This window comes from Nothoprocta perdicaria, unplaced genomic scaffold (genome assembly GCF_003342845.1).
Source record: "Nothoprocta perdicaria isolate Ctin4 unplaced genomic scaffold, notPer1 scaffold_304, whole genome shotgun sequence".
Lineage (NCBI taxonomy): Eukaryota > Metazoa > Chordata > Aves > Tinamiformes > Tinamidae > Nothoprocta > Nothoprocta perdicaria.
Genome location: NW_020455538.1, coordinates 130,827 through 202,131, shown reverse-complemented (window position 1 = coordinate 202,131; position 71,305 = coordinate 130,827). Strand labels below are relative to the sequence as shown.

Sequence of the window (71,305 nt, the reverse complement as noted above, 5' to 3'; positions counted from 1 at the left end):
ATCTGCTTTACTTGACAACAAATTAAACAATTGTGTGCTTGTCTTTTTTCYTCTTGTAATGAATTTCCTATATTTAAATAACCCCTATAAAATAAAATATCTTTATACTAGATGAATACTTAAATTTGTGTTTTAGGCTGTGCGGAGCACTCATTGCTTAGAAGTTCCACTGAGCCACATGGGGAAACTCCTGGTCTCTGAAGAATATATTGAATTTCTGGTACACATAGCAAATCAAAAAATGGAAGAGAACATGAGAAGGATTGACAGGTTTGTTAGATTACACTAATTCTATTGATGACRTTAAATGCGTAAGTGAAAAGTGGTTAGGAGAGGCCATCTAAGAAGAATTCTACATGTTAAAAAAAAATTTACAGGTCTGAAATGTGGGTTCYCTTAACTTTGAGCTCTGAAGACTGTAAACTATTTATTTAAACAAAGCCTATAAGCAGTATGGGTTTGCAGACTGAGTTTGGTATTAAGTAGCATTCAGTTTTCTTTTTCTGTTGATAGCAGGAGCGTTTTRTTTTTGTTGTTTTTTTAACACAGGAACAGTTTCAGATTGCAATGCACACTTTAATCACCTACAGATTTTTACAGTTTCCAAAATTGATGATTGATGAAGGAGATGGAAGGCTACCTAGATTTGGGGTCTTTTATGTTTTTCTTTCCAAATATGAGGAACAGAACAGGCAGAAGAGCCAAGTGGTGTGAAGATCAAACGGATGCTGCAGATGCACTTACTTTACTAAGACCAGTTTGTTTTTGTTTGTTCATTTAAAATCTCTGTAGTTGTCAGAGAGGTTTAAAGTTGCTACAAGTGGTAGCAGTGCAACCGACTGCAGTTGTTTATTAGACACTGAAAATGATAATGATTTATGGTTTCTGTAAAGTTAATAGGGCCTTAATTGCACATAGGTACATCCTTGTAATTGATTTSTCATATACAAACATTCGAAAGAGAAGCGATATGGCATAAACATGACACATACTGCTGCTCCTAATTTTTCTTGTGGTATTAATTGGTACATTTAAAGTTTAGTAACAATTTTGTTTTCTTTATGCATTTCCATTGAATTACAAAATCACTAATTTCTATGAGTAATTTAGCAGATCCTACACAAATGTACAACAACATTAACTGCACATTTATTTCCTTCTAGGTTCTACAACTGCTTACAGTTAGCTTTGAAGCCTGCCCCCAGTGCAGACAGCTCGCCCCCCGAAGAGAGAGGGACGCATCTCGACGTGTACGTCCGCAGGAGGAAGAGAAAGGCCGTGGGGAAGCATGGTGGGTGCGCCTCTCCGGCTGACCACAACGAAGAGATGGAACAGGAGGATGACCCAGAAGGCAGTGTCGATATTTTTGGTGAAATTATGGAGTAGACCAAGACATTTGTAAGCATGTGTCAAAGTGAACAATTGTACTGCTCTTCATAAGAGATACAGATACTACTCTGTTCTAAGTGGTTCTAAGTAATCACACTTATGGACATTTACCTAAAGAAAGTAATTAAACTGAGTTGTCACTGAGTTTTATGTCACAGAAGCATGGAGAAAAAGACTTTTTTAAAAAAAAAAAAATGAATTTATTTATTTTGGTTTGTCAGTTATTGCAGAAATAACCATTTTGTTGCAGCTGTTCGCCACATCCTCCATGGACACTGTGGGAGCAATCTCCTTCTAAACGCTGCCTGTGCTCCTTCTCGTTTCTGCAAAGGAGCGGGATTGTGGGAGCCGAGTTATCTTGAAGGCTGTTGCACGGAGCAGCGTGCAGCAGCACAACCGGCCAGCGCAGGGCCGTGCTGCAGTTGGCCAAAGCCAGGRACCTGCTCTGGAGACGAGAGTAGGGACGTGAGCGTCACGCGCCGCTCTGCGTGGGTCGTAGCCAGCAGCTCCCCCTGACCCTGCACCGCACAGCAAAGCTGACACTTGTTTTCCTGCACTTTGCTCTTTGTCCTGGCCTTTAGCCCCGCTGCTCATGTGCTCTGCCTCCCTTGGCTTGCAGCCATCGGCCTTATTTTTCTTTGCATGTTCTAGCCAGCACTGTGTGCTGATAGTTTATTAGTTCACTTCTATATATTTCTCTGTGGCCAGCACCCAACTCCAATTAGGTGCGATTTTTGTGGATTCCTACAATGTACACTGGGAAAGTTTCTCAGTATTGATTCGGGGGAGGTTTTTTGTTTGTTTTTGTGGGGAGCAGGGGAAGGAGGGTGAATTTGTAAACCTGAGCAGCAGTGAACTCTCAGCTCTTACATTTTATGACCTGGTGGTTGCTGACATCCATCACAGGACTGACTGGAGGAAATGGTTGGGCTGGTGCATTACCTCCAGTTTGTGTCGTTAGCGAACTGTCATTGTTTCCATTACATAAACCTACATCTTGGGGGCATTTTAATTCCACTGTAAAAAACCTGACGTGCTAGGTGGCAGCAAAGGGAAAAAGTAATGGAGGCTTTAAAGAGATTCTGGAAGCCCCGCTGGGCTGCGTTTCCAGAGCAGGCACGCCAAGAAAAATAAACTTGTGCCCTTGGGTGTTAGTTATTTGTGTTTCTGCGTGACGAGCGGTGCAGTTTGGTGTGATTTGTGTCGTGCTTCCCTTGGGCCTGGGCCCTGCGTACCCCGCCGTGCCGTGGGAAGGCAGGAGCGACGCGCATCCTGCCCTGTGCAAGAGCCCTCAGACAAGTACATAGACATGTGAGCTGCCCTTGCTGCTAACTGCAAGGAAATGGAGCTGAGTAGCTCTGCTCTGTACCTCGTTAAGCAGCGGGGAGCAGTGGTGGGGCTGCAGAAGGGCCGCAGCAGAGCTGGGCGCACGGGGCCTCCCCTCGCACACGGGGCCTCCCCGCGCACTGCGCTCCCGCAGCGCCTGCGTCCCCAGGCTCCCASGGCTGCCTGCACCTCTGCCTTCGGGAGGCTCGGCCCAAGAGCTTCATGTGCACATGACGTGGGTTAAACACTATTGCACATATTGCGTGCTATGGTTGCAGAATGTCCTCATTGCTGCTAGAAATACACAATTTTTTCATGGTGTGTTGGTAATTTATTTTTATGTAATGTGGTATTGAGGAGGATGTTTAGCATCAGCTGAAAATAACACACAGTGTAACTGTGTGTTATACACACAGTTAGAGAAAATAACACACAGTGTAACACGGCCCCCTGCGAGGACAGGGAGCAGCGCACGGACAGGACAGACAGGATGGAGCACGTGTCGCCCTTGGCTCCGCTCCCGGCCTGTCCCGTGCTCGTGGCACTGGTGCAGGTGCCACCTTTAGTCAGCTTTTCTCTGGAGAAATCGTTCCTGTTCTCATTTTTTGCATGATCCCATAAAAGAACAAAACAAAACCAAAAAGGTATTTTCAAACCAATTGATGTCGTTCAAGCTGAACACGATTCCACTCCTCAGATTAACTGTATCTGCTGTTCATGGCTGTTGTGGGTAGAAGAGCAGAGGACAAACTCCACGGTGCTGTTTAATCAATCCGTGGTTTTGCCTGTGCTGCCGCATCCAGCACGCGTTCCATGCCGGACGGGAGCGGTGCCGCTCCAGGCACCGTGGACTCGCACTGCACAACGCACTGCATGTGGCCCCTTCCCTTCCCGTCCCATCCCATCCCGTCCCGACCCCCGGCCACAGCAGCAGAGGTGCCGCAGATCCCCGAGCTCAGAGCGCGTGAGGATCCCCGTCTTGCCTGGCCCTACGTATGAGCAGTGGCCGTTTCCCTCTCTCTGCATAAGCACCTTTGAAATGAGAGTTCCCAGTATTTTCTGACTTGACATGGGAATTGCAGTCGGCAGTGCAGTGAGTGTTTGTAGATGGTTGTTCTGCTATTTTTAGTCATTGGTAACATTTCAAAATTCCTTGTTTTCAAGTTAAAATGGAGGACTGCTGCAAAAGGTAAAGGTAAAAAGCTGCATCAAGACTTTAGGGGCTCCCCTGATTTGTGTACATGTTTGTGTGTGTATGAAGAGGATCAAGTTCTTAGGAAAGCACAACCAGAGCAGCGTCCTGGGCGGTTTCCAAAGAAGTGCTGAGAAGAAATTCCTTAAGAAATTCAAGGAAATTAGAAGAAAAAGAAAGCAGGCTTGTGCGCCTTGCTGCCCACCTCATTGGTGCACCCCAAGAGAAAGTCCCCGAGAGCCATTTCTCTAAACCTCCCTGTTCCGCTGCGACTCCAGCAGCTTCGTCCACCCCCTGGGCTGCAGGCAGAAACACATACACGTGTGCACGCACATACACGCGCACACACACATACGAGCACACACACATACGTGCACACACACATGCTCACACGTGTGCTCCCACTGCTCCAGGCCGCAGTGGAGCGGAGCCGCCATCCCTTCCGTTTGCCCCCTTTGCGGAGGGGATGGCAGCTTCTCGCTGCGCTGCTGCCGGACAGATGGACACACCAGGGAGCTGCCCGGGCAGCCTGGCCTGGCATTAATAGTGTGGACAAAAAAGAAGGACCGTTCACAGGTGCAATTCCGCTGAGCTCACGYATCGGCTCTGTTTTCCACTGCCCCGCATCGTGCGGAGCCGTGCTTCGGAGCACACCTCCCGTAAGGCTGTTTCCCGGTGCCACGGGTCCTTCTACCGGGGGGACCATGCGGGCAGAAGGGGTAGTGTGGAGGATCCGCAGCACTGCGGCCTGAGACRGGAGCCGGAGCAGCAGCGCAGGGCTTCCCGCAGCCGCTCAGCTGGACACCCGAGCTCTGAGCGCAGTCCTCGCGTGATGCTCAGCAAGCTCTGTCGAACACATCTCGTTSAGGGAGTGTCTGCACCGAGCTCTGCGCTCCGCGTCCTGCAAGCGGCGGCTCAGCTTTCATGGGGTCGTTAAACACTTTGGAAGGTGCCTCTCATGCTCTCCCTTCCAAATCACATCTCAGGCCCGGATTTTCCCGCGTGCCCTCAGATGTACTTGCAGCACCAGGCAGCGGTGCTGTGTGGAGTGGAGCAAAGGACACGGTGAGCGGAGCGCCAGCTGTGCCCCCCGCGCAACCCGTGGCACCCGGAGCTGCCGTCACAGGCACCGACTGGCCAGGGGCTCCCTCCTGGCCCCGRCGCCACCAGAGCATCCCAGCGCGGGATTCTCCGTGGCACCTGCACAGAGCCAGGACAATGCCTGCCCCGTGGCCAGACATTCCCACCGGGAAAGCCCCATGTCCCTGAGCATGTCCGCGTGCTCGGCACCGTGCTGCTGCTCTGCTTCCTGCCCCACCAGCCGCTATCGCCAGGAATGGGGGAGCAGCCACAGGAAAAGCACCTGACGAGCAGCGCCTGCCTCCCAACATCCCTCTGAAATAATAACGATTTACCAAATGGCTAGGAAGTTGTTATAATTCCTTTTCCAAATTATTGCTCGCCCTTTAGATTAGAAATGAGGCCGAGGTTAGCAATCAGCCCTAAATGGAAGGATTTCTGAAGGAGCGGCACTTGTCTGATTGTGAAGTGGGACCATTACCGCCTTGATTGAGCGCTCTGCGCCGCCTGATTCGCACGGCGCGGGCGGCACATTCACGGCCCGGCGCAATCACGGCCGCCTCCCGCCCCGCGCGCCGGCTCGGGCGCCCGCGCAGCTGCCGCTCCCGGCGCCCGCACGCAGGGCCCCAGCAGCCGCTCCCGCTCCTCGCCGCCGCCAGCCTCGCTTTGCCAGTCACTGCCGCTCTGCAGCAGACAAATCTGCTTCAGGGCCGGCCTGTGGGCCCAGGCGCGGGCCGCGCTCTTGGCCGCGAGCTCCAGGAGCGCTTTGTCAGCACTGGGACGGTTCCGCAGCCACCACCAGCCACAGAGCCCGGCCGGTGCAGCAGGGCCGGCCGCTGAGAGCCCCGGCCGCGCGACGCAGCCCCTCACGCGCAGGACAACCCGCTCCGCGCGGCCCCGGCACCCGGGAACCCGCCGCACGCGCGGGCGCTGGTGGTCCTCCCCAGCGTGCCCCTTTGGTTCCGGCTTTACAGTAAAATTACCGGCAGCAGTTTACAATTATGGGGAACAATAATAACTGCACATGCTTTCATCTGCACATACAATTACAATAAACTACATGCTTTAATAGGATTGTGAAAAATCTGTGTTTGACCCATACAAAAAAGTAAACATTCTTGTTCTGGATACTATATCATTATCACAACAAAGAGAAACTTCTGAAATCTGATGATTTAAACATCTGGAGAATGTTAATCACTTCAAAATGACGGATGTTTTTTATTTTAGCTTTTGACAGACACACTCCTTTCATAGATAGACGATTATTTACATAAATTACATCATCAATGTGAAAAAAAAAAATCAAAAATAACTTCAAAGGCTAAAGAGCTTAATTAAAAGGAGCCTTTTATTTCCCCCTCGCAGAACAGGATAAATATGGGAACGCGTAGTGGGAGAAGGTCTCTCGTCCTCACTTCCAGCCTGGCACGGGCTGCCGCAGGCTTCCCAGCGCACGGCTCCGCAGTGGTGCTGCCCGGCGGCGCTGCCCGCCAGCTCCGCTCCACGTCCGTGCGGGAATCCCGAGGGCTGCGGCGGCGGCTGCTCCATGCCCAGCTGCAGCACTAGCACGTGGGGCACCTTGGCTGGGCAGTTGCCTGGCTCAACCAAGCACCCGGGGCTGCCACGCTCGGTGCTGAGCTGGACGGCTCTGCTGAGTCTCTCGCAGTCACCACCGGCCGGGCTCGGAGAGCAGCTGCATGGGCGGCCAGCACGTTCCCGCATCCCAGAGCTGGGAGCTGCTGCATCCCAGAGCCAGCGGATGCTGCATCCCAGAAGCCAGGGGCTGCTGGATCCCAGATCTGGGGGCTGCTGCATCCCAGAAATGGGGGCTGCCGCATCCCAGAGCCAGGGGCTGCTGCATCCCAGAGCTGGGGCCTGCTTCATCCCAGAGCTGGGGGCTGCTACCTTCCAGAGCTGGGGACTACTAAATCCCAGAGCCAGGGGCTGCTGCATCCCAGAGCCAGGGCCTGCCGCATGCCAGAGCAGGGGGCTGTCACATCACAGAGCTGAGGGCTGCTGCATCCCGAGCCAATGGCTGCGGCATCCTGAGCCAAGAGCTGCTGCATCCTGGAGCTGGGGGCTGCCACATCCCAGAGCCAGCGGCTACCACATCCCAGAATAGGGGGCTGCTGCATCCCAGAGCCAAGGAATTCCCACATTCCAAAGCTGAGGGTTGCTGCATCCCAGAGCCGAGAGGCTCTCACATCCCAAACCAAGGGCTCCCGCATCCCCGAGCTAGGGGCTCCCATAACCCACAGCAGAGGGGCTCCCACATCCCAGAGCCGAGGGCTCCTGGGGGCAGCAGCCTGGGGAATGGCACCCCATGGAGCGCCCCTCTGCCCGGCCTCGCGCGTCTCGCGCTGCCGCTGACTTGCCCCAATTTAGCTGATCCGCTGCAATTTCCTCCTACACGGCACGCCGGGCTGCACGCTGACCTCAGACAATTTGTCTTCTCCCTGGGAGAAACATCACCCAAAAGGAAGCTATTAAGTCAAGAAGGTAATTCTGCAAGAGCGGCCCACTGCATAAACACAGCTTGACCTCAGGTAATTTATTTCTGTCCTTCACAAAGGAACCTGAGATACGATGGATACATTTCAGCATCTAAATCGGTGAATAAAAAAGGAAAAGAAAAAGAATTTTAGACAGATTTTGTGAGAGGTTTTCTTTAGTATTAGAAGCTGAAAAACTGAGGAGAATTGTTAAAAGTAAGTCTTTAAAATTTAAAAAGAGATTTTGTGTCCACATTTCACAACATAAACAACTGTGGATGGCAGAGTTCAGTGTAGGGATCTGCTGAGCAGGTATCTGTCATTCACCTCCCACCATGAATGTGTCAAATTGTCTTGATCCACTGAACATTTAATATCATGGAAAAGCCTTAATTTCTTATTGATTTTGAGAATTTGCTAAAAGCTGGGCATCAGTTTTAAAAAAAAAGGAAAGTGGGGGGAGATAAAATGTCAAAAGAAAAATGAATTCCAATGACTCTGGGTTGCAGGAGGGGTCTGTCTTCATTAATTAAATGATTCATTAATACTCTGCTAGTATTTTGCTTAGCGCAGAGCACCAGCGCTTCCTCCGCACTGACAGAGATGTATGAAGGTGAGCCCTCCTAGCAGGGCGCAGAGCTTGCAGCCCACGTTCTCATGGGCGAGGGAGCGGGCGAGCTGCTCCCACAGGGTCCCACAGCCCCAGYGGCTCCTCGCCCCTCTCTGCAGGACAAGCTCCAGGGCCGGAGCCCCCGGGAACTCCCCAGAGCCCAGGAAGCAGCTGGTCGGGAAGGGAGGGACGTGACACGAGTTTAATGTCCCCAAAGCCAGTTTGGGGAGTTACAAAGGAGTCACAAAGCTAGGGAACCCCCCAGTGCGATTGTGCGAGGAAACTGCTGGGACGGGAGCCTCCACAGCGGGTGGTCCCTGTCTGGAAGAGGAGGACAGGGAGAGCCTGTGCTTTGGAAACTGCAGGTTTGCGACGTGGTCAGAGCTTCCCACACCAGCAGAGCGCAGCGGGACGGTGCCACGCGCTCTGTAGCCCACTCACCAACCTCCCTCCTTGCAGCTACACACGTGAAATGGTTAATTGCATTTATCGATGGGAAGGCGCACGATTCCCAGCCTGCAAGAGCAGCTCCCTTCCACGCCCGGTGTTTACATGTACATCAAATAACACACTTTCTGCAAGCCCCGGTATTTGTGGTTCAGGCGACTCAGCGATATCGACTGCTGCCCAGCCGGCCGCGTGTGGGCCCCACGAGCTCGCTGCGAGCACCCAGCCCCACTGCAAAGCCTCACAGCTCTGCTTGTTCTCACCTGCCGAGCACGAGCGCGTGCGGCTGACAAAAGTAAAATCTGCTTTTTGTTCCCACTCTTGTCATCCAAATGGGATTTCACAACATACTACAGGCTCTCCAAAACCTCCTTGAAAAGCGTGAACCAGAGGAGAAAGACAGTTCGATTTGCTAACTTTTGACCACCTCTTTGTTTCTGGTCCCTCACCACCAGCTGGAAAGACTTCTTTATATTTTGTGCCAGGAAAGTGAGTTTGTTTCTTGGCAGGAAATTATTGTGCAATCTTCCCTCCTTCCACGTTTTCCACTTGAAATTGTAAATTCTTTTCACAAGGGGTTCACTCCATGTGCTCCGAGCCAAAGAGCTCCATTTCCTGTCCAAACCTTCCTCCTGACACAGCACAAGGAGCTTTGGTAGCTCCGGGTTTATTTCTGGTGGAGCAGCTCTCAGCAGGTGGGTTCTTGGGCAGCCTGGCATGGAGCACAAACCTCCCGTTAGCAGGAGATGCTTCGGACCTGCCCAACCTGCCAGCTCCCACTTCTGACTGCTTCCCAGCAAGGATCGTGGCAGCAGGAGCCCTGTGGAGAGGGGACCCCTCGCACAGCCCCATTCTGAACCAGCTCCAAGACCATGGAAAACACTTTCCCCTTCGGACAAAGGCCTTGGCAGGCGGCACTCGGGGCATGAACAAGGATCGGTGCTGCATATTTGGCCTCAAAAGCTCCCAGAGCAGAGCTCAGACAGTCCAGATCTCCAGAACAGCAGAACGTCTCCTCATGAGCAATGGCTACAAAGTGTTTTAAAGAAAAGAATGAGAATTTAGTCCCATGTTTTATAACATTGATTGTATTGGCCATTTATTGTTTCAATAAATTACATTGTCTGGAGTATAGTTTCCTCAATACAATAGCTTTATCTTGGCAGTACACACGCTCAATAAAGCAAGGGAGCATCTGCTGCCTTTCACCTTCACTCTAACTCTCCAGTAGCAGTCATTACCTCTGCTGGAAAAGAAGTCCCCAAATACCTGTCAAAGTGTCAAGCTGGAGAATAGGTCAAGTTTGTGAGCTCTTTGAAGATCAACCCGTCACTACATATTTCTGTGAAGGGCCAAAGAACTTTCTAACATAGTATGTAGCAGCTTGTAAGAGCTGCTGGAGTTAACCTGAGCTTAAAAAAAAAAAGAAAGAAAGAAAGAGCAAGTCAAGATGAGTGACAAAATGTGATTCCCTGAGAAGACTTGGAATATCAGACCAACAGAAAAGCTACTGAGCACAATAAACACATTTGTTTGCAAGAAGTTAAAATAAAAACAAACATCARTCTTTGCATTCAAGACTCTGGGGGATCCATGCTCTCACCTCCACTTTCCATACGCGTTTCTAGCTCATACTGGCCTGGAAAAGTAACTCTTTGCTAATCTGTTTCCTTCCCTCAAAATACAGTCAGGCTGAAAATTGCTTGTAAGGGTTTTCGGCTGCCCTGGTGAGCCCACCCTCACGGTGCTAACTAAAGTGATCACAACAAACGTTGCCTCTGCAACCACTGCCTACATGAGCCTGAGGAAGCCTTGTAGGAAATGAACCCACATGCCTGAGCTGAGCAAGCRGAGTCACTGGCGTTATTAACCACAGGTGTTTACAATTGCATGTCAGATCCTCATTCAGGGGCTTCCTACGGATGCAGGGAATTACTGGTGTATTAAAAAAACAGTTGCTGAAATTCCACTATTTTGAGGTATATTGATAAAAAAAAGCAGGCTGACATACACAGGACCCCTAAAATATCTTGGATTGTTAGCGTCCAATTTAATTTTGAAACTTGCACATCTGCTGCACAGCTTGTTTTAGCTTTGCAAGTTCACAAAAAAGCACAGATAAAACTGAAAACGCTCCGTAACTGCTTGTGTGCCTGCACAACTGTGTGCATGCAAGTTGCACACCGGTTTCAAGTGCCTGAAGAGCCATCCCAAATAACTCACTGCAGCCGCCTGCACCACAACTGTGTCTGGAGGACTGAACGTGGCRTTGTCAGGGCCTGCTCTAGGGACCTGGTGACAAGGGGAAAGGTCAAGGTACTGGACACCTCTGCACCCCAGGCGAAGGGAGTCACAGCCTGCAGGACTGCCAGCACCTGAGACCACAGAGAAAGCCCAGGGCAAGACACAGTGGGAAGGATCATTTACGCTAACTGGACGCACACAGCTCCACTGATGGGAAGCACCCCAGCGTGACAGGGTGGCTGGATGTTGTCTTTGATCATCTTGATTGTTGTCTTGATTATCCTTGAGCAGTCACAGTGACCAGGACATGTCCCTGAGGACTGGACGAGCCCATGCACCGGCACAGGCTTTGGCGTCCCGCACCCCTCACGCCAGCTGGACACAGGAGCCTGGTGACCCCAGTGTCTGCTCCGAGCTGCCACGGCTCCATCAGCAGCATCCATAGGCCACGTTTTCCTTTGTATTAGGGTTGACATTGCTGTGACAAAATCATTGTGATTACACCTGAGTGCCACAGGAAAGCTGCCCCAGTTCCTTATTCACACATCCCTCACAACACCCAGTAATGAACCCTCCTTCCCTAATGTAGGGTTTGCTTCTCCAGCTCACTGCCTTCGCCTCTGTGGATAACCGTGGCCTTGACTTTCCTTCTCCACTTCCACTAATTTTCAAGGGTCTGCAACATGTCATTGTGGAGTTCCCCTACCTCTGCAGAGCTGAATAAACCCTTTTCACACAGAGCTGCTTGGGAATAGGATATATAGCTGCTCCACATCGTGAGTGTTCAGGCATATCGATAAATGGCTTACATTATTTCAGAGACAGAAACCATAAAATACTATGGGCATTAAGGGTAAATTTCAGACACTCCAAGGTGGCAGTTGGATTGTTATGTATCTTTGTAAGTCTCCCAGCTTAAGGTGTCATTCACTTCAGCTAACCTAAACAAGGTAGTTYCTTTGAGCAAGCACTCAAAAGCAGAGTGCATCTCATCCTAGCTCCCCTGAACATCCTTTTCTTGGCTTTAATCTAATTAGGGTTTATCCAGTGCAGATGTTCAGAGCTCCTGGGGTTTCCATGCTCCCTGACCACTCCTGGTCCCTGGGTCTGGTGATTTGGGGAAAGACAAGGCAGGTTTGGCCCATCAGCACTTGAGTCACTGCATGGACTGAACCTGCTGGCCACGCTCCGCACTCCCTGTCGGCGCAGGGAGCGACGTCCAGCTGCCCCCAGCTCAGCCCTGCCGCCGGCCGCAGGCACAGCCTGTGCGTGCGGAATGGCTGAGGCCCTGCGCCGCAGCGTGTGTCGACGCAGCGCGGCCGCCCCGTGTACACGTGCTCCCCGGGCAGCACAAGCCTTGCTGGGACACCGACACTCCGTGCACACATCTGGAAAGCACATCCCATTCCATCTCACTCACCGCAAAAGGCTGCTGCAGTTTAGTCAAATTAAGTGCACTTGCTGCCTCACTGCAGTGCTGCACCATGCAAGCTCTTCTTGCTCTCCAGGCATAGATTTTAGCTGAGATGGAAATAAGGAGTCACTGGAAAAAGCCTGGTACATTTTTGGAATGCATCTTATGTGAATCCATCTAGCTATTATTCGAGTAAACTTCCCTTAGCTCATGAAAAGTCTCAGTGAAAAACTGCTGCTGCACCAGCATCCAGATRGATCTTGGCCCTGGCCTATCCTGGCCTGCCGGTTCCCAGGACCCATGCCACTGCTGAGGGATCCTGAGGCAACTCCACTTGGAGAAAAAAGCTATTTCCTTCATAATCAGCAAAAGTATTAAAGACAAAACAGAGAGCAGGCCACTTCAGGAAGAGAAATATAGTTATTCTGCAAACCTTACAGATCACTTATCTGTAAGCAGGGACATGGGGCTCTCAATTCTTGTATTCATTAGTACCTGAAATCCGCACGCCATAAACAATCCATACCCCATCTCAAAGCAACACGTCTGTGTGAGTTACCAGACAGCAGCACTAAATCAAATCGGAAGCACTGGCAGCATCTGAAGTAGGGATCCCCCCACCGAGACAGGACCTGGACTAGTACCAGAAACACTCCTTGTGCTTAGGTCATTGTTTGAGTAAATCGAGGATAGATGGTGGTTTCCAGTGGGATATCAAGGTTTAGGTATTTGACTGAGAATGTACAACTGCAGCAAGCAAAAGTAAACTGTAAAAGGAGTTTCCTAGGTGTATAAATAAACATTGACGCTAACACAAACAGTCATATCAGATTGTGRCTAGTGCAGCAGACAATAGCTGTTGTATTGTCTCATTCTTACTACAGGGAGCACTGTGACCTTTGGGGATTATGATAAATCAGCTCCTGATGACAATTCAAATAAATAAGAGTAAAAACGATTTGTGATTACAGCTCGGGGACAGGACTTGCGAGGTTTAATGTCTGTCTTTCGCTTTCCCATAGATTCTCTGTATGAACTTAAACCTCTCCAACTTTTTGTGCATTACTTTACCTGTCTTTCAGTATAGTGAACTATAGGTATCCATTTTAATGTGCACTTTAATGACTGTGATATACTCAAAACTGCAGGTAAAACATGTGCTGACACAAACTACAGCACCAAAACCTCAGCTTTATCTGAATCTCTTGTACTGGTATTGTGTTTTCATGGATACTTTCAGGACAGCTTCAGGTAGCTGCTTTCCAAAGTCAGGGATAAAAGAACTTTTCAGTGTGACTCCTGAGTTAGGCTGAGCTTTTACAAGGTACATCAAAATTAGGCTCATGTCAGGATTTGATGTAGATTTTTATATACATGGCACTCTTAAAAGAGTGTTTGTATATCTAAACTATCAACAGAAGTAGCTTCAAGGTCAATCTGAAGAATTTAGACAAGTCAATATATAAAAATGAATTCTCTGGCTCTAGAGAGGAGAGGAGAGGAGAGGAGAGGAGAGGAGAGGAGAGGAGAGGATACCCCTCTGCGAGAGGGGTATTAGGATTAGGAAATGTCATGGGCAGATTTCCCTGATGAAATGATACGACCTTGGAAAGAAAGCTGCAGAGATGCCCTGTCCTGAAAGGACACCTCATAAGGGGTTAGTCACCAAGGTCTGGCTCTCTGCATTTGTCAAGAAGTAGAGACATGCCCAATAAAACCTTCATCACAGTTGAATAAATAATGGAAGTCTCAAAGAGGGGCCATGAGACACCAAGTTTAAGTTTTACTGAGTCCTTCATGGGAAAGAAGGAATGTGGGCTCAGGTGACAGACCCATGAAAGAGGATGGAGAGGGAGGACCATGGGGTAGCGCCATGGGGCTTTACACCCACGGCAGTAGACATGTGGACACGGAGACAGGGCCAGGGAGCACCTGCCAGCGCCGGCTCCTCACGCAGGGAAGCCCSAACTGGAGCTGCAGGCACTTCCAAAAAGCTTCCAGGGACCAATGCGTGCAATCGCCCACAAACCAGCCCTGGAAAGGCTGGCAGACTGACCCTTGCCCGTGGTGTTCCTCTAGCTGCAAGAGGTATTCAAAGGTAACAGACCAAAAGCTTCAGTCCATTAGGGCCGCTATTCAATGTGGATGTAAATAGTACAGCTTACACTTTTAATACCATATTTTTACTCAAGGCCTGCCAAAGACTGCAGCCAAAATGCTGTCAAGGCCCTTCTTTTCACTTTCATTTCCTTCAGAGATAATCTGAGGGAAAACTGTGACTAGGACTGCATTACACAAACTGAAAAAATATGCACTCTTAGAAATAAGTAGAAGAGAAGTAAACAGACATTGAAAGAAAACGTCACCAAAATCTCCAGGTCCCAACAGTCACAGTGATGTCAACAATACTTTGGTAAACTTATAGTTGCAAAGAAAGCACGCAAAATGAAGGCAATATCTCTAAAACTATAAATCAGTTTCCCCTCAAGAGTATATCCATTCATGTCCTATATGCCCTGTGCTGCATGTGCTGCAACAGGTAAAAGAAAATTCAGCCACATGATCACTTTTTAATTACTAAACCAGGTCTTTCAACCCATTCTTGGATGACTTAACCAAGCTGGGAGGCTGAGAAAGTATGACTGATGAGTGCAAGCATAAGAAATATACAGTTGTTAATCTGAAGTTTTCCTCTGTGTTGAGTGATTTTGAATTCCTGCTACAATCACCCTAAGCAAAACCCAGGAGACAAAGCAAATGCTTCACCATGAATCCAGGAACCAGGCGGGGTTTTGTATTGCTGCTGAAGCAGCACAACTCACAGTCCTTGGTGTATTTTCCTCTATAAAACCTGTAAGAGGTGAAGTGATGCACCATTCTACAGAGGTGAATTGAGACAGCGAGAGTGACAGGATGATTTACCTGTAGGCAYGCAGGAAGGCGTGTTCAAACACATGCATGTAAAAAATTTAACTTATATACATAGTCTTTGGTTTGTTCTCCAAATGCAAGACTATTTTCCACRTGTAATCCATTTTCCACATGTAATCTGTGTCCAAAGGCACAAAATTCTAGCAAGAAACAGCAGAATCACCCTAAACTAGCCCTAGCTGTAAGCATCGGAGTTCCATTTGAGATGGCTCCAACTTGGTAGTATCATAGCCTGGCTACAAAACTGAGCTTCCTCTGCAGAATGACTTTGGCAAGAAAAGCAAAACGGGATTTTAGACTGTGTTAAGAATATCCCATCACTTGTCTATTATCACGTGGAGCTCAACACTCAGGCTGAATTGAGAACTCGGAGCAGGTAGGCAGTGTAGGGCCCTGGGCTCCTCTCTAGGGCATACTGACAACTGCTCTTGACATTACCACTCAGCCAAAGCCCCTGGGTTCAAAGGTATTTAATCTCTTTGCAGTGTGTCTAAGATTTTTCTTTACCAATGATGACTATTCAATAAAACTTTGTAACTGCAACTTCATATCCACAAAATAAATCAAGTGTAAACAGCACAGTCTAGGTATTTGAGCACTCTGACAACCAATTGAAAACAGATCGGTTCCTACTCATAGCTCCATGACAGTGAAAGCCATGACAAACTGAGGAAGATATGTTCAGAAAACAAAGCCTCACACCAGTACTCATATGGAAATGATTTTTTCAAAACACTGTAGTATTGCAAACCCACCCAATAAACAGCAAGGTCACCATAGCATTGTTAGTCATRCCACCTCTTGTAAAAAATCAATTTATTCAGCATTTTTGATTGCCAGGCCTCTATTTTCTTTTCCATGTCGGTGTTAAAAGTTAATGTTAACAGCTGCCAAAAGGATGTCACCCCAATAGCCGCAAGTCATTTCTATTGGTTCTAAAACCCGTGAGATAGGCTATATATTCCTGGGTGCTGCAACTGTGCTTATTTTTRAACCGTGTTTATTAACTGTCTAAATACCAGCACAGAACACTGTCGTAGGTGATCTTATGTCAAAATCATGGGACCTCTTAGGGTTGCATAGTTGCTACTTACAATATCAAAAAATAACATAATTTTACAAGCTACCACAAGCGATCTGTGTGTTTCTCAATATGAACATAAAAGCTTGTCTTTGCTGCAGGGCAGCACCAAGAACAATGGAATGAACGGTAGAAAAGAAAATCACTTCAAGTTGTATGGTTACTCACAGTGGCGTGCACATAGTTACAAAATCCATCTCTAAAAGGAGCTGTTCAGAACAGATCCTGAGAGAAATGAATTACGGGACTCCCCACATYTCTTCCACCTTCCCTGCTTGAGAGCAGACTGATCACGCAGGATTGGTAAGTGCTTCTCAGAAGACCACAGTTCAGTCTATATGAGAAAAATTCCACCCAGGCTTATACACATACTCACAGGTTTTTGATGGTGCTCTTGAGAAAAGCAAGCTACCTTTGAGCAAGAGTAATGTGGTGTCTTCCTGGGACTTTTCTTCTTCTCTTGGCTCCATCCAGAGTGACTGCAAGGAGGTCAATTTCCTGTCTCAGACCGTATCGAGAGCACACGGAGCTGCCAGGAGAGCACGAGGCCAGGTCAACAACATCATCCCMGAGACACAAGGCTTTAAAGCAAACTTGGCTCATTCGGTCTCTTTAACAGTTTGCAGTAAGTAACACCGATATACGATCCCACTTGTGCATGTAAAGGATATTAAAGAGGGACAAAGGGAAAGAGACCTCAGATTTAGATAAAGCCATTCCAATGTTTGCTAAAGCAATTTTCTGGATTATAATCTTCCATCAAAATCAACATATTAAGTAAAACATTGTTTACTTTGATAGTATTGAGCCAAAATACCCATGACAACCATTTAATAAAGCATGTGCGCTTTTCATTTTAGAAAGATATTTAGTTCTTGGTGAGAACCTGAGCTGCCCTGATAAAATATATAGGATTAACTTACTATGCAGGAACTATTCCACCAAAATTTGCTAAGTGAAGGCTAAGCCTGGTCCACTTGGTAACCTTATAAAGAAAATTTAAGAATGGTGACAAGCAGAAGTGACAAAAGGCTGCGCTGTGCCTGCTTGCAGGCGGTCAAGGCAGTGCACGGGGTGTGAAGCCATGCGGGTTTCGGGGCCAGGAGGAGGTGACCCTGGATGGGGTCGCACGGGCAGCAGGGAAGGAGCTTCCCCAGCTCCCGCTCCCATCATTTGTCCTGAAGGAATTTGCAGTTGTTGCCATGACAAACATCCTTTGGCTCGCTCACCCTTAGATAAGACATTTTATCTATWTTTCAATGACTCCCAATCGACAAAAGCATACTTTAAGCATATCCTTAACCTGCTTAAACATTTAACTTAACTACTACTTAAGTCCCACTGGTGCCAAGAGTGAAGTGTACATCCTGGCTGAAGAGCCAGTGCCAAAGCAAGACTGRTTTGAGTGGTTTGGGGAACAACTATGTTTTTGGTTCAATGTACTTCATAGCTTTGTTATTTTTGCAGTGCTTTTATCACACATGTATTGCAGTGGCCCGGGGAGAAAACTCCAGAAATGCTCAGGGACTGTGACTGCCCGATGGCTGAACACTGGGCCATGTTATTTCCAGTGAGCTTAAGCCCTGCATAACCTAACCTGCCAGAGCTGCCTGTGCTCGCTCTCTGCTAACTGGACAGCTCCATTTTGCTCCATCTTTCAACTCTGAGCTGCTTTGCTGAGCAGGAGGATGGTACCGCACAGAGCAGCAGTGCTGAGGGCAGGTCCTTGGAGCAATAGGAAGGATGCGGCAGAAGCACATCAGCATCATCTGCAGTGAGCAGAGAGGGAGAGCTGCTGCTAGCAGACAGCTCCCATGGGAGGCTGCGAAGAGCAGAGGATTCCTTGGAGGTCCAAACAGCCGAGGATGAAGCTGTCATGCCTGTAGGTCTTGCTGGTTGTTCTGGGCTTGCCTGGAGATGCTGGCCCACACAGCTGCACTGAGCAGAACTCAGATCATCCCAGCCCTGGTGGCAGTGAGGGTCCTGGATATGCATTTTTTTCCTTCAGAAGCACCTCCACATCTAGCCAACTAGCAAATAATTAGCCCAAAATTTCACAAGTTTTCAAGTGGTTGCAGGTTTCTGAGAGCTTGGTGCTGTGCGCTCTCACTGAAGCATGTAATAAAACCATGGATGAAGCTGGTGATAAAGYAGCAACAGGGTGGCACCGGCGTGGGCCAGGGCCAGGCCCCCTTAAGACACCCACCACAGATGGGATAGGCAGGGATCAACTGGTCTATCCCACACTTCATGGTAAGCACTCCCATGCCCCACAAGGGGCCCTGTTCACTGATAAATACCAGATTGCCTCAACATGGCCACTCTGGGGCTTAAATTTCCTGAAAAATGCAGCTTTTATTAAAGATAATTAAGTATTGTTTTCTTTGGGGTGAGTCATTGAGCTGCATCATGCACTGCTTTCACATTCTGGAAGATCTGTATGACGATACTGGGGAACTGCGGTCAGTTTGATTACCACAAGAGTGAGAGAAGCAAGGTCTGATCTTGAATTTTGCAATGAACATCTATTATTACTCCCATACTAACAAAGCAGAGCCCTGAACATATCCATTTGTTGCTGAGGGCTCATCGGGAATACTAGAATAACTAGTGTTCCTTCCCACTCCATAGATATTACAACTTCACAGTTCACCAGGTCAAGATGAATTCGTATTGACTTCAGGAAACTATTAAGATATTTTAGCCAATTGCCTTGTAGCAAAGAGTAATCACTTGTGAACAGCAAAGATTAAACTCCATTCTGAGTGGGCTCTAAACAATGTTTTTATATTAAGGATCTTTCTCAGGAACACTACATGGAGGAAGCCAAGATTTAGAAGAAAACTGGCAAAAGAACTTTTGCATCAGCAGTAAAGATCTGATGAAGTTAATGGAAACTTTGCTGCCATTGATTCAACGAAGCTGAAATCGGGCTCCCATTTACCAGCTAGGGCAGGATCCMCCTCCAGCCATGTACAGCAATGAGACACTGCCAGCTTGGGACACAAAAACCATTCCCTAGGGTTGTCCTTCACACCTGAAATGCTTCCTGAACGGTAACACGGGGCTGAGCGCCACAAGCTGATCCCCTGGCAGATGTAGTTACTATGGGCTATGAATGCACCCAAGTACAGCTCGCTCAGCGCAAAGTTAATGAAAAATGCTAATCAACATCTGAAGATCTGGCCCTCCATTCTTCATTTCTTCATTTCTGCTTTGTTGAATTCCTATTCACTTCAAAAATCTTGTGCCTATTTAGAAAAAAAAAAAAAAAAAAACTCCTAAGAGGAAATGCAAGTCTTAGGCATCAAAAGTGATAGAGCAGCCCCTCTGAGCCTTGCAGAGGCTCTGCTAGAGTCATTTGTTGTAATATGTTAAATAATACTTCATACCCTGAGAAGAAAGTCCCTGGCTTTGCTGGTTAAATGTAGCTCAGGTCTGTAAAACTTGTAAATAATATATATAAATCCAAAATAAGACAGCAACATACTTAATTCAGATTTTCTGGAGCTCCCTTGGCCTGATTTCCAGCTGATAAAATAGGACTATGACCACTGGCTTGAGAAGGATCAGTCCCATTGTACGAAAATTAGCAGTAGTTCAAAATAAATGAATCTCAAAACTACAATTCTGGTTTGCAACAGGTGTTATAGCTCACAACTTGCAGGAGTACAAAACTGGGCTTATCTGCCCCCAGATAACGGAGCTGCAATATGACTGTTCTTGCACATTCAGATTGTAAAGGACTTTAGGACATTACAGATCTTTGAAATAATTGAGCAATTGCTTTTTTTTTTTCTTTAAACTATCTAGAAAACAGTGACTGGAAGGGGGAAGAACCCTACAGATCTATAGATCATAAGTGTTCTTTTTTACTATACAAAACATGTAGACACACAGAAGATGTAGATTTCTTGAGGAAAATTATGAATGGTCTTCAAAACTTGAGCACTTACAACAAACATCTACCTTAGTGACAAAGCTTTTGATTTTAGTCTACCTGGCTGACTTCTTCAAGCTGAAATTACAAGAATCTCTATAGGGAGTGGATTTAATGCTAATTTTGATTTCTAATACTTACAATAAATTATTCTGACCATAGTCTGGGTTCCAGAATGCCACAAAATATCCAAATCACAATACTGGCATAAAATGCTTTAAAATTTATAAAAGCATTTTGCTTATTTTATAGAAATCAAACAGCAGAAATGTCACAAGGGAAAACTGTGAGATTTGAAGCTGCATGATCTGTTTTTAGCTCTTGTCTCAAGTTAAAGCAGTACTCATTAACTTGAAACAATAAACTCCAACTTTAACTCGTGAGGGTGGAATTGGGCTCAGGGTATTGGCAGCACCCCCAGCCCCACCAGGGTACCATCCGCATCCCAGCGGAWCTATTACAGATGCTTAGGGATCAGAGGTTCCTCAGGCAGTGCCAGGACCCATTTGGGACAGCCCAGTGCATTTAATTTCACGGACAAGCACAGGCACTAACCTGCCCCAGCCTCATGATGTGCATGCTGACAGCACCAGCATCCATGCTGATGGCCCCCCGCACGCTGCCGCGAGAGCTTGCAAACCAGAAATCCTGCTCCAACGCTCCTCTGCCCTTCCTCAAATGCTAGTTTGACTTATTTTGTTGACTCAGCAAATAAAAAAATCGTGGAGTGCACAAAGGCAGCCAAAGCAATTATCTGCAGAAAAAGATTTGCAAAATAATTTTTAATCATGACAAAATGAAAATCAACTCCCACAGCATGTGTATAGAATAAATGACCACCTCTGCTTGCTTGTTCTGCTCTGTATACTTACGCTGCCTGCCAGGAATTTTTGAGAAATGTTTATTTAACAAATATGCTGATTCATCAACACTGTTTTTTTTTTGTCATGGGGAAAAAGGTCAGTTACGGCAAATTGCCAAACCACTCAGTTTTAGCATTTTAAGTGAAAAGTTCCAGTTTTTGGTTCAAAGAATGTTTTTGCTATGGAAATACTATTGTTTGCAATAAAAGCGTAAAATGGAATTAAAAGCTAGAGGGGCAGGACCGGGAATGCAGCTGAGTGGGTACTGTGGGTACCTGTGCTCCCAGGTACCTGTGCTCCCAGGTCCTCCTGTGCACCCCGGCACCTGAGCTCCGGTGCTCCCCGTGGACCTTCGGCAGGCTTCATAGGCTGCGGTGATTGCACAAGTGCTTTATGGCTTTTGAAGATCACCCCATGTTGCTCAGCACCGTGCAGCACAGGCTGTCCCTATGCAGCAGCAGCAGCCACCCAAGGACAGGCGCAGAGACTAGATTGTAATTTGCTTCTATGTTTTAATCAAGAGGTGAGACCTAATCAGCCTTTCTTACATCTCCTTACACACACAAATACACACAGCTTCCTGGGAATGCCAACAGAATTCTCCAAAGTTTCTTCCTGCTACTTTGCCTAGAAAAAAAACAAGGAAAGGAGGCACAGGATATACTTGCAGATCCATATTTTCAAGGGCAATTGAACTCTCCCAGCATTAATCTCCCCAGGTTTCTTTGCTTCTGTGATCCAGGGAGATCCCTTTGTTCACGARGAAAATGGCACCAACACTGGAATTTGCTTGCTCGATTTGTCTCTCCGCGAGTGTCACCCAGCAAAGCCCCGGCGCTGGGGACGCGCTCGTAGGGCGGCTCGCCGGCACCCGCGCGCTGCCACCCGTCACCAGCAACACCAAATGCTAGAACAAAACACGGGGGGAATCAAATTAGAAAGAAAAGCAGTAACACAGAAAGGGCTTCTAGTCCACAAGATACACTTTTGCAGTGTCTGTAGCATTTTGCTTTCAAAGTAAGGCAATCTGGAAARCTCAGAATATTATATAAGGGACAGAGCCAACAAAAGGATCATAAAGTTAAAAAGTCTCTGTTAATCAATGACAAATTTAGTACTTGTTGCTACAATTACAAAGATAATAGTTCCTTTATGTCAGTGCCTTTGGTTTTGCAGCTGTAAAATAGCTTTGAAATTCAGCATTTTAAGTAACAGAAATTAATAGGAGGTCATTTCTACCAGAGAAATTTTAGGGGCCCATCCTCTCTAATCATCATTAAAAACTAAATCCACAGGAGAAGAGGCACTTTACTGATTGTCAAGTGGAAGCTATTATTCATTTGATGAAGCTCTTGGCACAGTGCCATTTATTCTGCTGTAGAGCCTGCTGGTTGCTCTACTTCATCTCATGCAATCAAGGATTTTTCTGCCTGCCAAGAGTTATTTATAGAGAAAAAAAAAAAAAAAAAAAAAAGCCAATATGTTCTCTTGCTTCAAAAACAACTTTCAAACTTTCTAACTGAATAACTGTATCCCTTCTCCCCAAGTGACTTTCTTTCATTTTGAGTCCCAAACATACCAAAACAAAAGCACACTCCCAGATTTCATCTTCCCTTAAAAAAAATGGAAACAATCCCAGAGCCATGCACGTTTTCATTGAAAAAATAATCTGATTTTCTCAAATTAAGATCCTGCATAGCCACATGCCTCTGCCAGCACACAACCAGTTTCACAGATTCTTGGCTCCCACCCGTGTCAAGGCAGAACATGGAGAAGAAATGCCTCCCTTTAGGACCATGTCCGGGGGCACCTTCATTGATGTGCTGAGCCCGCCCTCAGTGGGGGTCAGTGTTCAAGATGGGAAAGCCCTTATCCTTGTTCTGAGCCAGGGTGGAGGCTCCACCAGGATGAGGAGGTGGATGAAGTGCTGGGCTGGGRAGAGAGGGATGAGCCTCCATCTCAAAGCCTAGTCCCCTCTGATGTTCACATGACCATAAATTCCTAAGCAAAATTTTAGAGCATGTTTCTGACTTCATTTCAAATAAAAACTTTGTCGTTCTTGAACTGAAATATAGGACAGCAGAAACAAACTTGAAAAGGAATATAGTAAAAATCAACAGTGTAAAGTTTGTGTATGTACCCAGAAGCAGTCCTTTAAAGTTCACATTCTGTATCCTGCAAGTTTTTAACAGCAGCCCCACATAAAGCCCTGACTATAGCTAAGAGGTGGGGGAGGAGTGGATATTACTGCAGCAGCAGTGTTCAGGCACTCCAGAAGCAGAATCTGCATGCAGCTGAACGATTTTATCATTTAATTCTAGTTTTGCCCATTCAGTGAAACGAAGAGCAAATCATGGCTATTTTCACCCAAGAAAATACTGTTAATCCTCCATTATCAGGTCTATTAACCTTGTCCTTTTAAACACAGGGAGGTTATCAGGAGTTTACTAGTTCCAGTTCTGGTACCTTTATCCGTAAAGAGGAGCACTTTATTCCCCCAGTGTTTCCCCTGATTTCATGCAATTATTCCCTTCCTTTGCCACAACCTGTTCCCAAGTCATTGACAGAAACCAGGCATGGTCGGAGGGAGTGCAGCCCATGACTGGTGTGCTCTCCTTCTACATAAAGGACAAAGCAAGAGCCTGGCACTGCATTGATGTCCTCACTCCAAAGGGCAAACTCCAGCCATTCTCTAATCTTCCCAGCACAAAGTCTCTGATTTCCTGATCTCAATGGAAAATAGAGCAGAGAAAGGGACCCGCACAACAGTGTTCAGCTAATCACAGCTCACCAATTTGGTCTTGCAAATTTTGGGTGGGGAATCACAAAGATTAAATTGAGACTGCTTTTAAGCTTCTTGTTATTATAATGTTTATTATTATCTAATAAGGTAATGAGCAGAGAACTGACTTTGGAACATGATTTGCTAAATAAAATATCAGATGAACACAGAAATCCTGGTTCATAAAGGATTCCTTTCTCTTCGACTAATACAAAATTTGATACAGTTTAGTAGATCCTTAGTTAAAAAGAATTCATTAGAAATACACAGAACTCCTGACAAGCAACTGCTATAGCGGGACTGCCAGGAAATCTCTTCAATAAAGAAAATACTGAGCAATTCTTAGCCAATTTCCTAGGGATTTTATATATAATAAGCAAAGTACATTAGGAGCTCTCGATTTAACAAAAAACCCTGAATTATGCATTTGTGTAATGACAAGTGCTGTAGGCAAAATTTACACAAGTATGGAAATTTTATGTAAAATCTTAGTGTGCCTATACTAAAATATCCACCTCGCTCCAAAATGCAGAAAAATTCAGGGTGGCAGTTTCCGCAGATGCCCTGTCTACCGCACGGTAACTCCAGCTTATCTTGAATAAAAACTCACATTTCTAAGAGGACCTTCAAAGCTATTGTTCTAACTGGTATATGAAAAGGGATTTATAAATCACTGGAAAATCATGTGTGGTTTGAGGATTATATCTCTGAGCTGGTTTTCCCATTGGATGACATGCCAAACCCTGGACACAAAAATGGGTTATGCTGAATAGCAAATACTAGTCATTAACTTTCCTGTGGTTTAATAATTGCACCTCTTCCTGGGGATGTGATTAAACCACACACAGCATTAGAAAACAGAGGGAATTAAGTCAATATGCCTCAGAACTGAAGAGTAAGTGAATGTGTATAGTAAAAAAGAGTTGGATCGGATGGCTGGATGTGTATTTCAAGGTCTGTACAGCAGTGCAACACACGAATGCAATAAGAATAACATCATTACCAGATGTAATGGCACTCCCTCCTCAAGGGAAATGCAGCATTGCGTTACAGAAAACCATGAGGGGCACCAAGAGCAGCAGAGACCTGGCCCCCCACCACGAGCCCCGGCTTTTCAGAGCAAAGGAGGACTCCCTGCCAAGATATTTTAGGCTGCTTTTTTGTCTCTGACCTGGTGCTGTGTTTATATTCCTTTCTGGAACACATGGAAAGAGCACCTGAACTGCCTGGCAGGATGCTTTTTTCTGTTTAAAGCTCTATATACAATCAAATTAAAACCTGTGGAAAGAAACACTGGGCCCAAGGACAGGCGTCCTCACCACCCTCACTGCACACTCCCGACTGGTTGAAGACAAATTAAAAGCTCAGCTATTAATATTCTTTTCCAATTTTCTTTGACTTCAGCACTATAGTGTTAGAAATGTTTCCAATCAATATAGTAGATCTGTATTACACAACAATTCATGGGACACCATGAGGTGACATTAAAAATAAACACCAAAAAATGCCATTTTGAAGAGCTGCATTAAACAAAGACTCTCCTGTTTTTAACTGGACCAACTCCAAGAAATCCACTGGACTTCCTTCTGGGTGATAGTGTGGTGTGGAGGGTGCAGGGAAATCAGCTCCTCTATTTCTCTCCTTGTCTACAAGAAAAATAAGTGCAACTCCCTCCCTGGACACCGACATTAACCAAAGCAACTGCAGCAGGAGCCATCAATTCAAAGCATGGCTTCAGCAGAGTTTTTCCCCTGCCTTTGGGACTGGAGATGAACTTAGTAGCCAGGGAAGATACAAGCAAGAGGACATGTGTCCCCCAGCACCAGGCTCCTTAGGGAGATACGTGTCCCCCCAAGGGAGAGCAGCTGCTCGCTGCCCATCCATCCAGGATCTGAACCAGCTCCAGCTCCAAGTGTGGTTCACGGAGCCACCACGGCCGCTTGCCTGAGCAGGAGCAGTGCTGCGAGACGCTGGCTGACTCAACGAGAGCAATCTGAATTCTTGACAACTCAGCAGTTTCCAAAAAGAGAGTGTTCTAGCAGCACATTCTCTAAGCACGTTGGGCTTTTTGAAAGGATGGTCAGGCAATACTGTTCCTCAGTGTGCTGATGTCTCTGACCACTGCAGTACCTTGTTTCCTCTGGAGAAGAGAGTATTCCTAGTGGATGTTGGACTTCTGATACAATCAATGAGCAGCAAACTCAAACAGGATGAAAATTAGATATTTAACCCCAAAAGGTATTCTGATTTGTCAGACCAACAACTAATAATGCTGTTTATTAAAAAAATTCTTCAAGTTGAATGCAAGTCTCTAGGTAGCAATAGCTCTCTTGCTGCGAAGAAGTCTCCAGCATCATCACATGTGCTGGAAGGGGATGGGAAGAGCTTTTTCTAAACCATGTGCCAAAGCTGCTTGGCAAAGGTTTGGAGGATGCTGGCTCAGGGGGGCAAATTAATTGGCTTTGATGGAGTAACATCAGGGAGGAATTTAAGACTAAAGCATTTCAGTTGTGAGTCATTTAGGTTCCGATGCCACCATCTGGTTTGGGACATCTGCTTCAGGACCTGCTCTGGGAAGAGAGTGGCAATACTGTGCTGGAGTGGGCAAAAGCAGCATTCAGGCTGACAAAGGAATGGTTTCATTTCCCAGGAAAAACATTAACAACAAAAAGACCAATTTTGCATATTCTTTTAATATTTTTCTTCAACAATCCTTGCATTTTCTTTGAAATCCCGAAAGAGAATACATTTCATCTTTCAAACATTTAAAAAATCTTTTTCCACTCAGCAGTAATACCCCCAAAACTTAATTATAAATAACAATGTCCTGTGTAAATTTGCACTTCAGTAAAGGAAAAAAATACCAAAAAAAAAAAAAAAAAAAAAAAAANAAAAAAAAAAAAAAAAAAGGAAAGATGTAAAAGCACTTAGTAAACTCTCAGAACTCTCAATAAAAAAAAACTATTTTGATCTAATTATTTCACCTAGTTTCAGCTGATTTCTTGCTCCAGTTTCAAATACCTGCTCAGATGCTCTGAGATTTGGGATATATGAATTTATCCATCCCAGCAGCTCATGGCACTTGGTCTGGGAGGAGACGTGCATACCTACCCCTTGGAAGAGCTGCAGGCAGGACCTGCTAACACAGAAGACCTGGAAAAGATCACCAAGTGCTCCAGTTTCAGCACCTGAGCTGGAAGAAGGCTTGAGGACAGCACACGTCTTACGTGGACTGTCACCATCCCAGTCTGCTGCATCACTACAGGGAGCAGTAAGTTCACACGAGGCAGACGYGGTTGGATCGGACCCCGCTGCAGACCCCACTGCTGCCCTGCGGCCCAAAGCCGCTTTGGGGGGGCAGTTCTTGGAATTCACTCTTGCTTCCCCTTGCCCACACCCTGCCTTTCTCATCAGGCCATGGCTTCCTTCTTCTCGTGACAGTACTGTCCTACAGCCTGAACAGATCTTTCTCCATCAACATTTCCCGAGTACCCCCAGCCTGCATTTCTTGTTCTGCTGCTTCCTTTCCCAAGCTGCACATACTGCTCTGGTAAAGCCCCACTTCAGAGGATCCGCTCCCCTTGCCCCATTTGCCAGCAGCTCATCTGCACACTGGTCCCGGTGTGAACAGAGCTAAACAGGACTGTCACAGCTTGAATACGAAGTTGGATCAGTGCTATTTTCATGGTGCTAACATTCCTTTGGTGCCCCACAAATTACTTCACCAAACCCATCTGCCTCTCATGCCTCACAAGTGGCTCATACTCAGGCAAGTTTTCCACCCTTCTTATTGCTTCTAATCAATGAACTACCAGCTTAGCACAGAACAGTTGGTCCTGAAATACAAGAACCTGTGGATTGTACTGCAGAGTTATGCCAGTTCCCATTATTGCAGTCCTCAAGATCGTTATTTTTTTCCTGCATGACATTGCCATCCCTCTCTGCTCCCATACTGAYCTGACTCCAGATTTTCTAGGGTACTTCTACTTTTTGTCAGCTCCACTAATACAAATACTATAAATATATCTGATCCCATGACTGAATCTTTAAAAACTTCACTTTTATCCTCCCTGTAGTTCAATAATGTATCTTTTATCTGTTGTCATCTTCYCTTATGCCAGTTCATCGCTCACTAAGTCAATCATACTGGAGATGATGATTGCAGAACCATCATTAAATGAAATTGTACTTTAACATGAAATTAACATTAGTTTACCTAACAATTTTTGATGTGGCAATGTAATAACTGCCTGGTTGTATTTAGATGAAATGCATTTTGTTTATCTAGAAATAGAATCCTTTTTGAGTAAAGGATAACACTTTAGTCCAAGGTGACTGGTGTTTGCTAGATTTATGTTGCATTTTATCTTGTCATTTACCTCCATACCTTTTCATGAACCCTTCATAAATTAAGCTGCTTTTGGTCTGCTTAACAAATCACTAATATTCAACTAGTTCTGCCCTCTCTCCTCGTTCTGCTTGGAGGCTACATCACCACTGGTTTCTAGCCACACAGATCACCTTGACTTTCAGGTTTTTGTAAAGCTTTTTGCAGTTTTACATACAAATCCTTCCAGAGGTAGAGATATTTAGATCTTTGTATTTAGATCTTTAGATCCCTTCAACTGGATTCACCAAGATCTTTGAGACAGTCTCTAATTCAGCTCCGTTTCCTTATCCTTAAGGCTCATTAGCCATCCTGCATCTGCCCAAAATGTTGAAATCATGTTTAAGGGAAACTTAGGCAAAATATTAGTTTATTATCAATATATATTATATTTTAAATTGCCTCTAACTTCTCCTTCTAGCCTCAAAGAACACTTAATAGAACAACTTTGAATTAGTTCCCTAAAATCTCCCTAAAACATAGTCTTTGGGAACCTTAGTTTTATTCCATAATATTCACCACTAAGATACAACATTCTTGTTTGACTAATATATTTTCCTTTCCATTATAGGCTGTTTGATTAGTCATAATTCCTTTTGAGGTATTTATACAGTTCACCTCCCTTGAGATCTTCCTCTTGAGGGTAAAAATCCCGGGTATTTTTTCACACCTTTGATTTAAAGACATTCCAAACTCTTCCTCATCCAAAGAAACCTAGAGACTAACACAAACAGGAATATCTGGATCCTGTTAATACTAGCAGTGTTTGTTCTCCAGTCTGTATCTGGAAACCAAGAGTCTCCCATAATGCTGCAATTACTGGTAGACTTATCTTTCTAATAACATGATAGAAATCTCCCTGCATATCCAAATCCAGCCCCAAGGGCCAACAGCAGATACCGTACCACGGTAGAGCCCCTTGTATCACCCCTTCCCAAAGGGGCCGCATCCCAGGCAGGTTCTAGTTTTCATATAGGTCAGCTCTTTGGTCGTTAGTGCCCAGTGCTATGCAGATAGGCATGGGTACACGTGTTCCTGGGGGAGGAGAACCTCCTACTGCTCAGCTCCCAAGCCAATTGCTCCCAGACTCCTGCTCCCAGTCCAACGGCTCCGCACGCCTCTGAAAGCCACCATCACTCATGACCAGATTCTCAGACAGGCAGACGGGATGAAGGATGAGCAGGCCGTTGCTGGCCTCTCGGATGCTTTCCACCAGCTGGCATGGCAACGTCACTTCAGGCAGTATCCTGCCTATGTACATAACTCCTGGTCTCTGTTGATGGGGCATGACATGCAAATAGAACTGACGTCCTGCTTGATTATTTCTATCTATAATGTTCCCTTACTAAGGACAGGTTTCATAGTGAGCAGATACCAGTCATGAAAGAATCATAATATGGAAACAAAAGAAAATGTTGGCAGGAGAGCACTATAGAAATCTATATCCGCATTGTTTGACTGGCCTTAATGGGTGAAAATACAAACATTTTTGATGAGATATACCACTTGTGTCACTTTATTTAAATTATAAGGGTTGCATCAAGAATGAGCTGAGCCGTGTCTCTAGGGCCACTGATGTATTTTACTTGTAATGAAAAATAATTACTCTTCTTTGCTTTTATACTGTTCTATCACATATGTGCTATTATTACAGTAATTACCTGAGGATCCAGCTTGAATTTTCAACAGGTTGCATTTATATGTCTCAGAAAGAGGAAATATCAGGGTTTATCACCAAGGAAGATGTCTGACGTAGACTACAATCAGACAATTTCCCTTAGCAGCTAGGCATATGGACCTCCATGACAATGATATTGTCTTTTAACACAATGCTCTGTTCAAGGACATGTTGCAGACAGGTTTTCTATTCCAAGAATTTCTTTCTTTAAGGAGAAAGGATTTGAGTCTCAATAGTCCACCAAAATTACAGATTTTATAAATAGAGAGCTTTATGCCTTCTTGAAATGTCAAAGGGATGATATTTTGCGAGGAGATTCTGGCAGGCTAAGAAGACCTATAAACCCCAACACATCCAGTACTTACTGAGGACAAGAATGGGTCTCTGCTGGATGGGAAGCCTGCTCTTGCTTCAAATCAAATCCCCTACCTTGTAACTAGCCTAAGGGTAGACACTGATGTCAGCCATAAGAAATAATTCCAATCATTGCCTTCCCCCTAGCCCCAGGAGAGAGCCATTTCTCATGTAAATTCATGTTTAAAAAAGAAAGTCATCCATCACTCATCTGTTTTCTCTATTTCTGCTGCTTCTCTGGTGAGTCATCCCAGATCTCCTTGCCAAAACTTCCAGAAACACAGCAGATAGGAACAAAGCTCACTTTCAAAATCATACCTCAAGACAAGGCAGAGGGAAGCCAAAGAGAGGTACTGACATGTTACACTGGTAACGGCCATTTGCATCATTATCAGTAACTCAACATCACTCCTCAACCCTGAAAATAACATAAAAATATAATAAAATAATGAGTGCAGGAGGCATTGGGAGGACATTACATCAAAAAACAACTGGAAGATTGGAAGTAGAAAAGGGAGCTCATTTTTCTCAGACCCTCCCTGCAATCTGCCTTTCTGTGCCTAGTAAGGTTGAGGATACCTTTTAAGGTTGGATATCTTTTATTATAATGCAAATACAAGTGCATAATACAATAAGCTCTAGTCCTTGTTTGAACTCAAAATGGTACCAACCACCTGCATCGTCTATAATAATCATACTCCTCAGGACACCTTCATCATGGAGCAGGAAAGCACTAATTGACATGCACATACATAAATATGTGAGGGAGTTCTCCAGGCAGGATAAAATAAAAAATAAATAATTAAAGTAAAATAATTAAAATAAAAAATAAGAATAAAAAAATAARAAAATAAAAATAAAAATAAAAATAAAAATAAAAATAAAAATAAAAATAAAAATAAAAATAAAAATAAAAATAAAAATAAAAATAAAAATAAAAATAAAAGAGACAGTCATAGAACTCAAAGGAACTAATCTTTTAAATTATAACAGCCAACATTAGTCCAGTAGATTTCCTCAGCCTCGATATAGCAAGACCTTACAATGAGCAAATTTAAACAAATGAATAATCTTGATTAGCAAAATTATGACCTCTCTTCAACTGAAAAAGATATAATATTGAATAATAAGAATAAATATCACACACAACCTTGAATTTGCAGATTGTTGACACAAAGTAGTCACAGAAGACACAATGACTTGAGGAAATATTTGGTTATTTCTCCCAGAGTATAAGGTATCCCATAACAGAAATAAACAGAAGGAATTGTCCATTATGACCAGTATCAGAGTGATTAATTCTATATTATATCTGTTCCCACTACACATAAAACTTCAGTTCCTACTAAAGAGGTACAAATCATAATTTGTACTAATGTTCCATTTACAAGAAGTCCATAAAGGTGGTAAATAATTAAAAAACACTTGTATAAACGGTCAATCAATTGTTACAGATGCTACGAAGTCCTTCAGGACAATAGTTCACTTATAACGCACTGCAGAGGGTGGCAGGAAGCACCATGGCGCACTCTGCTCAGCTTGCTGTCCTCTAACCTCACAGACACAGCACTAGATACCGAGTTATTCTGRGAGCACAGGAGGTCCAGGATAACCCTTAACTGTCTCCCACTATAACTAGACTCAAGGCACACCAGCTAAGTCTGTTTAATGCATACTTAATAAATACACTATTTTTAATGAAAATGACTCTGAGGTTCATCTGGACACYGAAGCAGAAATTTAGTTTCCCACATCTTAAGAAACTAGCCAAGGGATTCCCTTTTAAAAAGAATATAAAACCAGCTCTTTCAGCCTCTCATTATCCAAAACACAAGAACTTTAGTCAGAGAGAGCATTAACAAGAAAGAGAATTCCAGAAGGGTCRGGCTGACAGGGACATGAGGAGATCATCTGGTCCCACCCTCCCGCTCCAGCACATTCTCCTTGAGCCCAGTGCCCAGGAGCGCGTCCAACAGCTGCTGAATTGTCTCCAAGGAAGGAGCCTGCACAACCTCTCCAGGCTACCTGCTCCAGTGCTCTGCTGCCCACACAGCAAAGACATTTTCCCCATGTTTGGATGGAGCTTCCTGAGTCTCAGTTTGTGCTCTCTGTGGCAAAGCCGAGCACATGTCCCCGCGGACTCTGTGCTCCAGTGCTCCATCTGCCGATGGGCTCACAGCCCTGGTCTCTGTGCATGACATGGTTGAGTCACAGGTTGCTGCTCGGATGGGATCCCTCTTCCTTGGGGAACCCGAAGACACCTTCAGGCAGGCACCCACTGTTACACATAGCAGGGCACGTCAGAATGTGCTTTACAACTTAGATGTCCGTAAYGAAGAGTGCTAGCATGGCAAATACCTGGCTGTTCTGAAAGTTTCCAGTTGTTCTTATGCTGCATCCTGATGCTATTCCCAGTCCGCTTCTCAGGCTCCAACATTGATTCTGCCTCCCCGGGCCTTGAAATGAAACAAAGTGCAGGTCAGGTTTTGTGAAGAATGGGTTTGGGGCTAACCTCACAGTTACACACAACCACAAATATTACATACACTCTTTTCCCTGGAGGTCTCAGAACTATGCAGTGTTGCGTGCATGGATACTGTCATCCTAAGCAGAGCTCACAGACTTAAAATGATGGATTTCATTGAGTTCCACTATGAAACCTGTTTGAATGGAGTAGGATTTACAGTGTATTCCCTAAAATRATAATAAAAAAGGATTTTCCAGCTAAATCTGCCTTTGCCTAGAGGAAGAATGAGACAATGGATTTTAACATCTTAATGAACATGGAGTTCCCTGGGGAGAGCAAAAATGAAACAGAAATCAACTGCTGCAGCTGTGTGGCAGAGAGCTGCTCCCCTTCCCCACCGCTACTCGCTGATGCTCTCGCGGCACTCACCATGGCATGAACCAAGGCATGCATCGTGACATGCACCGTGGCATGCACCATGGCATGCACTGTGGCATGCACCATGGCACATGCTGCAGCTCACACCGCATCATTCACCGCAGCGGGGAACCACATTGCAAGCACTGGTACGGAGGGGAATGTGGGCCTTGCCCCCAGCCTTGGGATTCATTTCAGGGGCAGTTTCTGTGCACGTGCTCATTAGAAGACTAAGTGAACGAGCTTTCAAGAGAAAGGGTGACACGAGCCATGTCTGCAGGGCAGCCCTGGGTGTCACGGCAATAGCTGTGCCCGGGGAGCACGCAGCAGTGGGAGCAGAGCCCTTGCCCAGCACCTGGCTCCCGTATCACTCCCAACTGCCTCCACCACCCACAATCCAGGGAGCCCGCCTGGAGATGCAGAGGTGGACCAAGTGCTTGAGTCCTACAGCAGCACCRTTTGCTAGGCTGGTTTTGTATCATTTTGCATTAGGAAGTAAGGGGAAGTATGCTGTGTTTATGTGARACGGCACAATTCATATATCTAGGCAAACAGGAGCCTATGTTATTTCTGTCATTAGTTATAATTAGAGAACTCTAATCAACCCCCTGCCTGCCCCAGTACTCAAAAGTGAATCTGCAATTTTATTTGTGTTCTTCATTAAAGAGGAGGAAAAAAGAAAAACAGTCACTCATGAAACTCCCATTTATATGAAGAATTTATTTTAGAAGGTTCTTCAACATTAGTATCTTATCTGTGATTGTACTTCTGTACCACCTCCAATAATATTTCTCTCTACATAGAGATTCATGTAATGCCTTATAAAGAGTAGATATTTCTCAATACTCTTCAACAATAAACAGGATTTTGGTGCAGAGGTAGAGAGAAATATTCGGAGAGAAGATAAAGGTCAGTTAGACAACTGCAGGGGGTATTCATTGCATACACTTTCTGGGGCAGAAGGGCAGAATTACTGAAAAAGCTTCAGCATCTTGAGTCTCAGCAATTTCCAACAGATGGTGCTGATGACATAATTACTGTTGATTAAGTTTCAACTTCTACTAGTGAAGAGTTTTAAAGGCACAGCTAAGCAGAGGGAAGCCTGGACTGAGCTCTTTGCCAGGGTCACCTCAGTGCCACAATACTGAATTTCCCCTCCAGCCATTCCCCAGCTTGTGTTCCAGATTTCCAAGAGATTCCACACAAGCACAAGACAAGATTCTGTTCCTATTTACACTGCTGAAGTCTCGAATATTTCCTATGGCATCTTGTTAGGGATGTCACAAGCTTCATAAGATGCTAGATTTAAGATATTCAGAGATTAAAGACAAGAGCTATCCATCATCCATTTTTGCTCCCTCATATCACTGCAGAAGAGTATCATTCATATTTGTTGTGACGTGAACATGAAAGACTTCAGCCAAAAGACCACAAGGTTGTGGAGAGGTGGCTATGGAGGCTCATGGGCCTCCTGCTGCTGTGGCTGAGCTGCTGGGGAGCCAGGGATCCACTCCGAGACACCGCTCCTGTGGAGACATGGGACGTGGGCCCCGAGTGGCACCGCTCTCCAGGTCCCAACATGACGTAGTTGTGAAACTGCTGAAGGACTTCTGTGTGTCCAGGTCTGCTCGGACCAGCCCAGTGGCATCGGACACYGCTGTGGAAGAGCCGCACAGACTGCCAAGGCCTGCACCTTCTCCATGCAGCCACCTCCTGCCACAGGCTGCTTCGCACACAGCCCTGTCCCACAGGGATTAGAGACACTGGGGAGCAACACACGTGTACCAGCTGTTCAGTGCTGCTTTTCATACCAGCATTTTCAGGCAAAATTAAGAACAAAATAGTCAACCCTCTGAGCTCCTGAAAGAGCTGCAAGCACCTTTACCATTAACCAACCACAAGCCAAGCTGGAAAGGGCTCTGGTTGCCCTCCACCACTGCAGGGAGCTGGTGGGAGATGTCGCTGCATCTCACCATCCCTATTGACCTTGCACTACCTCTCCTCATTCTTCCACGCCACCTGCGGCGCTCACCTCCATGATGCTCTGCTATGTCCCATGCACGCAGCTGTTTACCATGCAGCTTTTCACCTGTGCAGAGCCAGGGCTYTCCCCACCACCACCAGCCTGCTCCATTTCCCGGGACAGCATCCCAGGTGGGAGCACAGTGGCACCAAGCAGAAACCTCCTCTGAGAGGATGCTGACCACACACAGGTACCTTCTTCTAGAGGCACCTGGAAGATTCTGAACCATCAGGACTATAGCATAGACCATCTCTTCCAAATACCCCTGGCTACAGGAAATGAAAGCGCTCTTTCTGCTGAGTGACACAGGGAAAAGTGGGCTGAGCATTTGGCTCAGTGTCCCGTGCACAGGGCTAAACAGCAGCTGCATGTGCTCACAGGCACCTATCCTCCCAGCCTACCGCACGCGCCTGCTCTCCAGCCCGCACTGGCCGCGAGGGCAGGGGCAGCACCAGGAGTCCCTGCCAGCAGCGGGGAGACGTCCTCAGAGCGCTGCCCGCTGGCCAGCACCACAAAGGTTGGCTTGTCAGCCAAGCGCAGCCGCAGAGCGATCGGGGAAGCTGCGCTTTGGGAAGGCACCCGCAGCGCTGCGCCCAGAATCCCGTGGAGCATCTACTGCATCTTGAAGTCTGGCTCTAACTTCAGGACAGCTGTATTAAAAACGTGATCCACTGTGAATTACAAGTGCGCTGGAAACAAGGGGTTTTGGAGAATTCCTGTTTGCAAGCAGCAAACACCGCTGCAGTTCTCCCTACAAAATCTCCAGCCAAGGCAGAGATTCCCGATGGCAGATGGGCTCAGCTTTGGCTGAGGTGACTTCTGAGAGTCTTCCAGCTCTTCTGAAAGGTCTTTCAGCTCTTCTGTCCCCTGCTCAGGGGAGGCACTTTCCAGAGGAACCCTAGGTCTAGCTGACACACAGGGCTAGATGCCAGTTCAGCAAGGAGGGTCTGTTATAAACTGCATCCTTCCCTGTTCTTCCTCAGCTCTGAGAACGGCTGGACGGGTCTCTCCCTGGGACAAGCAGTGCAGGCAACGCTTGATCCTGCCTGTGGCCGCGATCCTGCTGGTGGGCAGAGCTGGTACTGCCCATCCAGCAGCAGCCCCAGCAAGGCTGGGGTGGACCCAGCCCAGGTGCAGGCAGCCAGGAACATCCTCCCACCTCCCGATGGATCCCCAGCCCCTGGCATCCCCCCCTCCTTGCCTTACAACCCAGCCGCATCGCCCACAGCAGCCCTGCCACATCCCTGCAACCCCACATCCCACCACAGCCCTGCCACATGCCCACATGCCCACATCCCACTGCATCCCTTGCATCCTCTTGCATCCCCCCACACATCCCTGCCGCAGCTGGGCCACATCCCACCACATTCCCCCACATCCCTTAGCCTCTCCCTGTGCTCATGCCACTAACAGAGTGGGTTATATCTTGTTCACAGCCTGAAATGACGGTGGAGAAACCAACTCTTCTAACAGAAATTTACTCCAAAGCCCTCACCCCACACCAAACAAAAAAMTGCATTGGGTTATGCATATGGGATCTGGCCTGTTGAAATGCAGGCTCCAAGCCAAGGCTGGCACCGAGCTGATGGACAAGGGACCTGCGAGGTTGCAAGCACGGCGCGGGTCGGGCTGGATGCGTAGGAGTACACACTGCTCACAGGCAGGACTGCTAATTTACACTACGCTGCAAATTGATTTCCCAAGTGCTCTCATGCAACAGCATTTCATGATTCTCTGTGGCTGGGGCGAACTCACAGGTGCAAAGCAGGAGCGAGGGAAAAGGAGGCCGAGCCGAGGCTGTGTGCAGGCCCCCTCGGAGCCCCACACGGGCAGCAGCCGGGACGGGGCCCGGCTTGCAGGGCGGCCGAGAGGGCATCGCTGCTGCACCGCAGAGCACGACCCGCCTCCCAGGGGAACCGTCTGGCCCTGCAGACAGAGCTGCAGTCGCCTTGCAGGGATCGGCTGTAGCGGCTGGTGGCCTTGGGGCTGCTGCTGCATGAGACCCCCAGCTGCCTGTTGTGAGCGGCCAGATGCACCCAAAACAGGGCAAAACGGAGGGAAAGAGGAAAATAACACTAGCGAAGCCCTAAATGTAAAACTCACACAAACATGGAAACCCCTGGCAATGCAGAGAACAAGGTGGCTGCTGGAGCTCCTGGAGTGCTCTGTAATCGTTAGTGTGGATTACAGCAAATCTGTCTTTTTCCAAAAGCTGAGCATTGGTGGGGAAAGCCAGATTTGTGCGTCAAGAATAGCATGTTACCTCTTTTTGCATGAAGAAGCAATTAAAGATTTACTGAAAGAATCATTTTATCCCCTCTATGGCCACTGATTGCTTTGGTAATTACTAAAATGCAGGAATAATTCCATTATCTGCTCAATAATTTCCAAGAAATAGTAAGGTGAATGCTCTGAACTCTGACCATGTAGCATTACTGTCCATAGTATTGCTAACTTTAATATCACATTTACAGACCAGTAAAAAAATGAAAGCGAAATTACTTGAAGCTAAACGATGAGATCCCAGGCTGCAAAACACAGCAAAGGAGGCTGTAACTAGGTCAGAATTTTACCTTAGAACTTGTGTAAAAGAAATTAATTTTTTTTTTGTTTATTTACAAGACTGTCAAAAATGTAAAGGTGAACATTTAATTCCATTAACTCTGAAACAAGGGGATGTTGACCAATAGTTCCCAAGCTCAGATGCCTGCAGGTGCACAAGGCAAGGAGAAATGAAGGTGGAGGGTACAAAATGTCAATTTTAAACTAAATTTTAAACTTTTAAAAAATGCAAAATATATTCTATGATACAGTTGTCAAATTGAAATTGAATGTGTGTGCACTCAGATTTGTGGAGATGCAATAAGGAATGGTAAGTTAGAGAAAAAGGACTAATGACAAGTTATCTAGTTGTGAACATAACTATCCTAAAAATGCATTAGAGCAAAGCAGAAGAAAAGGTGAAGAGATTTCACTCCATGATACACTTTGGTTTCAAAAAAAGCTAATTTCTGCAAACCATCTTAACCTAATTTGGTCACTTGCCCTATGCAAAAAAAAAAAAAAAAGAAAAAAAAGTCAACTGTTCTGGAAATTTTAAGCATTGCTAAATGAATGAAACTCAACAGCAACAACAGAAAGATTATGGGCTTATCTGAAGAAGGTTTTGTGCAGGGAGATTCAGCAGAGCTCGTGTCTCAATAGCCTTGTGTTAAGAAATTCTGTTTTCAAATACTAGTTCATTCAATTTCCTAAAACTTGTGGAATTTACTATATACTTCAATGCAGTAATGGAAAGAACATTTTTCTGTGTAAATAGACTTGGACAGATTATAGAGAGCTGCTAAACATTGATTTTGCTAGAGCTGGGCTTCAAGTTAATGCTGAAGTAAAAAAAGAAAAAAGATATTTAAAACATTGTGAACTGATTCAAAAACAGCCAAGACGTACAAAAATAGAGTCCAACAAATGCAACAATAATAATAACAATGCAGAGCTATGTGTTTAAAGGACAGTGGAAATGTATCTTGCAGGGGAAAAATGGTGCCCACATGAGGCACCGAGAGCTGATGCTTCCCTAAACCGTTGTCCAAGCAGATACTCTCCGTTCTTCTCCTGCGGTGTCACTCCCTTCCTGCGAGGACAGACGAGGAAACCGAGTGGCGGCGACAGGAGGGGATGCACATGCGGAGTGGGGTGATGCGGTGGATTGGGGACCCACACACGCCACAGGACGGCTGCACACACGGATCATCTCCCTTCGGAGCGCTGCTCCCAGGGGCAGCTCCCAGTCTGGCTGTGTATTCATTGCCATCTCCTCTCCAGGCTGCTACTTGCAGCATTTTCCCTGGCTCAGAAGCCAATTGCCATGCCAGGGAAACACCACTGACCATGACTCATTTGAGGAAATATAGCCTGCCTTTTTACAGAGGAACTATAAAACTACATCACAATGAAAACAGTCATGGATCAGGTCTGATCCAGAGCCCCAGTCCATCACAGTCAACTGATTTCTTGACTGTATTCTGCCTCCAGGAGCCTCCAGCTACCACATCACATTAGGGTGACAAAGCACTGGAACAGGCTGCCCAGAGAGGTTGTGGAGTCTCCTTCTTTGGAGATCTTTAAAACCCGCTTGGATGCAGCCCTGTGCCACGTGCTCTAGGTGACCCTGCGTGAGCAGGGGGGTTGGACTCGATGACCTCTGAGGTCCCTTCCAACCTTCGGCATTCTATGATTCTATGATTCTATGATCTTGGTACCAATTTCAGGTACCAGGAGACAGGCCCATCATTAAACATGTACAAGGAACCAGAGGTGTCCCCATGCATGGAAACCCCTCCAGCACACAGAGTCCCATGGTACATGGAGCCCCACCACACATGGAGCCCACCATGCATGGAGCCCCACAGGGTAGCAGCCCACCGCGCTCTGCCCCTCTACGTGCACAACTGCTGCTGCCCAGCAGTGCCCCACAGCCCACGCAGGCACCCTGGGTGCAGGGCAGGGCTCGGGTCCACAGCCCTGTGGAAAGGCTGGTGCCACRGCCAAGGCTGAGCACCTCTGGAGCAGGACATGGCCCTCGGGAAGGACGGGCTGCAGATTTAGTTCTGAGTTAGAGGAGACCTCTGGCATCGCCGGTCAAGCCCGTGCTCCCGGCCACTCCTGCTTTCGTTAGTGTTTGGGCTGCCTCGCTAATTGTGGCATGCGAACGGCAGGCTGCACAGATGTCAGATGTCACGCTCTATCTGATGAAGAGGTCTCTGCCGCGGGCTGTTTATATGTGACCCACCAGAATTTCCTGCTGCATGATGAAATAATTAGGGGGCCTCATGCAGGGAGTAGTGTTGCGAGTAGGTTGCAAAGGATTACACACACACACACACAAAAAAAAATCCTAAGCATTTTCCTTATCTGTGATATGATCTTCCAAGGGTCCTTATATACATTCAACTTGTTTGTTTTATTTCCTTTAAAACTCTCCATGCAGATGCTAAATGAAAGTTTCTGAAAGTTTAGCAGCCTGCTTTCCTTTGTGCTCAGGTTACATAGTGGGAATAGTGGCGTAAGCAAACAGGAAAAAAGGAGGAGTTATTTGTTTGTTTTAAATCAAGATTGCTTTTGCCTCTCCAGGCAGCAAGCTCCAAACTGTGGATGGTTTAATAGAAGTCGATTCTGTCATCAAAAAGAATCCCATTTTTGTAGCTCCTCTTTTTTGCAATCATTTAATCATCAGCAGCTTGGTGCCTGGCGGCTCATCCGTTCCCCCGCAGGCTGGACGCTCGAGCCTCCTGGGCACACGGGAGCCGCCCGCGTCCCCAGGGCGGCAAAGCCGAGCAGGAGGCGGCGGTCGCGGGTCGCCTCGAGCGGCTGCCTGTGCGGCGCAGGAGCTGCTTTACTCCCCGAGGGAGCAGCAGGAGAGCCTTAGCTTGTAGCCAAGCTGCCAAGTCTCCAGCAAACCCCTCCTGGAAGCTGTGCATTTTGCAATGATTCTGTGTGCACAACAGAGGACAGACCTGTGCCAGTCCCTTCAGTTTGGAGTCCACACAGATAACAGTCCTTGCCTTTCCAGCCATCCTGCTGCCCATGTCAGCCTCAGGACACTCTTCCTCCCGCCCCACATGCCTGGATAGGTACCACACTGGAGATGTGGTGTATTGTGATGCACAGAGATGTGATGTGATGTATGGAGATGTATTTTCTTTCTGTTTTCTGTGTTTCCTTAGCAAAAAGCTAAGGAAAGGGCTTAGAAACAGCATTCTCATTGCTGCTGAGAACTCCTTACATTAGATAAATCCCACAACTCAGATTAAAAGAACTAAATGTGTGCTATGAATGCTGCTTTCTCACAAGAACATGGCTGGGCAGCCAGGAGTCCTCCCAGGTGGCTGCTCAGATGGGGGTGTTCACACAGACCTGCAGTAACAAGTGAGGGGGCACAGAGAAACACCTGGGGGGTGCAAATGAGTCAAACTTTTTTTTCTTAAATTCTTGTATTGTGTGATGAATGAATGAATGAATGAATGAATGAATGAATGAATGAATGAATGATGTTGATTGGGAGGAACTCAAGAGGTCACCTGGCAGCTTCTCTCAGAGCAGGGAAAGTCAAAAGTAGATGAAGTTTCAGTGTCTCCAAGGGAGGAGGAGGAGGAGGAGGAAGACCAGCTGACCACAACATTTACCTTTGCTTCTTAACTCTTGCCATAAAGCTCCCATGTGAGCCCCTCAGCAGCTTGCACTGGTGAGGAACACAGAGCAGATACTCACAACAATGTTGTCTACCTTTCACATTTCTGTTACAAAAGAAAATAGATGTAAAGCCACCTTCTCGTTAGTAACTGCCTTAGCAGCTGCTAAAATCAGGCTGAACCGCAGCTCTATGCTTGCAGCACAGTGCCAGGCGATGCAGCAGCACTCTAAAGCCCATTTCAGAGAGGACACAGGTCTGTTGAACCACTCTGGCCGTCACCATGGGCCTCACGCTTCCCCCGCTTCTTGGGCCTAGACCTCAGGGAATCAGGAGCAGGACAGCAGGAGAGCAAAGAGGAGAGTTTCTCGGTGGTGGCCGTTTATTTCTCGTAGTGAGGAAAACTGGAGTTCACTTCTGTGAAAACACAACTTGGAAAGGAAATGTGTGCTTCCCAAATATGAAAATGTACATAACCCTCTCCTCTGCAGGGATGGGATAAAATCAATTTCTAGTCTTGCTTCTCCATGTGTGTCTGGGTTCTTGACAGTCTGCCTTTCTTGGTCACCATTTCTAATGGGGTCGTGCCTTTCCCTCACCCAAAGCTCCAGCACAGCCATCTCTCTTCTAGTGCATGATGCACCCTCAGTCTCCTAGTTGGTCTATTTAACAGCTTTTCTAGCTACCTGAGAATGATATGGACTTGATTACTTCCATTAAACATGTACTTCAGCTCTGGGCAGGGAGAAAGTTGGGATGGGGACATCACTCGTGTCAAGAGCGGTCGTATCCTGTCCTCCTAAATGAAACAGAGAGATACCTATGGCCCTGGTATCACAAGGAGACTGCAGCTAGCTCTGCTCAAGCTCCTCATTAACTGAGTAAAAGCACATACTAAGAAGAAAAAAAAAAAAAAGAAGAAAAAAAAAAAAAACCACGAAAGATGCACAAGAAAACCCCTCTTGCTGGTGCAGCTGAAGACCAAGGTCCTGCCCTGGAGGCGGCAGCGGCTCCTTCCTGCGAGGTAAAGGAGCGGTGCTAGGCGCTGATGGAAGGCACTAGGAGTTGATGGAAGGCACGGCTTCTGCAAGGAGCAATTTAGCACAGCGGGGAAGGAGCAGGGCAATATGCATCTCAAAGCAAGGGAAAATGAGAGGCAGGGGGAGAAGAGTGGCTTGGTAGTGGAAGTAAGGGACAAGAGCAGCAGTGGAGCCACTGGAGGTCAGGGAATAAAGAGCAGGGGATGGTTTGAGGGAAAGCAGAGTAGGGGGGAGATGGCTGCACTGAAATACTGAGGACACAACTAGAGAGCAAGAGCAGGAGCCAACRGAAGGTGAAGTCGGACCACGTCCGAGCAGCAGCCAACTTTCTCTGACGAGTCCCCACTGTCAGACTGCCAGCCCTGACAGTGCAGGGTAGCATTGCGCGATCCTGGCAGATGGTGCCACGGCACTCACAGCACAGCCCTGCTGGACAGGAGTCCCCAGACCCACTGGGGCTGCGGGGGCTGCGGTGTTGGAACGCTGTTTCTTGTGTTGGACATTACAACAAACCCCTGTGCCCAGCGCTGCACGAGGGCCCCACCTGCCCGGGGAGACACTGCTGTGGCAGGAGCCGCAGCGGTCAGCCTACCACGTTCCCATGTCTGCTGCAGCTATTGCCTTCACCACTCACCCAGCACAGGAAGGAACCCTCTCTGTAACAACTCCCACATTGCTCTTCAGACGTACTACACCTGTTCGGTGAGAATCCAGCCGTCTACATGATGCCTGTCTCTCCATATCAAAGCTGGATGCTGCTTCCAAGGCTCCTGGAGCCGAGTTGGATCCATGTGTTTTCCTTGGCCACTCTCTTGATGTGAAGCAGCATTGTACAACCTGGCCTGCTCCCACATAAGAGCTCAGTGCACTGTCAGCCATTGGCATGAACATGCCCCAACATGCTGGCATGAAAAGTGACAGAGTGATACAGCCCAGCAAGGATGGGGTAACTGTGGTTTCCATCACTGAAATTTATGATTGTGTGTCTCCAGCAAGCCCAGGACCCCCAGCAGCAGCACAAGGCCAGGATGGAAATGTGGCACAAGCAGCGAGAGGGGGCCTGGGCCACCCTCACAGCCCACTTGGAGATGCACAGGGGCCAAAACAACCAACCTTGGCACCCAAGGGAAACTTGTCCCCTCGCTGCACCCAGTGCCTGGCTGGAGCAGGGCAATGCGCTGCCCTGCACCACATGGTGCCCAAGCACAGGGCCAGCCAGCACCACCCCTCCCCTGGCAGCAGGGTCTGTTCCATGTATAGGCATCTGTCTGTCCATGCCGCAGCATGGAACAAGAGCAGTGCTACAGCCAGCACAGCCTGGCCAGACAGGCTCCATGCACACCTCAGGCTTTCCTTCAACCTGCGGGTCCTCTGTACCTGAAAGCTGTACAAAGAATCCTGCTCAAGCATCAACTTATAGCTGGCACTAAGGACCAACTAAGCATCACACAGAGAAGTGCAGCTTTGTGCAGAGCTTTACCAGGTAACGGATCAGAGGTGACTCATTTTTGAATGTTTACTTGGACAGATTCAAACAAACAGTTGCCTTTAAAATCTCCAGCAACTCTCCCTGCCACTTTCATCCCCTTTTCCCCTTTATTGCAAACTGAAGCAGAGAGGCCTGTGCTAAAGATTTTGCAAAATTTCCCCTATCTCATCCCCTGTCCAGAAGTCCTGAGCTGCTCCCAAGGACCAAGGTCAAAGCCAAGGTTGTCTGGGCTGATGTCGACACAGCAGCCGAGGTGAGTCACCCTGGAGCATCATCAGCATGACACCCAGCTACATCCCCATTCAGTGACACGAGCGTCAACCAAGAGTCAACAGAGCAGCTGCATCAGGGTAAAGTTGGTAGACCCAAAAAGGAGCAAGGTCCCCTATTGCTACTTAAAACACTTAAATGAACACCTGAAATCTCTGTCCTTTCAGAGGAAATAAATTTTATTTCAGAGATTTACAGTAGCGCTTTGTGCATAGCCATTACCAAACTATGAATCTGTATTCCTAGCTTGTGGAGACACATTGATTTAGGCTAATGTAACCTGTGCAGGGCAATCCAGAGTCTTACTCTGGGTGGTCATCATGGTGTTCTGRCCTGGAGTGAAGGAATGACCTCTCTCATGAGCTTATCCCCTATCTGTTAGCTTAGAAAACAGAATATTCCAGCTCCTTGGTATACTGCTTTTAACAGATGTTTCATTCTTAATACACATGTGATGCACACTGAATTAACCTGTAGGGTGACAAATCAGCTGGTGAGGCTTTGCAGCTCACATCTTGAGCAAGGTGAACCTTCACTGCAGCTCACAGTCACAGGAGCAGTCTATGGTACCTACTGATGCTCTGCTACGACAGCCTGTTGCTGGTGCACATTGAGATACTCGCAGCAACATCTGCTCTGAGGACATCTTGCAGTTGCCACAGTCATTCAATGGGCTGAGTAACAGCCAAAATCTCTAGCAGCAGCTAGAGATTTGGGAGGCATGTGTGCTGAAGCAGCACACCTCAAATGCTGGTGTTGCCACCCTTAGTGCTATATGGGGACAAGTCCCTTGAATACATCTGCAGCAGAGCTCTGAAAAAACAAAATCCATGAGCAGTGTCTGCCTTTGAGAGGCCGGGATAATGCAGGGCAGACGGGCTCCCATCGCAGAGGATTCGTGGCCCGTGCTGCAAAGGTCCGTTCGCTGGAGCAGGCAGCTGCACTGGGCGGCAGAAGGGCCACGGGAGCTGCTGGCCCTGGGGCTGCCCCTGCTCGTCGCCTGCGTCTGGCCCGCGACGCGGCGCCAGCTGCGACCCCCGGTCCCTGCTGAGGGGAGGCAGGAATGTCCCTCTCCCTCGAGGGTGCCCCTTTCTCCTCGGAGGCGCCTCAAGGCGAGGAAGCCGCGAGCTGCCCGCCCCATCCGGCACCCCACACAAAACTGCTCCTTCTCAGAGTGATTAAGTTCCACTTTAACCAACTCGTGTCCAAATATTTTCCTCTGCTGCCCTTATTATTTCAGCTCTGTTTCCATGCTACCGGTAGCCGTGGAAAAGCACCGCGGTCGCCAGCGGAGCGGTTACGTCCCGTCAGAGCCGCGAAGGGCAGCAGCGCCGGTGCCGGCAGCGACCCAAGCCCGAGCTGCCGCCCCGGCCGGCAGCCCGCGACCAACGGGGCGGGCAGGCACGAGGGGCCCGCTGGGTCCCTGTGGGGCAGCGCGGGACACGGAGGGACAGCGCGGAGCTCGTGACGCAACAGCGGCTCCGTCGGCGCAGGCTCTGGGAGCTGCCGTCCCCTTGGGCAGGTCCGCGGGCTGCGCTCCTTCCCCGCTTAGACTGCAGCTCAGAGGTGGCAACCAACACCCGGCAGCACGGAGCCGGGCTTGGGAAGGGTCAGCGACGGGGTCGAGTTCGCCTTTGCCATCCGGAGCGTTGAGGGCAAAAYGTTCTTCTGCACAGTTTGATCACTGCTTTCACTTTTCTCCCAGCACCTTCCCTAAACAAATGACTGCACTCCTGGCAAAATCCTAAAGAAAAAAAAAATAGATTTAGATTAATTTTTCACTGCCATTTCGGGAACGAAGTGCGACATTTCGTTAAAGCACGCTCGTGTTTCATCCAGATTAGTGTATTCATATTGGAGGGACCAATAGGCAAAATAAGCGGAGCTGAACGATGCAAAATCACCCCAGCCGAGGCGCCGAGCGGTCTGTGCTCCCTCGCGATGCCGTATGAAGCAGCAGGTCTGCGTCCCCCAATGCCCCGCTTGATCCTTTGTTTTGCTTTATTTTTCTGCAGGAAAAAAAATGTTAAAAGAGGAGGAAAAAAAAATAATAGCAAAACAGCAAGTTGCAATGAGCTCTAGACACTTGTGAGGGAACCGCTGCCTCAATCACTCACCCAATTAGGAAACAGAAACGTTTCTCTCCGGCAGATCCGGTCGGTCCCAGGAGCGCCGCGCCGCAGGACCGGGGCGGCCGGGCTGCCCTGGGGCTGCAGGATGGACCGTTATTAGGAGAACGGGTCAGTCGCATCGCGTTAAGCCAGCCCGGAGTCAGGAACGAGAGCCTGATGCCAGTTCCGCAGCTTTTACCGACCGCTGGAGCGCTGGGTTCGCAAAGTCGTGAGGAGCGACCCCGAGCGCACTGCCTTCGGCTCCGCACTTACCTCAGACGGCCCGCAGAGGCCCCGTAGCCCCAGCACAGGCGGGACCCGGGACAGAGTTGCAGACACCAAAGTGGTGCGAGCGGCTGGAGCTCGCGCGGAGGCCCCGGCCCCCGACTGCGCAGCGGCCGCGAGCGGGGCTCGGCAAAGCGCGGTCCTTCCCGCCGCCCGGGCAGCCAGGGYCTCGGCGGCGCGGCCTGCAGTGGCGCCGCGGAGGGGCTTGTGGCTCTGCTACCGTTCGCTCGCGGGAGAAGCGGGGCCACCGCAGCGCCCCGCGGGCAGAAGCAGCRAGCCGCGCGCTCGCGCTGCCGCGGGCTCTGCACAACTTCCGCGACCAGTGCTCTCATCGTGCTGTGCCGAGTCGTCAAGCCCTGAAGAGGCCTCTCCTCTCTGCGGCTAATTAGCACTCCCACCCACACACATCCTCGCGTTAGTCCCGAGAGCGGAAGGAGAAACAGGCGCAGTCCTAGTGCCGGGACGTCCCGCAGGAGTCTCCCGCTCCGCAGCGCCGCGCACCCACCACGACCGGCCCGGCGGGGACTTCCCTCTCGCCGGTCGGGGCGGCCGAATCAAAGCACCGCCCGAGCCGCGCGTCCCCCGCGGGCGCGAAGACGGCACCGAGGAGAGCAGCGCACGCACAAGCTGGGGAGCCCCTGATAGCGAGCGGGGACGCCTTTCATCTCTTCAGAAAACGACGCTGGAAGCGTTCACCAAAATCACAACCACGGCAGAGCGACCCTTGGAGAGACGGGACGTGGGAGAGAGGCGATAAAACATCATGGACGAAGCGCAGCTTGAGCCCGAATAACCAGATCTGGGACTTTTCATATCCACCCCACCGAAACCAGAACCTTTCTGGCTTCTTCTCAGAACATTCGCCCTCTAGCAGCTCGGCAAAACCCCTCGCCTCCCGCGGAGCGTCCGCGGGCGGGCGGCATGGCGGATCTGCGCGCTGCGAAAAGCGAGCTGTGCTCGGGGCAGCCGCCAAGCCTCACGACTCAGCCCGCAGCCYCTGCGATGCCCCGAACGAAACCCTTAGTCCGAGACTCGACCTGGCCCCACCGGGAGCCTCCTGCTCACCGCAGGTGCCGCCGCCGCGCACACAGCGCGGAAGCGCGGGGCCCGGACTGGGCGCGGAAGGAGTCATGGAGAAGYGCGGCGCGGGCAGCCGGGCCCGGGCTCCCTCCGCGCTCTCCCGTGCGCGGTTTTCCCCAATTGCTGCGCGGCTGCAAGCGTCGCAGGGATCAGTGTACCGATTTTGTGGTCTCCTGCTTCTAATGTTTTTCACAGATGAAAGGTCCATACACACAGGAACGAGCTTATTTTGTAGAAATCCGACGTGCGGTTCTCCACGCGGAGCACCGAGCGCCGCTCACGAGATCGTTGGCAGCACAGAGAGGGACTGCAGAGCCGCAAACTGGCTCTCAGCACGGCCCCGCACGCKCAGCGCTGCCCCAGGTCGCTCTCTCTGCGCACGGGGAGGGGGCTCCGCTCTCGCACGGCGGTTCCCCGGCGAGGAGGGCGGCTCGGGGCTGACCCGCGGGCCGGGACAAGCCCAGGTTGCGCCGCCGCCCTCCCTGCCTTCCGCCCGGCGCCGCGGGCCCCGTCAGGCTGCCCTAACCCATGTCACAGCGAAACCCGCTCCCCTGGGAAAGGCACTGGGGGGGCCCAGAGCGAACCCCTGCCCAGGGCTGGCGCAGACCAGCGCCAAGAGGACGACCTGCGGGCACCGCCGCCCCGTCCTCGCTGTCAGGCAGGGACAAGGCCTGTGGGGGGAGGCGAATTAACGGCCATGACTGCTCTGAGAGGAAAGGGGAGATTTTCCTCTCACGTTCTTTCAGAACTAAAATCCCTCTTTATCAAACATACTTTAGCGTTGCTAAACATGGGGGCAGTTCTCTCAGCTTCCCTTACTGAGGCTCCACAAAACGTCTCACATCAGTTTATCTTTTAACAGAACTAAAGCATAGAAGGGAGGAAAAAGATGCACACGTAGCAACGAGCTAATTGAAAACAGCTGGTGAGTTAAATACGTGCGAGGAGCTGTTTTTCCSGCTATTGACCTCACCTGTGAGGAGCACGCTGAGGCTCAGTTGCCTCCAAGCTTCGAGCAGAGCAGAGGTTTCCCAGAGGATTGGGGTTCGGGACACCAGTTCTCAGCTGTCCCTGTGTGCTGCGGGAAACGCTGCTGCGCGTCACGCCGCGATGTTTCGAGAGTGATTCCAGCCCGCAGGAAGGCTGCAGCATTGGTGCTTCAGGTGTTCCTGGTCTGGCCTAACGAGAGGGTTGGGAGGCACGGTCAGGAGCAGGGAGCGGGGTTGGGAGCTGCGGGTCGCATTGGGAACTTCGGCAGGGCGGATACCTTGGCTGTTCCCTGGTGTCTCGCTTCCCTTGTGTTGGTCTCCTCGCTAACGCAGGAGCGACGTAACTGGAGTCTGCGCCCGGGCTGGGGCGGAGGGGAAGGGCTGGCAAGGGATGGAGACGGAGGGATATCCCCCCCTCCAGCCCCGGGSGGCCCCGCCACGCGGAAGGCGGGCTCTGGCAGTAGGAGAGGCCAGCGCGCCCGCGGAAGGCAGGACCGCACCGCGGCCCTCCCACTGCAAACAAAACTTTTGTGCGACAGGCGTTGCGCGCAGAGGCGCGGAGCGGTCCCGGCGGCCCGCGGAGCTGGTATGCGCTAGGGCTGGGCCATGTATTGGAAGAGCGATCCGATGTTCGTGTGTCGGTTGGACGACAAGGACCTGCCCGCGCTCGGCGCCCCCTCGGACAAGGTGAGCGCGCGGCCGGGGCGCTCCGGGCTCCTTCTCGGGTGGGTCGGTGCGACGCTGACCGCACTCCCCGCGCTGCCCCAGGCGAGCCCCGCGACGGCCGACGAGGACTCGTGCTCTTCCTCCACCGCCCTGTCACCCTCCTCCTCGCCGCGGTCCATGGCCTCGGGCTCCGGCTGCGCCCCCAGCAAGTGCGTGTGCAGCAGTTGCGGCCTGGAGATTGTGGACAAGTACCTGCTCAAGGTGAGCTCCGAGGGGCCGGGGGCTGGCCGGGCACGCGAGGGCGGCGGCGAGAGCCGCCTCGCACTGACGTGGCAGTGGCAGCCCCGCTTCCCGCGGTGCGGGAGCCGGCCGGCTGCGCCGCGGGGCGCCCGGGGCCCGGCCGCGCTGAGTAGAGCGGGGCGCCCGGCCGGAGTAGCCCCGGCAGCAGCGACGGGGAGCCCTCGCAGGGGCGGCCGCGGCGCCCGGGGCCCCTCGGCCCGGCGGAGCGGGACCACTGGGAGGAAGCGAGAAGGAACCTGATGCTTTTACCCTTTTTGATCTTTTTTTTTTGTGTCCGCCTGGCCGGAGCGCCCCTCGGCTTGTGGGTGTGAACAGRCTTACTGCACAAACGGGATTTCTTAAAAACATTATGCTAATTCTATACGGATTTTTGCGGTACAGGCCTTGAAGAAAAGGGGAGCTACCGGCTCCGTTTCGATAAAGCATTTTTTTTTGTTTTGTTTTTCCCTTTCCTCCTTCTGCCTTTTGATCCTTTTATTTTGCTGTAGCTGGAAAGTGATGAGGGCAGAAAACGAATTTTCTGGACGTGGATAATTTCCTTTGTTCTTTACGTTTCTGATTAAGCGGTGACCATATGACCATCTCGTTATTAGCTGAAAATAAGTTTTCTATAATAATTCACGAATCTAAAGGCAAAAGAGTTTTCTGTTTCCAAAGCTCTTTGAGCTGTAGAAACAATCTCTCCTGTAAGGTAGTCTAGTAGCGCCCATGGAGGAAGGAGATTATGTGAAAGCAGAGCAGGATCTTTCGTCGTTAGTGTCCAAGATCCAAGCCTTATCACTTAAAAACATGGACTTTCGGAGATTTAAATATAAGCTATAATGCATTTGGGGCTGCTAGGATTACTATGTATCACGGCTTAAAACTGCAATTAGAAAATCTTGCTATCAAGTTATTCGCTCCCATAAATTTCTAAGTTAAATTAAGCCCTCACACATTCTGCGGAGTTGAAGCCGGGCACTATCGACGAGAACAGGAGGGGACGCGGCCCGGGCCGGTACCGCCCGGGTTTGGACCCTGCTGTGCGCCGGAATCCTCTACGCTGGATCTCGGAAGCGGGACCGGGCGGGGGGCCGCGAGTGGAGCAACGATTCTTGTCCCGCKGCGCGGAGCAGCGCGGCCCTCCGAGGAGACTGCGGACCGGACTCCTGCCGCAGCGGATGGACCGGTGGGTCCCGCGCCTGGCRCCGCCGCTGCCTGTCCGTCTTGCGCGGGCCCGGACCGTCCAGCAGCCGCGCGTGAGACTCCACACGAGTGTCGATGCGGAGGCGCCGCTGCCCGCGGCCTCAACAGGGACGGGCGGGCGCTCCGCAGCGCTGCGGGCCCGGCCTCCCGCGCTCCTCGCCCCGAGCTGCCGCGGCCGCCTGCGGCGTCTGTACCGGAGACCTCACCGAGAGCTGAGAGAAGTTGGCTTAACACGTATTTAAACTGGAAAATTGGATTTGAAAAGGGGGAAAAACTCCCTAAGAAAAAAATTATCGTTTTACGTAATTCTTCCTATATAACAAGTAATTATCTAGAGACTTATTAGGGTTTTTTTCCTTTTTTTTTTCCTCTCTCCCCGAGAGTCTTGGGTTCTCAGAATATTTAATTTAGCTGCTGTGAGATGCACAATTGCTTCACGATAAACAAAAATCCTCTTTATAAGGATGGAAAAAATATTTGCCCACAGATTGCTTGCCCAAATTTTAAACACGACATTTTAAAACTCCTGAATTCCTATAGTTTTTCATAACTACTTGAAATTTCACTGCAGATATTATGTTAAACATTAAAACAATTACTAGTATTTCTTGATCATTCTAAAGAATTTAAATGCTAAAATCCGTTGATAGAAGATGCTTCCTGATGTGTTTAYTGTTGGCACACATTTATTCTCTTTGTTTGGTGCTTGCATATCAAAATGTTGAAGAACTTTATGAAGTTCCTGTTGGCACATACCATGTTGGGCAGTCTAGGGAGTGAGAGTGCAGGAGCCAGTCGCTCCCAAGGTTGTGCGAGGCCGTAACTTGCTGTTACTCTAGTGCTGCAGAGCAGGGTGCAAAACACCTACCTGGAACTTAAATCTTTCTTCCTCTTCCTGTGCTTTAATTACAAAGCCAAGAAAGCTTTTGTTGAATAAAGACCTTCAGCAAACAGTTAACCCTTTGTGTATGCAATTCTGTAGGAAAAGTGAATGGTCTTGAAGATATACTTTCTGTGAATCTGTTATGGTATGTGCGATTTTTTTTTGTCTTTTCTTCATATATGGAAAAAATAGTTTTAGGAAACTGGGATATCAATGTTGGCAGCACAAACATTGAAGCATCTTTCATATCCTGCAGGTAAATGATCTCTGTTGGCACGTGCGCTGCCTCTCGTGCAGCGTGTGCAGGACATCCCTGGGGCGGCACACCAGCTGCTACATCAAGGATAAGGATATCTTCTGCAAACTCGATTATTTCAGGTATATCACATATATGTGTGTGTGTGTATGTGTGTATATATATATATATAAAAAAAATGAGATGGGATATGGTACCTGCCTGAAAGGTATCATGTAAGCTGTAATTTATGCTGTGCATTTAGGCTCTGTTTCTTTTGCTAGATTTGTTTTCGGTAGTTAAATCCTGACTTTTCTCACAAAGGGACTTGGGAAATTCTGTCTCATGTAAAATCATGCTTTTTTTTTTTTTTTTTTTTTTTTTTTTTTTTTTTTTTTTGTCATGTATAGTAACTCTTATTGAATAATTTAACTTTATACAGAAATAAATGCACATACAGGTGAAAAAAAAGTCCAAGTCCCTAGCACTATGCAGGTTCTAAATTTATCACATACACAAAGGATTGCCCTTAGCGATGCAGCTACTGAGCACAAGGAAGATCAAGGCCATACTCTGCCTGGTCCCAGAGGAATGTTGCTCCAGACATAGAGTACTGCATAGAAGTAGTAAAATAACCTAAATTAAATCATTTAAACTTCACAAGAAGCTTTTAGCACTTACAATACTATGTGTTTTGTTTGACTTAGAGCATGAAGCATTCTCCAGGATTAAGGTCTAATCCTTAGAGGAAAAATATTATTAATTCTTGCTTGCATTGAAAAACTTTTCGGTCACAGAGTGAAGAGACAAAAATCCTGAGTCCAGAAGGCAGCAAGAACTTTGTCATTAAGTTTAGCTTGATCACAGTGCTCTGCAGCCCAGCCATATGTGGATCTGCCTTGGGGGTTATGTTCACCCAGTGGATTTTGACACGGAAGGGGAGCTGCTTCAAAAAGTAAATCAGTTACATGGGACTAAATAAGAACTTACAAGTCCACAGAAATTTTTAGGCCAAATGCTTATCTATATAATCAATGTATTCTGGTTGCTAGTTTCCCCTTGAAAAGGAAATATTCTATCTTATCAAGATAAATATTTGCACATGTTTGAATTTTGTTTAAAGGCAATACAATCATGCTGTGATAATTAAGGAAATGATCRTGAAGATCTAGATTTTCCCCTTGCACTGCTGAAGGCTTGAATGGTTAGTGAAGGAAGATGCAGCTAATGTAGTATTCCACACTGGCTTTCTTTGGGTAATGTGACATGCATCTGAACATCCAGGAGGGCTTGGAGCAGAAGGCAGCTGCTTCCACCTCTTGGTGGCAGCTTCCCATGGAGAAATCATCTTTATAGCACAAAGGACCAAGTGTTGCACACTCAGGTAGTCTTTTAAAGAAAGTCCAGCTGCAGAAGTTAATGCCTCCCTTAAGACGAGGGCAGAACTGCGTGTCGGGCTGCTGCAGAGAGCCAGGAGCCGCGGTGGTTCCAGCCCGTTGTTCCTTCCTGCAGGCGGTACGGCACCCGCTGCTCCCGCTGCGGCAGGCACATCCATGCCACTGACTGGGTCCGCAGGGCCAAGGGGAACGTCTATCACCTGGCCTGCTTTGCCTGCTTCTCCTGCAAGCGACAGCTTTCTACCGGCGAGGAGTTTGCCTTGGTCGAAGAGAAAGTGCTGTGCAGAGTGCATTATGACTGCATGCTGGACAACCTGAAGAGAGAGGTTGAAAATGGTAACAGGCTGCTGCTGTTATGAACTGTGCTCGTGGCTTAGTTCTGCTGGCTTTGGCTTCATCTTTCTTGTTAAGAGTTTGTTATCTAGCTTTATCAAGGTGAAGTGAAGGTCCTTGAATTAAAACAATGTTCAAGTTATATGTTATCTTAGTTTTTATAGTGTGTACAACTTCTTTTCTATGCTATGATAAAGCAAAGTGTATCTAGCCCATAAAATGTCGTGCTGGTGTACTCCTTCCCTCCTACAAGGGAGCCAGTTGGGTTCTGGTGCCAGAGACACGTAACTTTGAGCCGAACGTAGCTTTTTTTCCAAATCTGCACTYGGCCAGCCAAGCACTGTTAGTTATTGTTGGAGGATGGTCCAATTTACAAAAATATTTTTTAATGTTTAGCAAACTCTTTTTAATTTTTTTTTTTTTATGCTTCAGGTAATGGGATTAGTGTGGAAGGAGCGCTATTAACAGAGCAAGATGTTAATCATCCTAAACCAGCAAAGAGAGCTCGGACCAGCTTCACAGCAGACCAGCTCCAGGTAGAGGGTTTTGCTGAAAACTTGCTTAGTTCGGGTTTACACAGGACATAACTCCTGGACCGTTAAGAAATCGGATGCATAAGGAAGGGGGCAAAAGGGCTTGTATATTCTAAACTATTTCACAAATTGTCAAGACCCAGCATGTTTCTGGACCTGCTTGTTAGCTTCAGCAGTTTTATGGGAAATAGTTACTCTTCGAGCTTTTTATTTCCCCTGGGGGCAACCAGTAATTCTGCAGCGAGGAAACAAAGAGGAGGTTGATGACTTTGGTTGCTCAATGAAATCTCTCTAATCAGACGCTTGCATCACGGCACAGTGTTGAAGATGGAATATTTTTGGAGTTRCATAACACGGAGAGCTGTGCTGAGGGGGCCGGTGCTGTCGATGCTGGTGCTGACCTGGTCTCACGGGCCCCTCGACGCTGTTCCCAGCCCCTCCGTGGGTTTGCAGGTGCTTCCTAGCCAGGGCTGCTGCGACAGCGCCAAGCCCAGGGCAGCACCGCKTTGGGAGATGGGCGCTGCTGTTCCGTGTTAGGGTTTTAGGTAGGAAAGTGGCTTTTCCCAGCAGTAGGGGCTAAAAYGGGAAGGTGCCTCTGTAGAGGGTGGTGGTCCCTATGCTTGACGCGGTTTGTGCTCGATGCGATGCTGAGGAGGCTTCTGCACAGTCCTCATGTGAGCGCAGCCCCTCTGTGTTCCCCTCTGCRGCGGGAAAAGGCCTGCAGGAGCCATTGGGAGGTGTGGGACTGGGGCACTGGTGTCTCTCTGCTCCGTGCCCTGTCCCTCACCTGTGGAGCCATGGGGACGGAAGCCGGTGCTGCTGTCACCTGCTCTTCCCTGCTTTGATGTTCTCATCTTGTCACTGCTGGAGAGGCAGTGTGGAGCAGACAGGTCCGCGAGTCTGTGGGACACAAGCTTCACCTTTCCTGAACTGCTGTGCTCCGGGGTGCCCGTGCGGCTCCGGGGTGCCACGGCAGCCCTGTGTCTGCAGCATGGGTGCTGTGCCTGGCGCTCACTGGCTGTGCRGATGGCGGACCAGCAGCCAATCTGAGCTCAGCCCTTATCCCACCCCAGGCCACCTGCTGGCTGCTCAGCTGTCATGGGTCATGTCTTTGTCAAGGGCATTTGACCTGGCTGAATTCCACCCAGTTGGTTCCTGTGCAATCGTACTTGATGTTTCTGCTGTTGTCAACTGGTGGAAACAGCTGGTTTCCTTCATTCTGAAAAAGTCTCCTGGTTCAGCTGCATTGGGGTAGGCATGGTGTCCAGGCTCACTGCAAGGGTTGTCTTTTGGGAGTGGAGRGATTTCTTTGCTTTAATGTATTCAGCAGTTTGCCTGGGGACTAGTGAGATGCTTTCCTAAACCCAGAACAAGAGGAATCTGCAGTGTGGCTGTGTTTTGAAGACCACACAACTGCATCCTTCTCCTGACGTTGCAGGTCATGCAAGCGCAGTTTGCTCAGGACAACAACCCGGATGCGCAGACGCTGCAGAAGCTGGCAGAGAGAACAGGCCTGAGCAGGCGCGTGATACAGGTGACTGCACTGAGCTGGGGCGCATGCGGGGACGGCTCAAGGATGGGTTTGCCTGTCCACCAAGAGGTGGACAAAGTCTTAATCTGGCAGTTCAGGCATGATTATATGTCCCAGACAGGACATGTATCTATAGTCAGCTTTATTTTTAAAAAGCTGATCTTAGCCCATTCTGAATAACTGCCTTTTTAGAGCTGCTGTGATGACATGAGCACTGGGGTTATTGAGTATTGTGGTCCTGTTTGGCAGGAATAATACTCAATTCGTTGTGTTCCTTCTCTATGTTGCGCGGAGGAGAGCGGCTCCTGCAGGTGGAGCGCCGCGTAGGCGGGCGCTGGGCACCGGGTGCCATGCGCTGCTGGTGCCACAGGCGCTGCTCACGCGGCCGTGCCTCCCCGCAGGTGTGGTTCCAGAACTGCCGCGCACGCCACAAGAAGCACGTCAGCCCCAACCACTCGTCTGCCRCCCCCGTCTCTGCCGCGCAGCCCTCCCGCCTCTCGCCCCCCATGCTGGAGGAGATGGCCTACGCTGCCTACGTGCCCCCTGATGGCACCATGCTCACCGCGCTGCACACCTACATGGACGGTGGGTGTCCCRCCTGAGCGCTGCTCCGGTTGGCCCATGGCATGTGATAGTGACACTTGCTAACTAGCTAACTGGCGGTTACTAGGACTAGTAAAGCACTAGCAGCTGTAGCAGGGGCTCTTTGCTGAGTACTAAGGGAGAGGCAACAGGTTTCTCATTTCCAGTGTTCTGTTACCAAATATTTTGGTACCATAACTGCTTTCTGCATCTCACTGCTCTCCTAGCAGGAGCCATTCACCACAATAATGTAATGGATGATCTGAATGCGAAGACCACTTTGTGCCTTTTCCTTGCTACAAGTACTGGTAATAAGAAACCACRTGTGTGTGTGTTTTGTTTTCATTTTGTTTTATGCTGCAATAATAAGAATGCCTTAAAGAAAACAGTTTTCTTGTGCAGCGGACCTGTGGCCAGGCTTTGCGGGCGGCCGACATGGGAGGTGCGGTGCCAGTGCCCGGCGGGTGGGTGGGAGGGCTGGGAGCCGGGCGCTGTCTCTCCTGTCTCCCCTGAAGCTGACGGGTCAACCTCTCTCTTTGCAGCTCATTCACCTACGGCGCTTGGCCTCCAGCCTTTGCTACCCCACTCGATGACACAGCTGCCCATCAGCCACACCTAACCCCTCTGTCAGGGACATGAACTGCTAAATGTTTAGGTCCTTTAATGTGTATTAAAATATCACAGAGAGATTAATGTTAACTTTTTATTTAACGTCTAAACCATTTTCAAGATCACTTTTGCTGTCCAGATATGTAAGTATATTTAGCCTGCAAGACACTTTTATGGATCCTGCATAAATAACTATAATGTTGTTTACAAGCCTTATTAAACACCRTTTTGTAATGTCTGGAAGTAGTCTAGTTATGTATTTGTTAATTTATTTGCCATCAAAAGAGCACTTTGCCTAAAAGAAAGGACTGACAATTGTGCAAAATGTTTACAATTCTTTGTGAAATTGTAGTTTGCCATTAGTTTATACTTGTAAGTTATTGCTAAAAGTATTACCTGTATTTGAGTTGTATACAGCCTCTATGTTAAAGCTTATTTCTGTGAGCAGGCAAAAATAAATTTTGGTTGCAAATATTTTCAAAATGAACCGAATAAAGTTTCTGCTGTAGCATGCTAAGCTCATCTCCCTGTGTTTGCAGCTGACCGCTTGGGCTGTAAGCAGCATTGTTAGGGGTACTGCACCAACCACCCCTTCAGCAGGTGCAGTGATGCAAGCTGGCACAGGGGCTTTAGCCCCTGTTTAGCCCTGCAGCAGTTCCCAGCTCCATGCTCTTGTTCTGGGTGTGGGTTGTCTGTGTGCTGCTGCTCCTCTGGCTGTAGCATACTCTGTGGTGCTGGTTTGCAGAGCTGGCCGCCTGCACTGAATGTCTCTATTGGGCCACTAAGGCCATTCCTGCTGGAAGCTGCTCCTTGGCCTAAGATGCGATGGAGGGTTGTGGTCCCTGGCTGTTTGTGGCTACTTGKGGGGTTGGAGGGACACAGTGTTGGGGTCCTGCTACTGCTTCCCTCCCTTTCTCTGTCCTTGCTGTTCTAAAGAACTAAAGAAAACCTTTTATAAAACAACCTGCCTGAACRGAATGGGTGCTGGTGGAGGCCCAGCTTCTTCTTTGTGCTGTTTTTCTGAGTTCCCATGGAGCCAGGTGGCTGTTCCTCTGCTTGGTGCATCCTTCATGCTGCTCTTGGACCCTGCTGCAAAGCCACYGTTACAGGGCTGCTGCATTGGTAGGGACAGCAGCACCATGGCTTGATTGCGACTACTTGGCCTCCTTGGCTGTGGCAGCACGCTGCATTTTCTCCATGTGTTCAGAGCTGCCTCTGGGCACCGCGCCCTCCCCATGTCTGGCGATGCAGGAGCCGCACGATGCCCCAGCCCTGTGCTGGACCAGCCCTGCGGCCTCCTGTGACTCAGTGTCACATGGGGGCCCTGGCGGCAGCTGGTGCCTGTGGCCCAAGAGGAGTGAGAGGAGCATGGGGCTGAGCGCCAAGGATCTCCTGTCTGTGGGGCAGCTCGCACTGCCCTGCAGCCTCGTGGTGACCAGTTCCACCTGGCACCCCTGTGGTGGGTGCAAGGGCACACAGGGATGCACATGCGTCCCTGCTGCAGACACAGCGCTGAGGACAGCAGCACGGCGGGCAGTGGCAGTGGTAGTAGTGGTGGTGCTGGCTGTGGTGGGAACCTCTGGGATGTTGTCCCACTCGCTGCCAGGCTTCTCACCCCTGCACAGCAAGATGGACGGATCCATGAGGTGACAGCCCCTCCAGTGCTGAAACGCAGCCTCTTTTGGGAGTGAGGTTGGGGTGAGGAAACATCTCCAAGACTCACGGGGCATCGCTGCAGGCTGCTTGGCCAGCRGTGAGGCCAACCCTGCCGCAGGCTCCGGGAGGCAGCAGGTACCGGGGTGTGCCGGAGCCCTGTGCAGTGTCAGAGCCCTCTGGGAACGTCACCTTCCACAGGGAGGAACCAGCAGCCCCGGAGCATGGAGATCGACACTGACTCCTCCCTGCCCTGTGCCTTTCCTGCTCCAGCAATGCCAATGTGGTGACCCTGCCAACAGCAGTGTCCTAGCTTGACTGCAGTGTGAAACAGCTGTGCATGCACTTACCTTGAGATTACGTGGCTCATTTGAAAGCAGCTGCACCACAATAAAAAGATTTTTTTTTTTTCCTTTTTTTTTCAGCTGTGACACTCAGCATCCTCTGCATGGGTGCTGACTGGTGCTATGAAGCAAGGAACATAGGAGTGTTTGCCAATGGCAATCTGCTGTTTCATGTGGCTCTTTTCTTATATTGTTAATGGAAAGGTACAGAATCCCAGAAAGATAAAAGTTGGCAGACACCTCTGGAGCTCATCTAGTCCAACCCCTCTGCACAGGCGGAGTCACCTAGAGCACAGGGTTGCATCCAGGTGGGTTTTGGTTAGCTTCAAAGAAGGAGACTCCACAACTTCTCTGGCAACCTGTGCCAGTGCTCTGTCACCCTCATGGTCAAGGAGTTTCTCCTCAAATTCAGGCAGAACTTCCTGTGCTTGTCTGTGTGCCCACGGCCTCTTGTCCTGTCACTGGCCACCACTGAAAAGAGCTTATCCCCCTCCTCTTGACACCCTTCCTTAAGATATTAGTATGCAACGAGTCCCTCTCCATTGAAACTCATTCAACTCAAACTCATAAACTACAATTTGAAGACAAAAATTCTTTTCATAGTTAAAGTGATGGAAACATCATCTTTCAGTGCACGCTTTGCCCTTCATTGTATCTGCCAGGAGTTCATACGACTCTTGAGAAATAATGGGTGCAGGAACTTAACATGCAGCTACGAGGGTCTCATGGACACTGGCCTGGTACAACACACCTCCTCCTAGCACCTCATGCTGTTAGTACTGAACTCACAAGGATAACATTAACCTTAGCAAGCCCCAGCAACCCAGAGCCACTGCTGCTGAGCAGCATATTGTGACCATCAATACATTGTGGACTACTGTAGCCAAGCTCATAAAATGAGGCAGAAGCTGGAAATGCATAAAGTAGAATAAATARGAAAAGGGGACCAAATACTCTTGATATTATCATTTGGTGCAAGCTAAACACACCCATGTCTCTCAATCCTGCTTGAATTCTTCTCAAATGGCAAACTTGGGCTCTTTCAGACTACAAGATTAAAACGTGTCACCCCCAGAGCCCAACCAAGCCAAGAGGAACACAAACATGGAATGAAAGCCGACTTGAGACAGGAAATTGAGTTGGTCAGRTGTGATAAATTGACAGCAGCCAGAAACGATGTTATAAAGCTATGCATGGAACAGCCCCTTCCTCTGCCTCCAGGCCGTCTGCAGACGTGGGCTCTACCGAACAGTGCACCATCTCCTGGGGGAAGCACATCAGCAGCAATGCTCATCTGCAAGACTGATTGCAAACATGCTAAGGGCAGTGCACATCGAACATGGGYCAAGGCAAAGCAGAGGCATCTTGAACCTAAATTTATCACCAGGGTCTGTTTCTTGGCAATGGTGCAATTTCCTTCTTCATCAGGTGTTTCAGCCAGACCACAACATCCATGGGGCCAAGACCGGGGCCACCGAGTTCCTGGTGGGGAGCTCTGGGTTGGGTAGGAGAGACCGGGGGGGCATTTGTCCTATGCTGCAACAGAGAGATGATGTGGGAGGCTGAAGAGGCTGGGCCAGGTTCAGCTTCATGGATGTGGATTAACATTTCTGTGGCCTGCAGCCAGGGCTAGATTTAAATGCAATACGAATGGCAAGAAAAACATGTGCTATGTAAGACACATCAGTCTGAACACTCACTTGAAAGGAGGCAGTTTTGGTGGGAAGCCCAAAGTTTTCTGAAGAAGGATAATATAACTAAGAGCTGCCATCAGCTACAACAGAACATGTGTGTTAAATGGAGATACTGAAGTGCTTTAAAAAAAAATCCAGATTTAATTAAAAATAACTGTGTACATATGAGACACGTAGTAAATGCCTGTACTCTCCAAAAGCCCTTTACAATTACTTTTATATCGCAAGTAGGGCCTTTGAGAGTTGTGTGCGCCAGGACAGGCGGCAGCACAGCAGCGCGTGAGCGCCAYGGGCGGCGGCTGGGCTGTGGTTACCGCGACCATGCGGCAGTGCAAACCACCCTGTCTGTTCTTCACTGCCTCTGCCGGGTGCCAGCTCCACTCCTTGCACAGCTGAGGCTGGGGCAGTCCTGCCRGGCCCCTCTGTGCCCCATGGCACCCTGAACCTCGGGGCTGTGGCCACCTTTGAGGCTCCGCTGGGCACAGGCCGCCCAAGCCCGGCCAGGCCGGGCCCCAACCTGCACTGCCCGGGACCGCGACTGTGTGGCCACCTGAGGCACGTGAGGCTGCACGGACACCCCCCAACATCTACCACAAGCCACCAACCACTGCAGCCCCATGGCACTGACCCCACACCACAGACCAGATCTACAGCACACTGCTCCACATCAACCACGGCACGTGTCGCAGCGCCAAATACCAAGCTCCTCAGAGTCTGAAGGCACTTTTTTTTTATATTTGCACATTGAGGATTGAATCCATAGTATATATTCATGCTTCCCCCACACAGAACAGTGACCATCTCCTCCCACTGTAGCTGTCCCTCAGCCAAAGGTGGCAGCAAGGCTGACATGTCCATGCATGTCAATACCAGGAACTGCTTGTTCAAACTCAAAAGGAAAGAGGAAAAAAAAAAAAAAAAAAAAAGTAGCTCACACAGCTTGCAGTCTCACTGCAGAAATTGCTCAGTGCCAGAAGCAACCCCAGCAAGGCTCCCCGACATGGGACTACTCAACCTTTAGTCCAGCTCCTGCCCACACCCTCTGCACTGCTGTTGCTGCTCATGCGACCTGCCGAAACCCGTTCGCAGCCCCCAGTGCTGCCTCATTGTAATTCTCCTGCCAGCCAGAAAACCTGTCACAGGTAGMGATACCACCAGTGCCCTGGCACCACAGTGGCCCGGATGGCATGAGACCCTGCTCTGTTACAGTTGCAGGTCCCACACCTACCTGGGAACCTCCTCTGGCAGCTGAAAAATGCCCACCTCTCTTGGCAGCRTGTTGTGTCTTAATGCAAAGCACAGATGGGGAAAAAAAAAACAAAAAAAGCATGTGACTCTGGAGCKTCTGCAAAAGCAAGTAAGAAAACTTATTATCAAACTACAAGATACGAATATGTCTGATTTTCAAACACAGCCCCTGCACCGCACTGCACTGTGCTGCCCATACCATGCACCACACTTTGGTGTCCTGCCTGTGTCCCCTGCATGGCACYGTGCTGCACTGTGCCACCCACACCATGCACCACACTGCGGCACTCTGCCTGTCCCCCCTGCATGGCACTATGCTGCACRGCCCCCCTAGGTTCCTCGACGCAGGGTGCCCATCCAGCTCCAGTGCAGGGCGGCTGCAGTCCCAGAGAGGGGCTGGGGACACTGGTGTCAGTGCGGCCCCGCACGGCACCGGCACAGACAGACAGACGCCGCTTTGTATCTAAATCTTTATTAGAACAAATCCCCAGAGCTGTAAAACAGTAAGTAACAATAAAATTAAATATTAAACACTTCCGTTATCAAAGATACTTAAACATTTCTATTTCTGCACAGCAGAAGCAAACAGGTTTTAGAGCTCAAATTGCCATGTGCTCATGTTAATTTGGTTTTGGCATGAAAATAACATAACTTTAACAATCACATTAAGAACAGAAAGAGGATTGGTGCAACAATTGGTAACCACTCTTCCCACCCCTCAAGCCCTAAATAGTCATTCTGTGATTTTGCAATTTGGGGCAAATACTTATGATTTTTTGGTAACAAAGACTAGCAGACAATCCATATATTAGTAGCACTGCTGTTACTTAAACACGAAGAAACAATTATATTTCTAAATTGATTACACTGCAGTACAAATTATGTTACTTGGAAAATCATCACCTGTATCAAAAAAAAAATAGAAAATTAAGGGTCATTTATAAAACACTTCCCAAATAGCAAATAACCAGCCTAAAATTGGAAAACCATCTTTATGTTTGTGAACACAGAGACACCTACATAACTCTGGTGCAGCAGACGTCTGCAAGCTCCCATCTTCATTCTTCTACCTCAAATAGCAAGAGCCACCTCCTCCATAGTGCACCATATTGCAGGTGCACTATGATCACTGCCAGCTGGAAAGTCCCATTCACGAGGTCACATCCCATAAACTAAAACTATAAAAAAAATCTACTACCAACACTCAGTTTTGTGTTACTTTTGTTTAGATAACCTTGCAACATCACCACTGTTTTCTGTTGCACATCCCATGTTTTCTGTTGCACGTGCATAATAGTTTCATGATCTGGCAACAGCAGCAGTGAACATGTGTGTGCTGCAGTATTCACAAAGGATGACAAATTATTATAAATTATATTAATAATGGGACTATTATATCCATTAATTTCAAGCAAAGAGGTTTTTTCCTTCTTGTCTAGCCTGTTCTGGTTTGTAGTTTACATGATGTGAATTAATGTTGAAATATAAACCAGGTAAAATAACAGCCAGTAAGGCACTTGGTCAGAGAGGACACGACCGTGCAGGCTGAGCCACACAGCTGACAGCAGGCCTATTCCTTAAAATCGCTCCTGTGACCGCCGGTTTCAGAATACTCAGTGACCGTCTGAGAAGTTGTTTAACATTGTGTCCTCCAAAATCTTTTTTCTGCTCTACAGCAGAACATGCAACAACAAAATGTTTCATTATTTTAAACAGCAATGTTGGAAAAAATATTCAGCTTCCTCAGAACACCCAATTCACAGAATTAATCACTAAATGCTACAAAAATTAATACAATTTCCTTGTTTCTTCATTTTGCTTGGGGAGGGGTGTCTTGTTTTAAATTTCCTCACAAAATACAAAGGCTTGATATTAAAAACTTTGGTGTAAAACATGCAAATTGAAGCAACCCATTGGTATGTCATAGGGAGACAGAGTGCATCAAACCGGGGCTAAAACAGACACGGTTGTGTGGTTACGGAATGGGCTATGTTTTACCTTTTCTTGGTTTCTACATTCTGCTTGTTCAAAATCTTCAAGAGTTTTATTCATGAAAAAAAGTATCTTTCTGCAGAGCTGGCATGTCTCTACGTATCTTCCACTAGGGGGAAGAAGGGCAGAATCAGAGCTCAGCCAGCCAGTGGGCAGGAACAGTCCCGCCACCGCTCTCAGTCCTGGGGCCCCTGGGCTTTCACTGCGCTCAAGTTTGGCCAGGGCTGTGCGGCTCGAGCGCTGTCTGCTCTAGTGTTGGCCATGGCCGTGCGGCTCTAGTGCGGGCCATGGCCATGCTGCTCTAGCGTTGCCCAGGGCCGTGCAGCTCTAGTGCTGTGCTGCCCTGGTGCTGGGCACGGTCGTAGCCTTGGGCTTTGCTGCGCTGCACATGCAGAGCAGGACAAGCTCTTGGCACCGCACAGTCCCATGATGGCATCAACAGCGTTTGGTCACTGATGCTCCAGGACTCAGCACCAAAGTGGATATAGCGTCTTCTACTGTGACCTACCTAGCCCGYGTTCCACTAGGTAAAGTGAAGAACAGAATCTACGATTTTATACTAAGTCAAGTAAACAAACGAAGGTCCAAATCCATACATCTCACTTTTAGTACCTGTGCTGTAAGTTAGCTGACACACACAGGATTAGTTAGCAACCACTGTACATTGGTCTTAAAAYATTTAAAGTGACTCTTTTACAAGTAAATACTTGCATTAATTTCTACTTGTTTCCTAGCAATTTTTAAAAGCCAATTTTACTAAATTATTACAATTTATGTATTCACTTTACTGACTACAAAATTTACATGATATTGCTTTGTATTTTCACAGTTCTCAACTATATCATTAAGTAAATGGCTTTTAAATTTTCTTCTCAAAAATGTGGACCACTTACATTCTGAACAATTTTCACAAAATAATGAGTGGAACAATTTATATATATATATATATATTTATATATATATTTACTATATATAAATAATAATGCTGTTTAAAACTTTGACTTTTAGAAATTATTTAGCAAATGCATAGGTTTGTTACAAAAGTCTTCTAATCAAATAACTTTATACTATTTCTATTATGTTATATTCCTAATAAACTCTATGGTTACATTCATAAGACAAAAAGCACACTGTATTCAGAAATACACTTTTTTCCCCCAGTAAAACACTCAAATCCAGTAGAGAAATATGTATTTCTTAAAGCAGTTTCTCAACTGCAAACTAACTGGACAGCAGTCAATCAGAATTACATCGGAGCTTGGACGGGACTCATAGTCCAGCAACTTCTAAATCATGAAAAGGTGGCACAAACTTCCCCCAAATTGTTGATTCATTACTCAGAATAGATTAGTATTTTAGGAGGTTAATATTCAGCATCATGCACATGATTAGATGGGAATGATGACAATGGTGGAAAATCTTCTACTCCTCAGTGAAGCACCTGATTTTTGGAAGGCAGGTTCAGCCCTTTCTGGAAGTCAGGTTTACTCTAAGGTATTGCAAAAGGGTTCTCAAAAATGAAGATGTCCAAAATCACTAGCTTCGTTTGAAGCTGTATGCCTTTATCTTATGCTGTTTAAGTCCTAAGTCCCCCATTTCTGCTTCAGAAGAGCTACGGGGCTCCCTGGACAGAAGCCCATCAGTGTTCTGTCACTAATGCTACAGCTTGCAGGCTCAGGAGGTCCTACCTGTCCAGGACTTCAAATGCATGGAGCACTGGGGCATTACCAGTGCCCCAGAGAAGCAGCACAAGGGAGAGGCTTTYTGCTTTTGTTGCAAATAAAATGATCACAGACTGGAGTCACAAATGCAATATCACTCTGGGTTGTGAGCTGGCAGTAAATTTTCCCCCAACATCTGAAGTTAATCAACTGGAGTAGAACTTGCCTTTCTCTTTGTGGTATCTATGGATAACCTGGGCTAAAAAAAAAAAACATTTCTAAGAGCTGAATTTCTGTAACAGTAGATCTGGGAAGAATATGCTGCTCCTGAAAAGCGGACTAAATTAATGTCCTTGTTTAGTACCACAGAACCCATGAAAACTGGGGACAGGGGCTCTGGCACGCATTACTGCAGTAAAACATCTGCAGTTCAGCTCATGGAAATAACAGTCTTGAAAAACATCTTTCATTTTCTCAGGCTTAAGGACTTAGGTACTGCTCTTTTTAACACTGCAATACAGAGTTGCTTTTCCTCTGAGCAGAACTGTCACTRACCTTGATAACAGTTGAATCTAAGGGGGTTTATAGATCTGTACAGAAGATTAGTGTGATTTATATTGATACTTTAATAATCAGGCAACTTCAATAATCTAAAAGCATACTCAATCATTTGGAGCATCTTTCATCAGTGATATAATCCTGTGTCATCAGAGGATCTGGTTCTGTTTCTTACCCAATACATTACTGCTGGAGCCGCTGAGTGTTTGGAGACCTAAGAACACGTGCTTTGCCTTTGGCATCAGCTTGGTCGTTGCAGTGTCTCTAGGAAGCCCTTCTGAGCTGGCTGAGGCAATGGGACCTGTGTGCACACGTAGAGCYAAGGCTTTCCTCTGAGAAAAGCTGCATTTGATTTTCCTTTTAGCAAAGCGCAACTTTCTTGTAATGCAGATAATAATCAGAGAGTCACTAGAGATGGGGACATTAAAACAAGGACATCTCTCATACATATCATCTGAAAACAATACATTTGCCATCTTTTACCAGATGAAACCTCATTTGTGTGAGCCACAAATCATATTAAATGCAATGGGACCTTCCCTCACTTATATCACCTGTTAAACACACTTCACAGAAAACTTCACTTTAAGTGCCATCCACTGTGGTCTTGTCTGGCCATCTTCTTTGGGTCTACAGGGTACCRTCCTTTGTTCCTTAAAATACACAGTTGTGGATGTGATTAAAACATTACCATGTTTTCCAGTGTAGGGAATCATTAATGCATGTATTATCACAGTTTAAATGGCTGTGAACCAGCTTGTACAAAAAATACAATCATAGCACCATATTTACAAATTTAGTACCATCTGCTGGTTAAATAGAAATTCTCAAACTATTTTTATGGCTAATTAGGTTATAGGGTAGTGCTTTCAGAAAATTGCCTGAATATCTTTTACAAATATACACTTATAAAAAGAAACGTTATCAAAAATGCTGTTCTTTGATGCAGCAAATTGTGTTAAAAAAGTTATTAAAACATTATTCATTATAGACTTAAAAAAGCTTCAAATTTACATTTTCCTTTTGACAGGCACTCTATAAACTAAAATGTGGCCTTGTTTCACAGCTGTTAGTTTAAGAATATAGTTATCTAGTTAACTGTTATCCATGTTGCTCATTTTTTATAGATAGAAGTAAAAGGAAAAAGAATCACCCATTAACCAGAAGCATCATTTACAGTTTTTACTTTTGCCTACTTTGTACATGTGTTGCTTAAAAGTGACACTCTTGTGATGTTGAGGTTTACTGCACATTATCCCACTGCCTTCTTCGGGCTTAGTTCCTTCTTTCCCAGGATCCGGTGAAGGCTAGCCGACATGAAGTAGGGCTTTGCTGTAGATCCATCATTTCTTTCCAGGTCTTCACCTGAATTTTCATCAGCCAAAAGAGCAAGCAGCAGTGCAGCCAGACACACAGCAAAATGGAAGGAGAGGAGAGAGAATTGAAGAGGCAAAAGAACCAACATTAGAAAATACCAAATGACAATTTAGCCGTATTGTTAAGCTGCCAAAGGACATCATAGAATTTTTATTCTTTCAAACTCGAGAAAACTTTTCACAAAACTTTTCACAGCAACACACACCCAGCTATTTTAAAATGACAGAAATACCTGTTTTAGTCTCCCAGTTCTTTGGTTTGGCAGCAGTACTGGAAGTTCTCAGAAAGGCTCATGTATCCAGACTGGTAGCCAGACTTCCCAAAGAAGCTCAGCATTTTGGCTGCTCATTGCTGGAAAATTTGTCCCAAAGAGAGCTTTGGATTTATGCACTTTAGAAAAGTGGATCCTTTCCCACTGCCTAAGAAGTTCTTTAGAAAATGTGATGAGATGGGGTGCACAATAGCTATATGATCTTCTGACCATTACCGAATGATGCATGGGAAGTAAAACAGTATGAGCTGAGAAGAGTGACATGTGCATGCTCCCTTTTTCTTACATAAGGTCGTAGCTAGATCACCCAGCTCCTAACCAGGCCACCGTGCAGGCAAGGGCCTTGTCCTGGAGGGAGGCTGCAGGCACATGAGGCTGCAGTGCAGGCGCGGGCTGAAGGCAACTGCCCAGAGTCACCGGTAGAGGAAAATTCCTTATATATCCCCACAGCAGCACCTCTGAACAGAGTGCTATTGTCCCCAACCAGATGCACAGACACACCRTTTGCCTCACCTGATGTGTAACAGGCTGCTTTGGTGCCAGGACTTCCCTCTGCTCTGGAAAAGCACAATGCACCGTTCTGCTCACACCACACTGGACTCTGCTGTACAGCTATCCACGGTAGAGCCATTTTTGCAAAAGGTATGTATAATGCTGATTTCTACATCATCAGCCTGTGGTGCCACCTGCATGGCCAGCTCCGTCCTGGACATTCTCCCAGTTTAGAGAGGCAAGGAAGTCTGTGGCAACATTTTCCTTTTCATATGCTCCTGCAACACCCGCCAACAACACTGCCCTGGCTCCCTGCAACACCTCAGCATAAGACGCGGTCTGTCTAATCCCTGCCATCACTTTCAATCCTAAATGCCTATAAACCAACTACATGCATCTATGGCATAAACAGAAAAGAATACTTGGTAATTTCTGGGTACCAAGAAAACAGTAAGCTTTCTGTATTCTGCCAGTTTGCTAAATTCCTTTCTATTTGAAGTATCACGAGTGATCATTTATTTATTGCCATTTTAGCTGATTTCTTGGAGACGCACTTTTGTTGCATCTGCCAGTATTTATGTTTCTTTAGAACCAAACTTCTTAATTCGAGATAAATCTGAGGTCACTCTCAACTACACATTTGTTTTCAGTTTTCTCTGATAACATAAGTGAGTCTTGAATCAATAAGTGAGTCTGGCATCACACTTATGTGTGACTGGTACAAAGAAATAACCCTTATATTTTCTATATGTTTCATAATTAAAAAGGTAATATSTTTTAATCATCTTAAAAAAAAATCTGAGAGTTGGGGAGTATACAGAAGTATTCATCCAATAGTTTAGCCAATTTAAGTTTGAGTGTTGTTACCCTTTACAAAGCATCCAGAAGCAAATTATTAGAGAAAGTTCTGAAAACAAAGCCAGCTGCTCCAGTGAATCACAGCCACCTCCCACTACTGAAATTAAGGGTATCTGAACACACCTCTGCGCTCAGACATGCATCAAGGAGTCAGTGTGAAAAGCAGAAGCAATTCCTGGTGACATGTTAGCAGACTGGGGGGAAAGGGAAGCAAAGTAAGAAACTGCCCTGTCAGTTCCTTTTCCTGCAACCTGCGGGAATTCATAAAAGAAAACTTTGTACTTACAAAAGCAGAGGAAAAGTGTGTCAACACACATTGCATAGACACTGAAGAATCCGTGTGCAACCAAGTAGGAGCCGATGATGACAGTCTACAAAAACAAACCACAATAAAACCACATGTTACTTTGGCACCTGTGTGCTAAAAAYTGCCACAAATCAGGATCCCCATCTGCTAAGAAAATCTGGGAAGGTTTAATGCAGTTCTACAATTCTGTGTAGGGTTTCTGCTGTGGAGAGGCATCTTGGACTTCTAACAAAGCAGCTGCTGTTTTTATTTTAAGCTGATGAACAGGGGCCATGTCAACTCCATACAGAATATATCTCAGAAACATYGAGCTCCTTCACAATGGTCCTCTAAAAGACTCCTCTTCCAGAGATGCTCTGCACCTACGTGGACTCCAAAGGTGAAAGAATTGCCCCCAGGCCTCTCCCATCAGAAGGCGCACCGTAGTCAGTGCCTCACCACCGTGAGGATGACATCCAACAGTTCTGCAGGTCTGTGGGCACAGCCGGAGGGGACAGAGACACTGTCACCAACATGTTCCTCGAGCACCTCCAACTGCCAGCAGGGTTGGGGCAAACAAGGGCAATGAAGGCTGAGCGACCTACCAGCAAGGGCACCCAGTAGTAGTTCAATGTTGGTGCTTCCTTGGCAAATATCGGTATTCGCTGAGTGAAGAAGAAGAAGGCGAGCACACCTGCAAGAAGCACAGAACACAGAGAACATACAGAACATGTGTCACTCTGGGGCACCCCACTCCTGCAGAAAGGGTGAGAAAAAATAACAGAAAGGGCATCCAAGGCCAGACTATACAAGGGCCTAACAGAATGAGATGTAAAAGAATGAGTTATCATAAAAATACTCTCAGAGCCAGAAATATTTTAATCGTTTTAAATCGCCACTCTGCTGTAGTTAATAACACAATTAACAAACAATGATAAGACAATAATGTGGGATAATATCAAAGACATTTGGGTGGACCTTTTCTAAAATAAACAAAGGTAAGCAAATAGAATTCTGCTTTTTAACTTTTATTACCTGACAAAATATTTAACTCTTTTCAGATTAAATAGAGAAACGTTGTGCTATGGATAAAGACAAAAATAAATATATAGCAGAAAAATGCATCTAAACAGAAACAGCCAAAGAAATTATCCTTGAAGAGGAAAAATATATTAATTACTTTCAGTATTTCAAGGCTTATATCACAAAATAAGTTTCAAATCAAGTTTGTTTCAGTTTGAGAGTCATTCTGCATTAATGATACAACATTTTAGATGTGGTCTTAGTGCAAATTTACAACTTTTGGTAAAAACAGAATCCATTTGTAATTCTTTCTGTATACCGAATACCAAACATGGCTACTAGYACTAGCAGAATAATGTGTTAAAGTTGCCTTGACAATTTAGCACAGTTTGAAGGGAATACTGCCAACTTGAATTTCTGCAAGTGCTTTATTTTTAAAAATCAATTTCTGCCCCAGCAAACTATGAATACTATACTCTGATATTCCCTCATAACCATCATAACCAAAAAAAAAAAAAAAAAAAGGTAAGGATGTTAGGAAAGTTTTGTCGCTCTCTTTCCTGGAGCGAGGAGGATCTTTTGAAGGGGCTGGCACCCAGCGGAGCTCGGGGCGCCGCTGCTGTAGTCCTGCACGGCCTTGCGTGCAGCAGAGCTGCTGGACAGGGCTGGCTGCAGCTGCACTCGCGTCTCAGAGTGCTGTGCAGTGGCTCCCACGCCAGCAGCGTGTGCAAGAACAGCAAAAACAACTATGGGAGAGATACTGCTGAGAGCACACAAGAAGAGCTGGAAAAAGAAAAGAACAACATGCTTCCCGGTGCAGCCTTGTAAACCCTTGGGCACAGGAACAGCGTCCTGAACAGTCAAACCCACAAGAATCTCCAGCCCTTAACTGAACACATGCGGACATGGCAAACTTGCGGGTACCAGAAAAAAAACCAAACCATCTGAGAAGAACCAGTTAAACTTACCTACACCACCAGCAACGAGAATTTTCCCCAGGAATAAAAGAAAGTCTGTAAC

At 47.6% G+C, this 71,305-nt stretch overlaps 3 protein-coding genes across 4 annotated transcripts in view; 2 read left to right on the top strand and 1 right to left on the bottom strand.

The window, feature by feature from the left end:
* TYW3 (tRNA-yW synthesizing protein 3 homolog) overlaps positions 1 to 2,498 on the top strand; it is a gene marked incomplete at its 5' end in the record, with an annotated part of 7,511 nt that extends 5,013 nt beyond the window's left edge. Inside the window, 2 exons of the mRNA XM_026042470.1 lie at positions 137 to 270; positions 1,164 to 2,498. Coding sequence (XP_025898255.1) covers positions 137 to 270; positions 1,164 to 1,386 — 357 coding nt within the window. The remainder of the gene's footprint in view (positions 1 to 136; positions 271 to 1,163) is intronic.
* Positions 2,499 to 48,618: 46,120 nt separating this feature from the next.
* Positions 48,619 to 57,293, top strand: LHX8 (LIM homeobox 8). Of its 2 annotated transcripts, XM_026042485.1 has the most exons (9): positions 48,619 to 48,748; positions 49,114 to 49,261; positions 49,343 to 49,501; positions 51,865 to 51,986; positions 53,356 to 53,576; positions 54,006 to 54,109; positions 55,545 to 55,640; positions 56,039 to 56,222; positions 56,762 to 57,293. In XM_026042485.1, exons 2-9 carry the CDS (start codon positions 49,181 to 49,183, stop codon positions 56,836 to 56,838), a joined length of 1,044 nt encoding a protein of 347 aa, XP_025898270.1. In that variant the 5' UTR covers positions 48,619 to 48,748; positions 49,114 to 49,180; the 3' UTR covers positions 56,839 to 57,293. The 2 variants fall into 2 exon arrangements, with proteins under 2 accessions (XP_025898270.1, XP_025898269.1); XM_026042484.1 differs by having other exon boundaries at positions 49,114 to 49,501.
* A 7,681-nt stretch (positions 57,294 to 64,974) lies between these two features.
* The window catches only part of SLC44A5 (solute carrier family 44 member 5), a 77,676-nt gene continuing 71,345 nt past the window's right edge, over positions 64,975 to 71,305 (bottom strand). The window contains exons 19-22 of the mRNA XM_026042469.1: positions 71,254 to 71,305; positions 69,868 to 69,956; positions 69,263 to 69,347; positions 64,975 to 67,343 (exon numbers count right to left, since the gene is read on the bottom strand). The exon at positions 71,254 to 71,305 is cut by the window's right edge and continues 19 nt beyond it. Coding sequence (XP_025898254.1) covers positions 67,231 to 67,343; positions 69,263 to 69,347; positions 69,868 to 69,956; positions 71,254 to 71,305 — 339 coding nt within the window. The 3' untranslated portion in view covers positions 64,975 to 67,230. The remainder of the gene's footprint in view (positions 67,344 to 69,262; positions 69,348 to 69,867; positions 69,957 to 71,253) is intronic.